Below are 60,948 nucleotides of genomic sequence, written 5' to 3'. Positions count from 1 at the left end.
TGAAAAAGTTAAAAAGCATACTTTTTCTTATAAGCAAAGTATACAAAGAGACAGTTGGCTTTTAGTATAAGTACGTCACAATAATTAGTGTTTGTTATATTTAAAGGTGGGTGGTTGTAAGTAGGATATTGATTAGATTCAAATTTCAAAAAATAAAAGAAATATGATAAAATTTCGTAACACACCTTCAACCATCCAATTTTATATCTAATGGAAAAGAGTGATTGTGATCTCCTTGTAACAATGATGAGTGACATCATAAACCCTTTATCTGTAGTTACTAATTTTAACTTAGTACCAACAAGACAAAAGAAAATCGTCGGAACTCGCTAGTGCCTTAAAATTTGAATTGGGTTTTAAATTACCCACTCAAAAACCCACCCATTGTATGGGTCAGGATTTGCCTCACAAGTGAAAAACTTGTCAAAATAATTAAAAAGAAAGGAAAAATGTATTTTTCCACCTTATTTTGGGGTTCCATTTCCCAACCGACCTAGGGTTCTACCCATTGCATAGATGCCTCAAAGTAAAAAACCATTCAAAATAATTAGAAAGAAAAAGAAAATATCATTGTATATAATATTTTCATATTCTATTTCCCAATAGACACAGGGCTTGAAAACATTTATAGTGGTGTAAATATCTCACATAATATATTTTCTAACTCTTTGGACCACCGTTATCCCTTCTTACCACCATTTTTTAACTCAAACAAAAATAAAACAGACACCTATGTCTCGTCTTTTTTAAACCTATATTTTTATATTTTCATCTCTATAACGAGTTTCTCTCTCTCATTGTGTTTCTCCCCAAAACCTCTCTATCTGTCAACATTTTTTTTAGAAAGAGAGAGAAAATTGTTATAAAGAGATGTTAGGCATTGGGGTATTTCTTACTTTTTGTCCGGCTAAAAAGAGGCAATAAAAACATGTAAAGTTGATTAAAAAGATTAGAAGATATACTATATGAGATCGCTATGCCGTCAAAAAATATTTTAAAACATTGGATTTATTGATAAATAAAACCTCAAAATGGAATATATGAAGATATTTTTATGAATAAATTTAAAGGATTCAACATGGAGGGACCTATAATATCTACTGAACAATTCCAATCCAAATCGGCAAATTTTATTATGATAAGTTTTTTCTTTAAGCAGCCTATTTCCCATGCCACTTTCATTTTTGGCATTAAGGGGAGAGGAGGAATTTGACATTGAAAAAATGGAGAAGGTTGTTTGGTCATTAGTAATTTGAGTGTCAAGTCGAGGCTTCAATGTGGAAGATGGAAGGGTCCTCCGATATGCATTTAAAACGCATATTTCCCCCCTCTCTTAAGTACGACGATAGTGACTAAAAACAACGTGTCTCTCTCCCCTCTCAATCTTATCCCAAATTATAGTTGTAAATGTAAACTAAAGTTAAACCTTTTTCTTTACCCCCTCCTTTCCTTGCTTCCTCCTACCCTCTCTCTCTCTCTCTCGTATGGAATTCTACTTGTAAACAATGTTCAATACCCTCTCGAATCGATAATGTCGAGCAAATTCAATCTGGGTCGATCTAACGATGATGATTTTATTTTATATTTAAATTTTTATTTTTTTCTACAAATTCAAATCACTTAAAATTTTAAGATTTCATTCTTCATATCAAGGTGATCTAATAAAAATAAAAATAAAAATAATTTATAAAATATAAATTTACCAAAAAACTACGAAAAATTTCGAAAGCATTTTGATCGATTTATATTTTGTGAATTATTTTTTTATATTTTTATTATATTCTTCTATTTTCAAAAATAAACGTTCAAAATTTTAAGTGATTTGGAATTTTTTTTAAAAAAATAAATTCAAATACGAAATGAAGTTGTAACCATTGGGTCGGATCTAGATTAAATCTGAACCATTGATTGAGACGGTAGCAATGAGCCGTGGATTGAAAAGATGTTTTCTCATATATATATATATATATATATATTCCCCTCCCTACTCCCTCTGTCTACAATATAAAATTCTAGCTGCAAACTGATGTAAACTTTTATTTTATTGTTTTTTTGAAGAGAGAGAGATGGTAGCATGTTACTGGTGCAGAAACACTACCAAGGAAGAAGAGGTTTAAAAGTGTTGGAGTAAATGTGGGGTTGGATTTAATGGATGGAAGGAATTAACATATATGATAATAATGGCCTAAAGTATCACTGCAAGTGCGCCGTAACGTTGGGCACTCATTCTTATTAAATCAACCCTGCTTTTTCTTACACTTGCGGTTGTTGTCGCAGAGAAGAGTAGTACTACCCAATCAAAACAACAAAAGAAGAACATGAACAAACAGATCACCCCACCCCACCCCCTGTTAATAGAACCTCCTCCTAATCACTAACATCTCTAACCCATCTCAACTGTAATTGTCGTTTTTTTACTTCAACTTCTCTATGATAACATCACCCTGGATCGATACTTGTACCCTTTATTCCTGGTACTTTTCGGCCTGCTTTTTGGGTCGAAAATATCAGAATATGGGGGAGGCAGCTGGTGGAGAATTCACCAGGTTAAAGATATTGTTCCAATAGCTCTTGTGGTCCTCTTCAGTGGTGTTGGCTCGGGCGTTTTCGCCGGAAATTTGGTCGTTGGAGCTCTGCAGCCTGTTTTCAGGCTCACTGTGGGCGTCGGCCAACACGACGAGGAGGTCGCCACTCATGAAGCCCTCCATGTTAAAGCCCGACCCGGCCTTGAAGTCGCCAGAATTATCTGCTGGGAAAACCATGTCTTGCAGGCTTGTGAAGAGGCCGTCCACTTTTTCAAGCCTGTTTCCGGCGAGCTTCCTGGTCACCTCCTCCTTCTCTTCTTCTTCGTTTGCTGTTAGGGGAAAATTTTGAGAAGACGACCTTCGCAATGCTTGTTGGAGGAAGGAGTAAACGCCGCCGCATTTGAGCCCCTCGTCCTGATCACACAGAGATGGCAAGTACTCCTCTTTCTCATCCGATGGCCCCAGCATCATCTGATTCTCCACGAACTCGTTACCGGCTGCCGGATTCTCCCCTCCAAATCCCACAGCAGCCGGATTCGGCAACGAGCTGTTGTTGTCACCACCGAAGCTGAGAGTGGAAGTCGGTGACTCGAGCATGGCCAAATCTTGGCCGTTGCACCTCATGATCTTGTTTTGCCAGCCACCCTGCCACACTTTGAGAACATCCAGGCAGAGCGGCAGACCCGAGCAATCTTTCGGTTGCTGCTGTTGAATTTGAGTGGCAGAAAAGCTGAGCGGCGAACAAGGTTGGAGGAGCTTACTGTAATTATTCTTGTTGTTATTACTATTGCTATGATTAGTGGAGGCGGAGCGAAGCTTTGATTCTCGGACGAGCCGGGCCTCCGCTTCGAGCCTTGCACTCTCCCACTGAGCCATGTGGGAGAGGGTGGCAGCGTTCTTGCTCTGCCCGTCGACCAAGCAGAGGGCGTCGGTCTTGGGCTTGTGGGTGACCGGGTCGATGCCCATCTTCGCGAGCCTCTTCTTCAGGTGGGTGTTCCAGTAATTCTTGATCTCATTATCGGTTCTTCGAGGCAAATGAGTCGCGATTGCCGACCACCTGCCAAAGCCAAATATATAAAAATTGATGAGAGAACCAGAGAGCGAAGAACACAGACGCGGTCCACATGAGAAAATGGGATGAATTCATAGGAAACAAGCAGAATTCTTGAAAGTATTATTGTTCACAAGGTGTGAAACTGGAGAGCCATGGAGTGATATCACACGCTATTACTCGAATAAAATCAGTTACTATAGCATAAAAATCTAAAAGGAGAGCAGTTGATTCAAAATTAAGTCAGATGAGCTCGAAATTAAGGAAGAGAATTTCAAAGTTAACTTAAGAAATGCTCTGAAATGTAGACAGAAATAAACCTGTTCCCAAGCAAAGCATGAAGTTGAATAATTGTCTGCTCTTCCTGTAAACTGAACTTCCCTCTCTTAATATCAGGTCTCAAATAGTTAGTCCACCTCAGTCTACAACTCTTCCCACACCTAAGAAGCCCTGCAACCAAAAAACCAGAGCACCAACCATCACCAAAAGGAGACCCACCTCTCAGAATTCCAGAGAATTTCGACGCGAGATCAAACAAGAATTACCAGCTTTTACAGGCAAGGCTCTCCAGCTTCCATGGCCATGCTCCTCTATGTAAGCCAAGAGCTTCTGGTCTTCCTCAGGAGTCCATGGCCCTTTCTTCAGTCCCACTTTTTCACAGCAAGGAGACCGACCCATAGAAGCTTGAACAGTCTCTGAGCCCTTTTACTGTTATGGCCAAAACAATGGCATCACTGAGGGGAGTTACACTGTCAGGCCTAAGAAGTGAAGAGGTTTCAGAAGATAAACACCAATTCCAATTGGTAGAGAGAGAGAGAGAGAGAGATTGCAGGTTGTTAGGATTTCAGGCAGAGAATTCTGAGGCACAAGAAACAGGGAGAAATTGGAGAGAAAATCCAAATAAATAGTAGGGTAGGGAAGAGGTCAGCTACAATGGCGCAGAAAAAAGTTATTGAATTTTAACATAAGAAGCCCCTGCACTAAAGCACGAGGTTTCTATAAGGCCTGGGCTTCATGAAAACAAAATAAAGCCTCACCTCAAATCCTCCTTCAAAAAAACACTTTAGGCAACATAAAACACTACGGTGTCTCCAAAATCAATTTCTAGCGTCGGTAATGAATTTTGAAACTAAAAAAATGGTACAAATCTTACGGATCTATGAACACTTATTTTTAAGGCTAAATGGACGATCGAAATAATTTGCTAGAATAACTATATTTTTAGAGGTTGAAACCCTTCTTTTTTTTTTCTTTTTTTCACAACCACAACGTTCCAGCCAAGATGATCGATCCAAACTTTTTCTAATGCTTGAATTGTAATTTATTTTATTTTTTCACAACCACAATGTTCCAGCCATGACAATCGATCCAAACTTTTTTTAATGCTTGAATTGCAATTTTCGATGAGTTGTACATTGTGGCTTTACATTTTTTATTATTAAAATACCCCTGGTCCCCATTTTGTTTGTTGGGCTAGAGAATAACCCCTATTTACCTGAAAATGAGAGTTGGGTTACTTTTTTTATTTTTTTGAGTGGGTATACAATAGTTAACCAAATTTATGGAACAAGCAATCTATGTATAGAAATTTATCAAAGCTCAAAAAGTTACAAGGTGTTCTTACTTAGTAAAATTGGTATAGTTTGTGATATTTTTGACATGGTATTTATTTCTTATGGGAGTGGGGTAAATGGGTCATGTGCTGGGTAGTAAGAGATTGAGGTGGCAACGGTTTTATTGTGCTCTTGGACAGTGACTTGAGAGCTGATTACGTTGTTTTTTGAAAGGACACTGGGGTCACCTTCTTAAAGACCATCCCTGTTTGCCAGCTTCACCCCTTTAACCATTGCCCCCCTATCTTTTTTCTTTTTTTTTTAATAAACAAAGAGGAAAAAGATTTTCCCTCCTATTGTATCTTTAAGAGGAATTTATGTATGTACGGACATTTTTTCATCCGTTTTATAGCAAGATGGGGAGTATTTTCTCGACTTCTTTTTTTTTTTTTTTTTTAGGGTTCGCCAAATAAAATCAGGTGGGGTTCACCGAGTAAGGGTTAGAGGTCATCACTCTCTCCAAGAAAGTTCCTTGTATAGTTTTTTAGTTAGTTGCTCTCTCTGTTAATAGTAATTTTGTTTCGGACAGGGTTTTTATGCGGCCAGCCCGCATATTATAGAAATACAGGCTTGACAATAAATATATTTTTTAAATATAATTTGATCTTAATTTTTAGAAAATATATAATCTTTAACATGGAGATCATGAATATGAAGAGAAAAAAAAAATGAAAACTGTAGATAATAATTATATAAAAAAAAACATTTGGACAGTTAGTTACACTTGTTTTTAGATGGACCGCCTACTTGCATCCATCTTTAAAATGGATGCTTTATACCTATAGACTACATATTGTAGCAATGAGGTCCAGCCCGTATGAAATAATTTTCCTTTTGTTTCTCACTATGCTATTTGTTGTCATTTCTCAATGTATCGACAATAAAAATGCTCAATTGACCTTGATCAGGAAATGGTATATATGGTGAGATGAGGACTGGAATGAAATAAAAAGATTCACAATAAGGCCACATTGCAAATAATATTTACGACTCAAATATTTTTTTTTTTTTTTTGGGTAAGTATATTTTTCTTATGTATATTTCTATTCTCTATTGATTATCCTATGTATATTTTCTTATAAATAAATTGTCAATTTCTGCTTTTGCATTTCAAAAGTGTTTTTTTTTTTTAAGTGAAGGTTTTTAGACTACGTTTAAGATTTGAACTCTTTAGCATCTTACTTGATATTTTGATAGCCCACCATTATTTTAATCAAATTTCTAATAGCCTATAAAATGACCCAAGGTTTTTGAAATTTATCAAAATACACCTAGGGTATAGTGTTAAATAGTTCAAATTAATTGTATATTCTGAAAATTTCCCTTATTTTTTGGTAAATTGTAGAATTTCCATTAAAAACAAGAGGGACTTAGTTATTTCTCAATATAAATGCTTGGGTTTTTTTCGAATTTAGGCAGAATATTATGACATAAGGAACCGTTTAGCAAAGGGAGACACTCTCTTGGAGATGCATACAATAGTACCAATAAATGTCTGGCCGTAAAACTAGGTACCACCTTTCTCTTTATTCACATTAACATGTCACATAAGAGCTCTAGTGCCGCAAGACATGTGTAGCGCCATATTTGTTGCACTAGTATAGAGGAAAGGGGTTGAAGTTGTGGTGATAGCGTTTCCCGATACCTTAGTCATCACACTATGGTTTTCATTCCCATCACTAACACCTTTAAAAAAAAAAAAAAAAAAAAAAAGAAAAAAAAAAAGCTAACTTCTATTCTACTTGAAAAAACAGAAAAGGGCCCGTCTTCCTCACAGGATTACCAAAAAAAAAAAAAAAAATTTCCTCATTAAATTGCCAAAAAAAAAAAAAAAAACCCACACAACTAGTGTAGCTATCAATATGAGACCCCAGAACTTGCTTGATAAAGTGGAAAGATGACCATGTAACAAAGTTGATAGTTGGGTTATTTATTTTTCATTTTACCTCATTAATTTAGAGCTATTGGAAACTCCATAAATAGCTTTAAATCCTTAATATAAATGGCATTGAAGCCCTATATTTTCATATTTACTCAATGGACCACCCAACCCTTAAGCCGTCGGCGAGGGAGTACGAGTGTTTGGTAACCCAGGCTCACCTAGATGGTTATTAAAAAGTTAAATCCGGCATTTAAACCATCCATAAGTCAAATGGTTGGCTATTTCCCAATAGATCCAGTAGACCTCGAGGAAAAAGAAAAAAGCAACATTTTTTTTTTTAGTAACATTGGGGTGTGATCTTATGTACCTACTTAAGAGTAAAAAAAACCAAGTGTCTTACTTTTACCACAGTTAAACAAGACTGGATTGGATAGCTTGGTCCAACCAATCGGACTACCAATAGGCGCCTTGGTTGTCCGTGGTCTATAGTAAAAACTTATTTAGTAGAAAACTACTTGAACCCCTTGTTTAATCGCCTAGTTTGATTGATCATTTTTTATTAGATGAACCGGTTAAACAAGGTCGAAGATTCATTTTTACAATATATTTCATATTTTTAAATTATTATTCTAATATCTTTTTAATATAAAAAAACAAAAAAATTTGGTCCAACTAATTTGATCGGTAGTGAAACCAACCCCAAATAAACCAAACCGGTTGACACCAGCATGCACCGTATGAGTGGGTACCTGCTCCGAATTTTCCTAGCTCTTACTCTCCATCCAACATTGGGAAAGAGAAAAATACCGAACCAAAAGGAACACAAAAGAAGCGGTAAAATCCTATTGAATTGATTGTATTTTAAAGGCGAGCAAGAATAGGGAGAAGGCCCAAAGTGAAATAGGAAGAACAATAAAGGTGGGGCTTGTTAGTAATGAGAGTGGCTGGCCCATGTTTTCCTTGGTTGAAATACACCCAGTCGTGTATAAGGAGGAGGCCACAAATTTACAGGCTTTCCAGCTTTGTAGTGGGACCGCAACCCACAAATAATAGACTCTATGTATATTTCTTTCTTTGACTTTCCCTTCCTTTTCCCTTCATTAAAACCCTCGAACCCGATATCGACTATGTAACCCTTTGTGACACAAGCAATGGGTGTGGGTCATGGCCGTGGAACATGGCAACCAAAGCAGGTCAATGAGGGGCAATACGGTCATTTCACCCACGCCATCCTTCCATTCCTTTTATTTTTAACATAAATGTGCTTCTTTTTTCATTCCATCTATGTTCCCTTTCCTTTTATGTATGTTGTGATGAGAGAGGAGTTTGAAAACATGGACTCTTGGGATGTTCTTTCGGGTAAGGGTGGCAGACTCACGACCCGACCCCGGGTCTGGGTATGGGTCCAATTTTTAGATGGGAATATTCTTCGGGTTTGGGTCAATTTGGACCCGACCCGTACCTATAACTGTTGGAGAAAAAATACTTTGCTTTAAGCTCTAATCATTAGGGTGTATTAAGAATTATATACAATAAAAACTCATAGTCATATTTAGCTATGAAACGACAAATCATGTGGCGTGAAATCTAACGGTAAGTGATTGTGACATTGTTGCCAATAATATGAGTATATGATGGTAAAAAAAAACGAAGCTCATGGTATGTGTCCAATTTTTTAATTAGTCCAAAACCTGGACTCGTATACTATTCGGGTCCGAGACCGGGTCTAGCCAGACCTGACTTGTACCCGACTTGTTGGTGTCCTTACTTTTGGGTCATTCTTTTGTCTTTTTAGAGCCTTCCACATGAAACAAATCAGTATTTATTCGGATTTTTATTTTTTCTTATCATGCCCCTCTTCCATCCCAATATGAGCTGGTTTTATGAGCTAATCGAATAGTGCTGCAATACTAGCGAAATGACCCAAATTTAATTTGAGCATATCTAATGGCAAATATGGTAATTTTTTTGTCCTATAAGTCCGTTTGGGCTAGATTGTTTTGAAGAGACGTAATGATCTAGCAGCACCAAAAAAATCAAAACCAAATCATGCACTTAAAAAGAAGACAAAAGAAAAAGATGAAATAGCCCCCGCCCCGTAGGTGAATGTGCGCCGTTCAAATCGGCCAATATGCATCTTTTGGCCTATGTTGTCGCATTAGGCAAGCTGGCCAATGAAATCTTCATATGTCACACACACGAGAAGGTCTTGTGAGCCAACAGGCCTACAGGATAGTGTAGCCCGGATGGCCCAGATTAAAGGAGACATAAATGAATGGCCAGTATTGTCTGTTAGGATTTTTTTTTTTTTTTGTGTTGAGTAGGGGTCCACTCGAGCCCAAATTTTGCACGTGTGTAAGATTTTTTGAGGCTCTCCAAGCATAAATATAAATATTAGATACAAGCAAAAAATGTAAGTTAAACCATGTCTATCTTAGAGTTATTAGGATCAAACCAACCAACAAATTGATTAGTCCCATTAAAAGCCTGTCCATCAAAATGGCTAGTTCGGTTAGTCTTCATAAGACTAGTTGAGCACAATTATTAAGACCACCAGGTCTGACCAGTCGAATATCTAATTGGTGCTTCATCAATCCAGTTTAAAACAAAAATCTTTAATTCGGTCAAATTAAGTGATTCATTGGTTTCCCCAATCAAGCCATCCATTTTTGACAAACTTGACCAGCTCAACAAGACTGATTTTTTTTTTTTTATGAAATATTTCATATTTAAAAGTATATTTATATATTTTTAAAACTAGTAACTCGTAGTTTTTTTAAAAATATATATACGGTTCAAGTAAATTTTAATTAGAGTAGAGCATCATTTTCTCAACCTTTTTGTACATATAGAAGAGTACACGAAGCCTAAGGACTTGCTTCCACCCCATTTCATTTCTCATTTCATGTGAGCAAGTGTGCACTCTAACTTGGTTTTTATACGATACGAAAGAGAAATAGGAGAAGACAAGGAAGGACGAAGGATATTTTGGTCATTCAGCGAGCGGCCAGAACAGAACTTTCCTCTCAGTCTCATGCGTTTGTCGCCACACATTAAAAGCCCCTCTAACTGAAAAAAGGACAGTTTTTAGCTTTGGATTGAGATAAAGTGGAGTGCCTTCTCCTCTCTCTCTCTCTCTGTGCTCCCATTTTCCTGTCCCCCTTGGGACCAGACAACGCAATCCCAACAAAAAATTGGATTATCTGAAAGAATTAGAACTGTACTTCTCTCTCTCTCTCTCTCTCTAACCCACCCAATATTCTGTTAAACGGATTCACATTTTACATATGAATAGCAGCAGAAAATATGATTGAAATATTATGACAAGAGATAAACTCGATTGAAAAGAAAAAGAGAAAAAAAAACTAGCCCAAAAATATCATAATCGCTTTTTTTAAAAGGATTGTATATAATAAGACCAAAAAAGTTTATAACGGATCCAATGTGAAATTTTATAGCTCTTGTGTGTCTCTAAGTTCGCTTTTGATATAAATTAACCTCCCTCATTAGAAAGATCTATATCTATTTTGCTCTTGCGATGAGCAATGCTTCAAGGATTGGACTGGCAAGGTGAGGGAGGTAGACTCTAGTACGGTAAAAAAAATGGTATGAATGTTGAATCAAACCGAATGGAACATAATTTTTAACTTATAAGATTTTATTCTACTTATGTGTGTAGGACTCCAAAAGATCACTATTAAAGTTGACATAAATCTTTAAAAAAAGTACCACATAGGTGTGAAACTTGACTTTTTTATAGATCCGTACCAAATTTAATGATGATCATTTGATATCCTACACACATGAGTGGAAGAGAGTCATATAAGATCATTTTTGTGATAATAATATATTAAATAAAAAATTATCCCACAGTTTGTTTAGCCAATCTAATCGGCGAAAACAAACTGATTGATCAAACATTAGTTTTGAGCTATTTAATATCAAATCCAGTTTTTTACTTTGAATCAAACCCAAGTATACACCAAAAAAAGGAAAAATAAATAAATAACAAAGCTATAACATCACATAGGATCTAAACATCGAATTTATATGACTGTTTTACCGATCAACAACATAAAGCAAAAGTTCATCTTTTTAAGATATAAAAGGAGTATTATTTTGTGAGACAGATTTACCTCATGTTTGGAAGGGTGCTGAAAAGCGTCATGTTCACCGACAAAGAAAGAGGGGAGAGAATTGAATAAGGCCATGTGACATTTGTATCTATCTCTCGTACAAACCCACAGTCTCTCTCTCTCTCTCTCTCTCGTTACATCAATTGCTTCTTCCATTATTTCTCCACGCTAAGCCGACTAATCTCTCTCTCCTTCTCCTTCTCTCTCTCTTTCGGACTACGGGGCCGCACCCCGTCTCTGAAAATAAACGTTGCAGTATAAAGCTGCGATGTATCGAAATTAGAATGCAGAGGTGGAAGCCATCTCATAAAATTTCTCCACAACAAACCACATGAAATGATATTCTGAAGAGAGAGTTATCAAGATTGAAACAATGGTGAAGGGACTAGTTTAGTTAAAATCGGTCCAATCAGTGGTCAAACCGGTTGGATCTTTTTCTCCCATATAAAAAAAATTAATCAATCGAGTTTTTCCTCATTTTAGATAAACTTTGATAAAAGTACTTTTTTGTTTACCTTTCCTAGCTAAATCTTGGCCAATTTTTTTAAAAATTTCATAAAAAAGGAATAGATTTTAACTCCATTTTAAATAAGCTATGATACAGAGATGTTGTGTTTGAAATAAATTTTGTTCCCAAAATTATGTAGCGAGATATATTAAATTATCAGTACAAAAGGAATGGATTTTTCTTAAATTCTAGTGAGCTGTCCAAATGAAAAATATATAAAACTATTAAAAAAAAAATGAAAACTTTTATCAAAAATTTGATACCCTTGTTTTTTTGAATAAAAAGTTCCCATGAAATTAAAATGAAAAACATGGAAAGAAAGAATAAAATCCTATAAAAACTCATCAAGCATTTTCTTTTGTTTAAAAATACATTTGAATTAAATTTAACTTTCCCAAAACTGGATGGTCCAATAGAATCAGCAAAACTAGCAGTTGAGCCGATTCGACTGGTCAAATGCCAGTTTGACAGATTACGTATAAGTTCCAATTTAAGGCTTCATGGACCAAACAAGGTTCATGTCACCAATTCTACCGGTTGGACCGTTGGTCTGGTCTGGTTTTAACAAATTTGGAGCGAAAAACCTTCGCACAGTGAAGAGGAGGAAAGATTGATCGAGTCATCACCACTTCTCCATGAATCGTGGGTTGGGTTGGTGGGTGGTCCAGAGTCCACATAAATAAAGCAATGAAGGTCAGTCTAATGGAAAAAGTTGCATCCCATAAAGCCACCACCATTTCTCTCTAATTCAAAGCAAATAAATTGACTCTCTCTCTCTCTCTCTCTCTCTCTCTCTCTCTCTCCTCTAAGCTTAATTGCAAAGGCATCCTATGCTGCTCTGTTATTAACTTCCATATTTACATTCTTCAAAATCTGAACGTTGAGAGCAGCTGGAAACTTGATCGATGAGGAAACGAAAAAAGGCAAGACATTTCAACTTAGAGTGGTCGTATTTAACTGCCATATGTTTCGGTTGTGACCAGCAATTAATTCTTCCTGTAGCTAAGTCTTAACTCAAAGAGAATGGAAATTAATTTTTAGGTTTGAATTTGGATTAAAAGTCTCTCTCCATAAAAATGGGCATACAAGTATGTAATTTTTTATCTATACCTATTTGTGTTTTTGCATAATATGTTAATATGATTAGATAAAGTGAACACATGCAATTTATTAGATTTGTTCATCTCTTTTTTCTTTTTTTTTTGGCAGTTCAAATGAACCAACCAGCGGTTGACACTTCTTTGGAACATGTGTTACTCGAGAGAAATAATTTATAGAGGGGAAAAAAGTATTTTATACCTATAATAATAATGGAACTCAAAATGTCATGTTGTGGCATGCAACTCATATAACTTTGAACCCATTCCTTATCAGATATATTCATCTAAATTCATACACAAGCATAAAACTCGTATTGTAGCATAAGTCACTTTCAAAAGTAGAGGTCTATTGGACCCTCACTTGCACTACTGTGCTCATCTAGGCGATAAAAAGCTCACAAAAAAAAAAGTGGGAAAATAAGTCCACCATTTTTGGTGAACTCAAGCCATTCATTTGTTGAATGGTGGATCTAAATATTCAAGAACTTGACATTAATCTTGTTTAAATTGTTATTTTTGAAATAAAAATATTATGTAAAATTGTTATTTTGGAATTTCAACTAGAGGCGATTGTGACCTCGTTTTAGAAAAGAAAATCGGTTTTCTTGTATACTTAATGAGGAATAGAATATCCTTTGAGAGATGAGCCTGCCAAGGTAAAACTTGGCAACCTTGTATTGAAACCTAGTATTTTCTTACTCTAAAATCTTTTTCATTTTAAATAGTGGTTCTTTTGAGTTATCTCATTGTTTTAAGGAGGCTAATATAGAAGTAGATGCTTTAGCAAAGGGTGGTGTGCACCAACATTCATTGGTGGTTACATCTTTTTCCTCTTGAACCTCCTTGTAATTGTTCATAGGTGAATGACATTCATAGTAACTAATTTCAAAAAAAGTGATGTTTCAAAAGTTTGACAGTGGAGATTGACTGTACAAGGCAAATGTTTGTCATCAAGAACTAAGGTTAAATGTGTACCGTTTCTCAAGGGAACTGATCATGGATGCTCCCTGGATGAACCATATACCATATAACAACATGCAAAGTGTGCTTTCTCGAATTTCTCATGGATTCGTGGTTTTATAAGACTTAAGGCCACCTTTGGACTGCCCAAAATTTTGGAATACTGCCCTTCCTTTCTACCTTTAAGGGAGTCGAAATCAATAAGGTGGGTCATTCTTTCCCTCCATACATTTCAAAGTGAAAAATGGCACAGCTTAGTCCTATGTCATTCACATGTGCCAAACTTTCTTGACTGCACTTATCTTCAAAACATTGCTTAAAAAACCCCATTTTCCACTTGTTTCTTAATCACCAGATTTCTTGATAGAGTTGTTTATCATCCTGAGCAGTTTATCCAACTTCTACTAGTATATGGGTCATATAAAAGCTGAGGGCCAGTAGGGAGTGTTCCCCTAAGGAGATACCCCTTCTACAATTATAACAAAAGGGAAAAATATGTTTTTGACATCTGACTATTACCAAATAGCCACTATCTAGTGGTGTTTTTAATACAAACAGGGTTCTAAAAGCGACAAACAAACGAGTTACAACAGTTTTCCCGCACAAGCACAATAGTATAAAAACCGTTTAGTGGTCCATTCAAACTGGCACTAAAGGGGAACCATGACCCTAGGAATATTCTACCTTCTACTAGGAAAAAGCAAAATATGTTCTTTTTACTCTGGCTATTACCATAGAGCCACTATTTGGTGGTGCTTTCTACACAAATAGTGTTCCAAAAGTGACTAACAAAAATGAGTTATAGTAATTTTGACCCTCAAATGTAATAGTAGAAATCCAGTTTAGTGCTCCAACAAAACTGGGCCTAAAAGGGCCACTTCTATCTTGAATGAAGCACTTGCCATTGTCCACAATGAAGCACTTGTCTTTGCCCAGTGACATGATAACAATATTCTCATTTTCACCTGGACAGAGATTTTCAACTCTCTCTCTCTCTCTCACACACACACACACATGCTCCTGCGAGTGCATGCACACAGAAGTTTGTTCCAATGCTTAGCTTTATGTTACACACTAGCAATAGTTGATGTAGCATGGTAATAAACAAATCGTGAAAATACAATTGCAAGCACATCATAAAATAAACAAAACATACTACCTAAGTTTATGAATTATATCAAGATTATGCTAGTGAGAAGAAGGGATCCATCATCCCCATCATGGAATCCACAAACTCAATCTTACCTGATAAGGTATTCAACACTGCAATTAACCAATATCTAATAAGCCTCCTACACCCCCAAATCCTGAAATCACAAATAAGGACTTTACAAAATTAAACTCGAGCATTTCCTTTCCCTTGAATGAGATTTAATTTCTTCCCTCAATAGAAATTATTCAATGCCACTCACCAAAAAAAGTCGGTACTTAACCAATATCTAATAAGCCTCCTACACCCCCAAATCCTGAAATCACAAACAAGTACTTAACAAAATTAAACTTGAGCATTTCCTTTCCCTTGAATGAGATTTAATTTCTTCCCTCATTAGAAATTATTCAATGCCACCCACCAAAAAAGTCCTACCGACTTTTGTTAATCTCCTGAACTCATACCTCTCTCCTTTTCTTACTCCAATATCTCTTCCACCTAAGTGAATTTGGGAAACTTCTCCCACATAACTACAAGGAGAATCTCTTTGAAACTCTGGCTTCGCCATTGATAGTTACAATCTCAAAGAGAGATTTGGTGCATTCAACAAGGATAGCTAACGTTGCCTTGATGAGGATGATATGACCACAAAGGGAAAGAAGTTGGCTTTTCTTAATAGTCAACTCCTTTTCAAACCTTCCTCTAACCAGGTCTCTCCCAAAGCTTACCCACACATGGTTGCATATCCATGTAAAAGTGTCTGATCCATGTATTGTACAAGAGGGATCAAAGCACCCAGTTGTGTTATAATGTGTGAGATGCCTCAGATGGCCCACATCATTCTTAGTGTAACTAAAATATTAAAGACTCATTTTATGGTTGTAAATTAGTTATAACACTTTAAGTTCAACAATTTTGTCCAAGAGCCAAAGCCCCAAGCCAAAGCTTGCTTTCTAACTAAAATTCAGTTTTCAATTTGTAATTTTGAAGAAATACATAGAGAAAAAGATGTTTTAAACTGTACCCCGTGTCTACTGAAATTTAAGTCATACCTCTACTCTTTGATTGCAGCCACAATTCGCTTTAATTTTGTTCAAGATATCATTATATAAAGCAAAATAATTTGCCCACAAACAATTCTAACTTTGTGTTAATGCCGTTTCATGTCTCATCGATCAAAACTATGTCATCTACAAACAATACGCACCACGGTACCTCATCTTGTAGATGCCTAGTTAAGTCGTCCACAATTAAGACGAATAGGTATGGGCTTAATGCTAACCCCTGATGTAGACCTATTGTCATTGAAAACTTACTCATCTCTCTATTAGTTATTCGTACGCTAGTTAGCGCACCATTGTACATATCTCTCACTAAGTCGATATAGTGTCTAGAGATTCCTTTCTTTTCTAACATCCACCAAATCAAATCTTGGGGTACTCTATCATAAGCTTTCTCTAGATCAATAAACACCATGTGGAGGTCTTTTCCCTTCGCCCTAAACTTCTCAATCGATTGCCTAAGTAGGAAAATAGCCTCAGTTGTTGACCTCCCTGGCATAAAACCAAATTGGTTTTTTTATACACTTGTTTCATGTCTTAGTCGTTCTCAATCACTCTCTCTCAGAGCTTCATAGTGTGACTCATAAATTTGATCCCTCAATAGTTCACACAATTTTGTATGTCTCCTTTATTATCGTAAATAGGTACCACCATATTTTTCCTCCATTTGTCTGGTATTTTCTTTGTTCTCAACACCTTGTTGAACAACTTGGTCAGCCAGTCAATGCCAATCTCCCCCATGCACTTCCAAACCTCTATCGAGATACCATATGACCCTAAAGCATTTCCTATCTTCATCCTTTTCAAAGCTTCTTTCACTTCCGATATCCTAATCCTGCGAATGTATCTATGTCCTCCGCCTTCATTTATGCCAATAGTTCTTTCTACCGCTATGTTCCCATTGTGTTCGTCATTTAATAATTTTTTAAAATAAACTCTCTATCTTTTGTTGACCTCTTCATCCTTCACTAAGGCCCTTTGATCCTCACTCTTAATGCAGTCAATATAGTCTAGATCCGAACACTTTTTATCTTATTTTTGCTAATTTGAAGACAACTTTTTCACCATTTCTTGTTCTCAGTTTATTGTATAGATTATCATATGCCTGAAGTTTTTTGGTAAAGAACCATGCATACAAAATACTTAAACTTGAATTTGCAGTTTGGTGGTGCCCCATCTTGTCCCATCACCCAAAAGATTTAAAACTGAAATGTGCTTTTAAGATCATAGAAGATTTCAGGTTATCATAACTACTTGCCATGTGAATACACCCCTCATAACATGAGAAAACAGAGTAGTCTAATTTCAAATTCACAATATGCACAGTGACCTATCTCCTATACGTGACAACCTATACACATGCTGGTGCATCTCAACCTTCCATCCTTATATCAGCACCTGTTGTAACTTGAGAGACACACACACACACTGTGTATGTAATGGGTAGTCAGGTATATGTTTCTATAATCATGTGCATGATAGATTGCAGGATGAATAGAATCTAGGTCCACAAATTCAATAGGTATTTGAATATCAATTCGCCCCTCTAACTGATTCAGGAAATCCAAAAGCCATTTATAGCTCTTGATGTACTATGGTCCAATATATAATCTTAGATCCCTATGATGATTATAAGTCTCACAATTCGTGAGACTCATTTTTTGGTAATAAGTAGTAATTTGATCCAAGGGACTCCCCGTCAATTTGGTTTTTGGATGTATAGTAACTAGTAAATACTAACTAGGATAACAATGTGATGCATGTCAATATTTGGTTGATTCAAAATCTTAATTTTATTTTTTAAAATTTTATTTTTACGGGTGTGGGTTTATTTGTTATTTGGGCTTAGGGTATCTTTTATTTTTTTTTACAGAGACAGAAAATCTTTAGTTGTCTTTAGTTAAAGAATTTTACCTTTTTATATATTTAGCAAATCTTTAATTTTTTTAGTAAGTTTTTTTTTTAAGATAATAGAGTCCGTTTTAGAAAGGGTAGAGCCGTTTCTTTGTAAGCCTTGGTTACAAAAAGTTTTTTCTTATAGATAAGAAGCTTATCGATATAAGATTTTTTCTTATAAATAAGAAGCTTATCAATATAAGATTAACATGAAGGGAAGGTTATCTTTAGAGGATGAGGGAGTTCTGGTTTTTAGAAGGAAGAGTAGTTATAAAAGAAATAAAGCATACATTGTATGTGATGGCTTTTTGGTAAATAAAATAATGCATTATTATAGAGAGAAAGAGAGAGACGAAAGCCTTTTCTCTTGGTTGTAGTGTGTGGTGGAGATCTCGGAACCCCACGTTTGTGCCTTCATGCTGATTTCTTCTTAGTTTTTTATTTCTCTCTCTAAAATGCAATTGTATTTGCCGATTATTGTCAGCCGGTAATTTTTAGCTGCACCACAATGTCAATGAGATTCATTGCTGAAAATAACTTGTATGGGCAGTAAATGGTCAGTTTAATAATAATAATTATTGTTATTATTATTATTGATAGGGTTAACATGAACCTGTCCAAAAAGAAGGGTAAGATCATATCCCTTGGATTAGCCAATTTTTTTTATTTTTTATTGGAAGTTGTTAACATGTATTGAAATCCATAACGATATACAAAAGATACCTCCCTCTGACAGGGCAGTAAACCCAATTAATGTGGGCTATACACAGTTAAGTATGGGATGAAACAAAATTGTGAATGTAACAATTCTGAAGCCTCATAGCGGAAAACTGTCAATGCATGAAAAAGAATACAGCTCAAAAAGGTGCAGTGTCCTTGAAGAGCTGGGGAGAGACTTGCTCCCTCTTTCATGAGTGCATCCGCTTTGGAATTCGCCATCGACGATTACCCTTGAGCCTCAATTAGGATGTAGATTTTTCAAGCCTTCAAGAAGGGCTTGGGATCCTGCAGTAGTAGAGTCAGCCACGCCGATGTATTTGGAATAAGAAAGGAGGGTTAGGCCTTCATGGTTTCCGAAAATGCCCCCTATGCCATCTGGGTGCAGGGTTGCCCAGCGAGCAGCCATCAAAATTCAGAGGGGTCTGCAGGGGGAAGCCTGCTGCAGTCGAATGGGGCTGAGATGCAAAAGTGCTTCCCAATTCCATAGGAAGTCTGAGTGGGACTAATGTTTGAAGAGGGAGTTGTTACTGGCCCAGAAAATTAAAAGCTCTCAGAATTTGAGGGTTTCAATGAAGTCGAACTCGCCCCTGAATGTGCGTTTATTGTGCTCTGTCTAAATGACCCACAGGGTCGCTGCTAGTGAGGCCCTCCACAGCAGTAAGCCTGACTTGCCCCATGTGGTATGAATTCAGGCTGAGAAAAGGTGAGGGACAGACCTCAGTGTAATCCAAGACATGTTGAAGAGTTGTAGGAGACACCCGAAGAGGTCTGAGGCTACACATTGCAATGTAAGGTGCTCATTTGTTTCTTTGACAGATGCGGACATGATGCATCTGTTTGGGATGGGCACTTCCCTTCTCTGAATGTGGTCTATGGTGACAGCCTTTTTTGCGAGGGTTATCCTGATGAACTGGATCTTGGGTGGGATGAAAGGAACCAGGCTTTGCTAGTGATTGGGAGGGAGGAGGCGGCCAGGGGGGAAGGGTTTGGGAGGAGTTTGTGGTAGGAGGAGGAGACTGAGAAGTGACCTGTGGCTGCAGGGGACAAAACAAGTTTATCTTTCCCTTGTAAAGGGAGGAAAACAGATTGCATAAGTGAGGATAACTCCTGGAATTCACCCATTTGAGCTTCGGTTAGAGCCCTTCAGAAGCCAGGGCTCCACTCTTGCTTGCTCGATGATTTGGAATTGGTTGGCAACAGAGGCATTTGTATCTCGAGCAACACGGAAAAGGTTGGGGAAAGAGTCTTTTAGGGATGTGTCTCCTATCCAAAGATCGAGCCAGAACTTAATAGGGTTACCAGTCCGGGGACGGAACCTAGTGAAGTGTTTGAAGGGGTTGAGGCTGCAACAACTAGACTTCCATGCGCCCAAGGTGTTGCCACCTAAGTTATAAGAGGGAAGCCAGTCGGAAGGCAGGAGCTTATGTTTGTGACGGATGACTGTCTGCCAGAGGTGGTTATTTTGGGTGGCCAGCCGCCGCCACCACTTGCCCATGAGGCCAGGGTGCACCTTTTAAATTTCGGATCCCTAACCCTTGGTTTTGGGCAAACAAACCTTGTCCCATGATACCAGGTGGTATTTTTTCCTCGCCTCCTCCCCTGACCAGAGGAAGTTGTTCTAGACGGTTGACCACTTGCGAGGGGATATGGAATACATACATCTGGAAGATGGGCATAATAGAAAGGATGGCTTTAGTAAGGGTCAGTCTTCCGGCAGGGGAGAGGTAACGGGCTTTCCAACTTGCTAGTCTCCTGTCGAATTTGTCAATTAGGTGGCTCCATAGGCTTTTCTTGGGCTTACTTAGGCATAGCGGCAGGCGATGTAGGTGGTACGTAAAGGGGTCTACTTCACAACCCCACCTGGCTGCAAGGGCTCGTATAGCTGGCTCCTCCATGATTGCACTCATCATCCTGGTTTTGTCCATATTCACTCTAGATCCTGTGGCAAGCTCAAAACACTTGTGAAAGAGGAGGCGTGATCGATCTGTTCGTTGTTTGCCACACAAAAGAGTAGGGTGTCATTGGCATATTGCAGATGAGTGATTTTAGTCTGTTTCTTCCCACCTGGAAGCCTTCCACTAGCCCATGAGCATACAACCTTTCCACTGACCTACTGAAAACTTCACCCACTATGGCAAAGAGAAATGGTGAGAGGGGATCTCCTTGCCTGGGACCTCTAGAAGAGGCGAAATAACCCTTAAGTGACCAATTGATGAGGATTGAGAAGTAGGGGGTAGAAATACAGACTTTTATCCACTTTCTCTAGTGGACCCCAAGTCCTATCTTACCTAAGCTCTCATTGAGTATGGCCTAGTCGACATGGTCATAAGCAATCCAGTTTAATTACAACCCTCGACACCTTAGAGGGATGTCTGCCACGGATACTTTCATGGGCCACGAGAGCACCATCGAGGATCTACCTATCTTTGACGAAGGCTCCTTGTTAGGGGAGATAACCAAGCCTAGGACTTCTCCAAGGCATATTTGATAACAGACAGTTAAGAGGAGGAAGAAGGAACTTCTCCATTACTGTATAAGTTACGCGTTTGATGCATGGAACTTATACAATAAAGAAGTTCCCCCATAACTTCCTTACTTCCATGTGCTTAAGAAAAAAAGTTCCATCTAAAATAATGGAACTTAAAATAGGAACTTGGCCCTTGAACATGGCTTCTTACTCAAACCCTCTTCTGCCTTCCTACTTATATTTATATCTATATTTGTAGTAGATCATATTGTACTATATTATATTATATATTTATATTTATATTTATATTATATTATTTTTATTACATATTGTATTATATTATATTTTATATTTTATATTTATATTTATATTATATATTATGTATATTATATATGTAATATATTTAAATTATCAATATATATTTCTATTATATAATAAAATATATTATTATTTTATTATGTAATAGATATTTATAGTATTACATAGCAAATATATATTAATAAAATAAATATAAAATACACTATATTATATATTATGTTATGTTATGTTATATTATATATTTATATTTAAATTATTAATATATATTTGTATTATATATAATATATATATTCATGCAATATTTCAACAGGTTGTCAAACACATGTACCTAGAACTTCTTTAACATTCCAGCAGGTTATCAAACACATACACCCAAAACTTCCTTTGAGATCTTCTTTCTTCCAAACAAATAAGAACTTCCAATTTCCAATGTATGTTTACCTTCTAGTTACCAAGCAAACCCAAGTGTAGACACCCTGATCAGCCCCAAAACTGCCACCATGAACCCCATAACCACCTAAAATCCCAAAACTAGTACCCTAACAACCAGACCGCTAGTATCGTCCTACATAAAAAGTCGGACTTGAAACTGGAACCCCGACAGGACCCCTAACAGACCGCTCGAAATCGAAGGGGAAACCAGCCTAGACTCAACGACCCCAAAAGCAGCACCAAAGCCAGGGGGTCGCCTCGCCAGAGTGTAAGCGTGGCTTAGGGGACACCAGTGTCGATGACATGGCCAGTAACATGCAGAAGACGGCGGCTCAAGTCACCACACTGGTGCCAGCAGCATTGAACCCTGATTGGCCCAAATTGCTTCCAATTGCCTGACGTCAGAATTCTCAAACTACGACTAAAAGTAACCATCATTACATGGCTAATAGGGACACCATCGTTGGATGTTGGCATCAGCAACATCGATTCCTGATTGGCTCAAATTGCCGGTAATCGCTTGACATTGAAATTCTTGAAATGAAGTGAAAAGTAACCATCATTATGTGAGCGATGGGGGCACCATCATTGAACGTGGGCATCAGCAACAACAATTCCACATTAGCCTAAACCACCGCTTATTGTCAAATCTCGGGACGGCCGGATTGCGGCGGAATGTAACCATCATGCCTCAGCGAGGGTAGTAGCAATGTTGACTCTATAAACAGCCACGTCCTGGCCAAATTTGAATGTACAAACACCAGTAGTAGTGCCAACACTGCTAGTAGTGTTGTCGGCCATCTAACACACCATCACCCAAAATCACATCGACCATAAATTACGGAGTTACGTCTTATGCAACCAGTAATCATAATGGATCAATGTCACTATTAGCATCTAGATTTTCAAATATTTTAGAGGCAACAAAATGTAGTGATATGGTTGGTAGCCTTGGTGGGCCCATCACTAGTGTAAGTACCGAATGGCCCAGATTTGACCTCTGATTTTGGATGGTAAAGGGACCACATGTCTATAAATAGGGGTCAACCCCCCCATTTTGAGGACCTATTTCTAAAATCACGCCCAGACTCTGCTGCATTGAAACCGGACTTGTTAGACCCCGCACTAAACCTAGTTTCCTCAGACCCTATAGACCGAGACCCAGCATGCCCAAACATAAAAATCTCACGTTCTTGAATCCGCACAAGCGCATCAACCTTCGATCGCCTGGCCTAGTGGACCCCGAAAGCTTGGAGACAATCGGCAAACCAGTATTGATCCTAAACTAGCACTGGCTCCAAGTGCAGGGCCTAGGAGCCCGGCTTAAGTTATGCCCCCATTTTTTTTCCCTGTATTTTGAAAACCTTTTCTAAACCCCCCTCTCCTTCTCGAAAAACCCCATTTTCCTGTTTGGTCGTGTTAGAAGCCGGCACTGCCAATGATCCATGCGAGGGCGGTCTCGTGGCTAGTCTCTCACTCAAATCACAATTTGATGGGACCCATTCTCTTGACGTGTTTAGACCCGAAAACCAGGCGGAGGCCACAACTTCTGCTGAAATTTTCGAATATAAACACTAAGTTCAAAGGCTAGACTTTAGTTGGCAACTTGTAAGAACTATTAATCAGGCTGATTGGCCTAAAGTCCTTTATCTCTTCAGCCCCTTCCTTTTTGGGGATGAGGGTTATGTTGGTTGCGTTCACGGCTCTATGGACTGTCCCTCTGGCATGAAATTCCTCAAAGAATGAGAGCACAGGTTCCCAAAAGGTTTTGAAGATGGCCACAGGGTAGCCGTCAAGCCCAAGGGCTCTGTCATGACCGAGGTCGTGGACAGCTTTGAGAATCTTTCATTCCGAGAAGGGGCAGTCCATCCAATGTGCCAGGTTGTGGGGTAAGGAGAGAAAAGATAGGTCATCCATGGTGGGACCCTGGGGGCGTTGAGAAGAGATTTTTAAAGAATTCGATGATAGTTTGCTCAGCAAGATGGGGGCTGTCCAGAACAAGATTGCATTGCTAGACAAAATTGATTGTGTTATCACGGCATCTGCAGTTTACTATTCTATGGAAGAATGCAGTATTGAGGCCGCCGCACTTGAGCAACTTGATTCTGGACAGTTGATGGCCATAGATCTCTTTCTTGTGGAGGAGGGAATGGTAAAGGTGAAGACTGCAGTATTGAGGTCGTCGCACTTGTGCCACTTGATTCTGGACCGTTGATGGCAATAGATGTCTTTCTTGTGGAGGAGGGATTGGTAGAGGTGTTTGAGATTGGTTCGTTGTTGTCATTATGCCAGAGTTAAGACTCTAGCCTCTTCAATTTGGTCCCAGTGCATGATGGATTGCAAGGTGATTTCCTTTTAAGTCTTAAAGTTCCCTGGAAGTTGGGTACTCTAGGTTTTGAGGGCCGCCTTTAGGAGTTAGAGGCTGCTTTGGAGGCTGAATCCAGCCCACCCTTGGACCATGTTTGAGAAAGATAGCCACCATTGAGGGATAAGGGAGTGGATTTCAAGTTCTTCAAGCGAGGACATTTTGAAATTAAACCATTTGGGACCTCTGGGGACCGGCAATGTGTCGAGCAGAATGGGGCAGTGGTCTGCTGTTGGCTTCGGGAGGGCTGCAGAGAAAGGAAGCGTCCCACTCGGGGCTAACTAAGAAGCGGTCTATCTGGGACAGAGAAGGCAAGGTCGAATGGCTGGACCAGGTAAAGGCATTGCCCTGAGGTAAGTCTAAGAGATTGTGTCTGGAAAAAAAGTTGGAGAAATTATGCATACATGGGGTAGTCCTTGGATTGGAATTTCTTTCAAATTACCATCTAGCGACATTGAAGTCACCTCCAATGCACCAAGGAGAGGGGTGAAGGGTGGCAATATCATCTAGCTCCTCCTAGAGGAGGTTTCTGAGCCATATACCACAGCAAACTTCCATGGGAAGCCATCTGCAACTCTGATTAGGGAGGCTGCGACCGTAAAGAGGGCAAACACTGAGGAGGATAGGGAATGGAGTGTGGGGTCCTATGTGACCCAAATACCTCCCGAGGCCCCTTGGGCTAGTGCAAGCCATTGACAGGGTCTTCTGCCCCACACTTGGCAAACCTAGGGTGGGGTGGGGATGTTTTGTTTCTAAGATGAGAGAACTGCTGGTTGGTGCTTGTGGAATAAGCGCGCACCACCTGACATTTGTGGAGGTCCGAGTGTCCTGAAAATGGACTAAAAGCTCACACCAGTCACCAGAGGCTACACAGAATTTAAGTGAAATAAAGAATTGCATTTCTCGCACTTTACTAATTTCCCACAGGCAAAGACATGCATTTCACAGAAACTTAATCAAAATTGAATGAAGTATGAGGGGATGGGCTGGTTAGGAGCTCAAGGTAGTTAGGATAAGAGTCTTGAATTTAAATTCGATATGTGCTACATCTTGTAGGATTAATAGGAATCCTGAATGATAAGGATTGAGAAGTTTTAAATGATTAGGGTAACTGTGGGTTTGACAAGGATAAGATTTTGTTGTACATGAAGATGAGAATGCATATGGATAGATTTGCACCATCATAGGACAAAGGAGAGGTTTAGTGTTTATCCTTTTACTTGAGTTTATAAATAGGTACACTGGTACGTGCGTAAAGTTATAGAGAAGGCAATTCTTTGTAAGTGTGTTGAATAAAAAGTGAAATAAAAATATTTTCACTCTCTTGAAAATTGATGTGCTTTTGTTCTATATGAGTTGTGTTTTCCTGTTTGTTGATACTTGTTGCACCCGTGAATTCTCTGTTGTGCGACTCAACAGTATAACAATACAGCCTGAACAATAAAATTCAAAAATGTTTGCCTGACATAAACTTTTAGCAATAAATATGATCTGGGTAGAGATTACAATTTGCTGCTACAGTAAAAGGTTACAAAAAATCCACTAAAATGATGAAAGGCCTGCTAGACTCCGGAGCTTTTCATAAGAAACCCAAAACATAAACTGCCAAGGACCAAGCCTTGCCCATGTAGGAAAGAACCCCTTCCACAATGCCCATATGCCTTCTATTTTCACTGTCTTCATCAGACAATCAAATGAATTCCTATAAACTGCTGTGCATTCTCTGTGAGTAGACTGGTTCATCATTCTAGTCTTCACTACGTCAGCAGGACAGCTCAGAGTGGTAGCAGAAAGACCAGACATAATAGATGAGAGGGTATGTGCATAAATATTATCATCACAAATTTGCTTTCTAAGAATGAGTTGTTTAGCATGGTCATAGATTGCCAACTCCCCCATGTTCACCAAAAATGCTCTCTGAACATTGGGGAAAACGCCTTTCCAGAGGCCCCAAAAACCTTCGATCCTCACAACGGTGATGAGGGCATCCATAGTCCCCTTGTACCTAGGCTGGAGACCCTGATTCACTAACCGACCATCTGCTTGTAACCTTACCTTAATCAGATCTGCTGGGCTTGCCACAATCTGTAATTCCATTAGGACAATCACAAATACCCTTTCTCATGGACAATACAAAAAAAAAAAAACTTCACACTAGAAATCAACAATAATCAAATACTCAAGATACCCTGAAACTTCACTCTCTTGAAATTCAAGGAAGATCCATCCATGTGAGAGAGAGACATAAAAAGAGAGTAGAGATGAAAGATTCTGGTCTTCCAACATGTGAAGAAAATGCTGATACAACTCGTTTCAAAAACACCCCATATTCAAATAAGAAGGGCGATTGGTTGGCCGCAAGAAGAGAACAATATTTTAGGCCAGTAACCATTATTCGGAAAATGATAGTTAGGATTAAAGGACCATCTAAAAACCAGTAGAATAACACCTGGTTTTCATAATGGAACAGCAAAATGAAAGGAAAAAAAAAAGAAAAAGAAAGGGAAATGTCCCCTGTAAACATACAAATTATCATATTAATGAAAGCTGCAATTATCTTATCAGCAATAAAATGTAATTTACTATCTACACCTCCACTAAAAAGGAATTTCCTTCGTAATTTCATTTCTATGGAAATAATAAAAAGCCACATTGTATTTCTGAAAATTATTTGATTGTGATAGTTTAGTTTTCCCGTAATCATTAGTTGAATTATAGCAATAAACAAATGAGTAAACAGATAATCAGTTCGATTGCCTAGTTCTCCATTTTTTGACCCTCTTTTCTCATAATAAAGTTTCAGAACCAGCTTCAATTCTCCACATCAAATGTGAAAATGAAGAAAATTCAGAATTGTGATAACTTACCTGACCTAAAATACCAGAAACCCCTCCAATGAGAGCTTTATTCCCTTCTGGAGCTGCATTTCTTAAATTTTCGTAGCACGCAATTCGAATAGGAGTGTAGAAAAGGTGGCGAATCAGAGCAGGGGACAAACCCTTGTAGAGACCCATCAACCCTTCTCCCTTGACTATATCAATGGCGGTTCGAAATGCATGAGCACGAGAAGCAGCAGAAATGGACTCTCCGTATAATTGGAGCCTGGTTTTGGTGATATCAATAGGGAAAGTGGCGGTCTCTGCAACCATTGCGGAGATTGCAGTGAGAGAGGCCTGCAAATATATGTTTCCCTTTTTCCTATCCATTGAGAAATGTGATTTGGGTCAAAACCCTAACCCTAGGAAAGTGATATCAGGGAAGGGAGTGTAGAGAGAAACAGAGAGTTGGAGATGAAGTAAAATTTGAGAATAGGAGAGAGAGAGAGAGAGAGAGAGGGGCGTTAGAAAATGAAGTGAGATTTGACAATTGATATGAAGCACTTTTGGAGACCCGCGAGCGAGTATTGTTATTAAAACTCAATTTGAATTTGAAAATGGATGATATTTTGAATGGCGGGAAATCAATTTAGGCGCCATGCTCTTTCTCAGCGTAAGAGAGGGAGCAAAAATGGCATGACAGATGTGTCCTGCTTTGACAGTCTGGGTTCGGCCCGGGACAGTTCTGGTCCGATGCCATGCAAACTACAGCCTGGGTTCGAAAACAAGGTTTTGAGCCCGGGCCAAGTAGACCACGGCCTAAGCCCTCGCCCAAGTTCAGCATCGAAAAAAGAAAGAAAAAAATGCTCACGCCTATAGGTGTGGTTTGCATAGGGCTGAGGGCCTAATCAATCAAATTAAGGTGCACCTTTAAATAGTGTTCAAATATGTTTTAGTACCATGGATCTTTATGATGGCTTGAAAATTTATTTTTATATCTAATTATAAAGTTTAAAGCTTCAAAAATAGTGGACATTGAGCAGATATATGAACACTTGAAAAATATTAAAAATTGATGGTCTAAAACTAAGATCGACTGTTTCCATGTTTTGAATCTATTTTCCCCCATGTTTATACATCTTGAGGTTGATATGATCGATTTGAGCATTTTTGGGCATCGAAATAACCTTTTCTATGGGATTTTTTAGGTGTACCTTAATTTTAGGGCCTCGCCCTTGCATAAACTTTTTTGTAGAAATATAGGAAAATATTTATTTTATTTTATGATTCGTACAATTTCAGGTTGGGCATTGGTTGGGGCCTGGCCCTTATATAAACTTTTTCCTAAGAATATAGGAAAATATTTATTTTATTATACAATTCATACAATTTCAAGTTGAGCGTTGGTCGAGCCATTCAAGCTCCAAAAAATTGGGCCTATCAACCCAGCTCCCATGGGTCTTAGTATTTGCCCCAAAACTGGTCCGAAAGTGGTTTTGGCCAGTGAACCCACATGCTGGGTCTAGTCCATTAACCACCCTAGCTACATTAAACTGTAAATGGGAGAGAAGACATTTGAATATAATTGTCAGCGATGGTAGGTGTGGGAAATCTATATTTCATTGGCAACTTTGAAATTTTGGATTTACTTTTGGAAATATAACGAGATCATTAATTTTGATACAAGATGACATAATTATTATTGACTGTTAGATATGAAATCGGCTAGTACGGATATGACATTGATTGGGCATAAAGTCTAAATCAATTTGATTTCACATCGTCGTCATTATGGTCTTTTTTCAATTAATTATGATTGGTTACACGATATTGGTCTACCATTATGCTCTATTAAAAATTATACCTCGATGAGATCACAAGTCTTCATATATTTTTTTCACTACTTCCAACCATGTCATTTTGGACTTACCACTAGTATTTTTTTAAGCATTCTACTCAAACTAACTCGCACTTCATATTGGTTCTGCCTTACATAAGATCAACCTACAGAATCCAATCAATTGAATTTCACATCCAATAGCTAAAAATGATTGTGACCTCTTTGTACCGAAAAAAATTAGACTTGTAACTATCCTTTTTACCATTTTGGGATAAGGGTATTGAGTCCGCTGAGTGTGGGCGAAATAGAGGCGATCAAAAGTCCATTTAGTTGAGTCATTGACGTATGTATGGAATTTTCAACTATGGAATTTGAGAAGGTAGAACACTAGAACTGTGAGTATTTTAAGGGAAATAACGTGTTTGTTAATTTATTTGGAACCTTGATCGGAGGGAGGGTGATGTTTGCAATAATGAATGAAAAATTGAAATTATCCCATAAAATTGATGTTTAAACCATAGCCCATCCACACTGGAACAAGCTAGATGGATGTTTCATGAAACAAATTTTTTTTTGAAGTTTTGGAGTACGCTGCATTGGAATTATTTATTTACTTTATTGGTAAATTGATTTTTTGGCTTTGGGATGGCACAAATTCTATAACCGGTGCCCCCAAGTACCAACTCCAGCCCAGGTCACTAAAAGTCTAAAACACGAGCTTCTTTCTGGGCGGGAAACCATTATAGGGTTTCAAAAAGGCGATTGAACCCTCGAAGCCATTATCGATCACCATAAGTTCACAGAGACCTTGCGATCAACTCTAACAATGGCGGGAAGGGCATCGAGCCATGATCAAAGGCTTCTTCCCACAATGGATAGAGATGCCATTAACGAGATTACGCACAATTGGAGCGGTTTCTGCATCGTTACAGAGAAGCTCCTCCAAGATAAGAACGATCCATTCAAGGAGTCGGAGTTTGTTGCGTTTGTAAGTGCTCTATCCAAGCACGGTTTATCATCTCTGGTCCAGGATTACTTTCTTCAAGCTCTCGAGGTATGCAGTATGACCTAGGCAATGTAGTTTGCAGATGGTTTTATTTATTATTTAGGTTCGCGAATTCGTGGCTTTCCTTCCTCAGTGTCTGGAATTTTAACATATTTTTAGATCACTTGTCAATTCATCTGTTTTGGGAATTACAGCGAGTCACACAAATATACAAGAAAAATTCGTTCATTTTACAACTTTACAATATTATGGGGTTTCATTTATTATTCAATAAGAATTGAACATCAAAATTTGCAGCATGCACGCCGACAATCAATTATATTTTATTTTATTTTACATTTTTATGACCGTTTGACGTTTTGTTTTCTTTTCCTCGGTGCTACATAGCATATTGAATTTTATCAATTTTCTTGGTGCACAACGGGATCAAGTTTCTTAAGCGATTCAAACTGCTGCTTTTTTGTTCAAACACTTTATAGTAGTAGCACCGAATTCGTGTCAATCGCCTCAATATTTCATTTATGTTTCATGTCTTCTCTCAAGGGACGCAGTTCTTATGCTTCCAAATCAACATTGCAATTGCAGGAAACATTTAGGACAAATAGCGTGGCTAAGTTTTGGAGGCATTTTGATGCATACAGTGATTTTGTGGTGCGTGAGACAAACGTCGCCACTGTAAGTATAGGAAATAGGATAACCATCATACAAATAGCATGGAATGATATCAGTTATTGATAATCTGTTGGATTGTTTGTTTGCTTCAAAATAACGAGAAATTTGAGCAGGCATGGTATAACATGGAAGTATTTGGATACCTCCATTAAGGCTGAAGTGCTTATTAATACTCGATTTGAACTTTGCTTACCAGTGGATACCTTTTGTCCTGATTGATATGATATGTTAATTGCAAAACCCATCTAGAACATCAATTACCGATCTGCTTTTAATTACTTAGAAACATGCTAAGCTCACAAATTATATGACAAACATCATATGGCTGGGTCACATGTTGCCGTGTGGCCTTTGCTGGTGGACTAGATCTGTTGAAGTGCTATTGAAAATGAAATTCGCCTTAAGACTTTGGACTGCTGGTGACGCAAGTTACTCTATATGGCCTTATCCTGTATGAACATGAAAATGTACCATCTTGGATCATGAAGATGCGATTCTTTTCTCTCTATTGCATTTTTTTTCTGTTTCTGTTGCAGCCCTAATGATTTGTTTCTTCTCATACTTCTACTTTGAAAATAGCAGAAATTTCAGCTCTTATAATTTGTCTGAATCCTGTGCATACTATGGCACAATATGATGGATAAAGAGCTAGATCTCACACGAACAATAGAAACATTTCCTACAAATCTAAATGTACAAAAGTTATTCTTATACACATATGTGAAGTGGTATTTGGTTTGATGCTTTGGTCTGGATTGCTCTTTAGGGTACTCTTGACAAACGGTGACCTTACTCTATGTTCAGTGGATCCTTTGAGATATGAACTTGAATATTTTGAGTTGTTCTTGTACCAAGTTATGTTGTGTGTTTTCACAATTTTATTTTTTCCTGATCAAAATTTTATGGTACTTGATCCAGGATGATTGGGTACGAGAAGCTCTACACGAATCATTGGAAGAAATTTCCTCAGAGAAACTGTTTCAGGAGAAGTGCCTGTCCTTTTTATTACGTGCCCTTCAAGCTCCCCAAGGCAGTAAAGGCAGACAGGCCAAGGCATCAGACTCGAAAAGCACAACTGTAGACCTTCTCTCTAGATATCATTTGATGGTGGCCTCCATTTTGTTGACGATGCTTCCTCGTTACTTTCCTGGTATGTGAATTACATACCTCTATTTATGTTGCAACTTCTCATAAATGTTTGACTATAGCATGCCTTAAGGTTGAATCAGTTTTTGAATAGCAGGTCTTCCCTCGCTTTCTTCTCTTCAAATGCCGGTTCTCACCATTATCCATATATTTTTTCTATTTGTGATTGGTATCGTATGAACTTGTGAAAAATGAATATATTAGTAATCATTTCCTTTCGTTTAGGTGTCAAAAACCACGAGGGCCTTGTCATGAGCTCATATAATCTGACCTCTATTTACACATTTCTACAAGAGACTATTCAAAGCCGAGAACCTACCGAGACATGGGCTCCAGAATTTGAGTTTCCATATGTTGTCTACGACCCAGGCTGCCTCCCTGGAAGTGCCCTTCTCAGAACAGGGCATCGGGTCAGCAATAGCAGAGCTGGGCTAGGATAACGCTCCTGGGCCTATCGGTTCCCCAGTGGCACTGTTCAACTAGTTCTAGGACTCCCAAGCCCCAAATATCGTGGGCTTCTTTGATGAATTTTACCATTGTGGAAGCATTCCATAGGGAATGAAGGCCACTTCCATTGCCTTGATTCCTAAGATTGAAGTGGCTGCTTCAGCTCATGAGCCTGTTAAACATCACTTATAAGAAACTTGCCATGGTCCTAGCTACAGCACTTAGAAGGTTGCTTGCCTCTTTTATTTCACCTAACTAGGGTGCCTTTGTTAAAGGTTGCAAAATCTTTTAAGGTGTTCTAATTGCTCATGAGTGCGTCCACCATAGATTTCAGACTAAGAACCCTGGCTTGATGCCCAAATTGTATTGGGAGAAAGCCTACCACCATGTGATTGACATTTTTTAGACCAGGTATCCTCGCCGTCCTTTTCAGTCCTTACCGATGGCAGTGCCCAAAGGCCTTACAAGCCATGAGGGTCTTCACCAAGTGGACCCCTCCATCCTTTCCTCTTCGTTATTTTCACTGACTTTTTCAGCAAAGCCATTTCCAACTGATTTGACAACAATATCTTGCAAGTCTTCAAGTTTTTGGCAAAGGTCCTCCCATCTCAGACTTACAGTATGCAGATGACACTTAAGTGTTTTTACGAGCCTACCTCCACAAATGACCAGCTATGATTATTTCTTCATTTCTTTGAACTTGCCTTGTGAAGTGTTTCAGTCTCAAAGCTACCCAAAAGAATAGGATGTAGAGTGGACTCTCTATCTGGTCAGTATCTTGGGCTGCCCTTGTGTATTGGTAGATCAAGAAAATACAAATGGGATGGGGTCATGGAAAGATTCAAGAGGCGCTTGGCCTCTTGGAAAGGCCAATTCCGGTCTTTAGGGGCTAGAGCCACCTTGCTCAAAGCTACACTCTCAGGCATCCTTGTTTTCCACCTGGCTCTCTTTCATATGCCAACGTCAACTTTTAACAGGCTTGAACAAGTTATGAGGGAATTCCTGTTATCGGCACTGGGGATAACCACAACTATCATCTTGTCATTTGGGAAAAAGTTTGCGAATTGAAAGGCTCTAGATGGCCTGGGCATCAGATCTTTAAAAGATGTGAACAACGATTTGCTGGGTAAATGATTGTGGTGTTTCACCGTCCAAGAGAACCAACTATGGAGGTAGGAGGTTAGTCATCCAACAAAAGTATGGCCTCAATAATTCTGGACGGCTCCCTAAAGTTGTAAACTTTCTTATGTTGGGAGTGTGAAAAGAAATTGTCTCAGCTTATATTCCTTTTGCTCTAAATTTTCAATTGCTGCCCAAAACTGGAAGCAAGGTGTGTATGGGAAGGACGAATTGCTGGTTGATGCCTGCCTTGAGATCATTTCCAACCTGTTCCTCCTAGCCATGGATTGAACTAGTAAGGTCTCAGACTCCCTGGAACTTTTAGCAGGCAGGCAGGTTTGGTCCCCTAGATTCAAATGGGACCTTTTGGATGTAGAGCCGCAATTCAAGTCCCTTCTTTCTTCTCTTGAAGCATTTTTCACCCTGGTTGGGAGTGGGATTGGCTGCTTTGAGTTCCCAATTCATTTGGTATCTTTTCAGTATGGTATTTCTACCATGAAATCAGGGGGGTCAGCCCCACTCAGTCGGTTGCTAGCATGGCCTGGATCTTACCTTCCCTCCTAAAATGCAAATTTTTAACTAGTTTACCATTTACTAAAAAATTACAGTTGACAAACAAAAAATCGAGGTATACCGATACATTCGTTGCAAAAGCAAGGAATTTGATAACCGAAGTATTTCTCAAAGTTACAAAAAATGGATCCAAACATCACCTAGGTAGATTAGATTTAGTTTTGGAGTTTTTTAATCCTATTAGAGGGTGTTTTTGAATATTTTAGCACAAGAAAACATTTTTAAAGGTGGGGCTTTGGAGTTCGAGCAATCAAAGTTAGTGCAAAACTTTATTTTTTAGATTGCTTGTTTTATTTTGAGATGTCTTCTTCAGGATCTAGTCGAAGTGGAGATCCAGCTTGAAAATATGGATATAACCCGAATCCAAATGATAAAAAATGCATTAGATGCAATTATTGTGAAAAAGATACAAAAGGCGGCATAGTCGGTTTAAGAAACATCTTGTCGGTATCAAGGGGGATGTTGCCCATTGTAAAAATGTTCTCGAAGCTATTAGAGAGGAGATTAAACAATATATGAGTTTTGTAAAATAAAAACAGGAACAAAATCTTTGTCATTTGAATGGATTTATTTTTGGTTCTTTTAGAAGAAGTGATCCGGGATGGAAGTATGGTCATAACCTGAAACCAAACGATAAAATTGTATTAGGTGTAATTTTTGTGAAAAAGATACCAATGTGGGTATTAACCGATTCAAGAAACATCTTGCCGATATTAAAGAGAATGTTGCTTCTTGTAAAAAAGTTCTTGAAGCTATTCGCGATGAGATTAGACGATTTTGAATTTAGAAGAACCAAAAAAGGATAAAAATGAGCATTGTTCTATGGAAATATCTTCTCAAGATTCTTCTAGAAGTGGTTACTCGAAGTATGGTTATAACCCGAATCCGAATGGCAAAAATCATATTAAATAGATTTATTGTGGAAAAAATACTAATGGAAGTATTTACCTATTCAAAAAACACCTTACCGGTATTAATGGGGATGTTGCCCCATGTAAAAATGTTCCTAAGGCTACCAGGGAGGAGATTATACAATATTTAAGTTCAGGGAAGCACAAAAAAATCGAAAAGGGTAGAGCAGCCAAGACTCCTAGGGCCTCATCTGCATATAGTAAGAGGGAGGTAGAAGAAGAGGAGGAAGATACAGATTCAGAAGAAACAGAGGAGGACGAGTGTTATATCGAAAAGAGAGATGACTCTGATGATGAAGGCCTCGAATTTGATGCAATGATGAGGCTTACACTATTCTGCCTGATGATAATGACTGAAAAATGAAGAGTTGAAGACGCTCGAGTGCTTGACTGTTGGTGTTGAGTGTTGACTGTTGAGTATTGACTATTGTGTTCTGGACTGTATATTTTCTGAATTTTTGTATATTTTCTTTTTCTTATTTTTACTTATACTTTCTAGTTTCTACTATCTAAGTTTTGTGTGCATCAGACTATCAATGTATATTTGTATGGTTTTATTGTTTTAGCATTGTATGAAAATATGGATTATGGTCATCTCTTCTTGACTTCTATCTACTTATTTTTTTCAACTAGGCCGCCCACGTTTTGGGCAGCCTGGACCCCCACGTGTCACGTAGCGCTTTTTGAAATACTGAGAAACTTAGTGGAAAGAATTCAAAGGTCTCAATTCCTTAGACTTTCTGTTATATTAGGGGGCTATTGTGAGGACAAACCAGATCCTTCCAACTACATGCTCCCACTGGGATCCTCCAGGGCCAGGTTGCATGAAGCTCAACTTCGATGGATGCTTCCTTGATAACCTTGGCCTTGCTGGGATTGGGGGTGCTTGCAAGGATAGCCAAGGATCCTTCATCTTGTCTTTTTCACTGCGATCAGTGTCGCCACCTTGACAAACGCTAAAGCCTCTGCACACCTCACAAGTCTCAAGCTATTTGACTTTGGTTGGGGTTCTGCCGTTTTGGTTAAGGGGGACTCCAAAAACATTATGAACTGGGCTAACTGGTTCATCCGTGGAGGCTTGACCAAGTGTTCATATAGATTTTTCGTCTCAGAACACCATCAACATTACATTTCGACATGTGTGGTGAGAACGCAATGCCCCTGTAGATTGCCTGGTCAGAGAGGGGGCGATTAGCGAGAGCCTTGTCACTTCTCTCCCCTACCTCAGCCTATCCAAGTTGCCCTTCTTTTTGTCTTCTCAAGAGTTTTACATCCCTGACAGATTTCCTGGGGCCATTTTGTACGTCCTTTTATGGACACCAATTTCCTATGGCCTCATTCTGTTATGGTTGGCCACTGTAGGACCTTAGACAATTTCTTTTGTGCACAATCTTAAGAGCCATTTAACTATTATTATACAGGCAACTTTATCTAAGAAGAATAATGTAGTTTTGAACTCTTTATCATGTTTGGATGTAATGCGTGTACTCGTAAATTATTAAAATAGTTAACTCATTTCTTCAATTACTCATGGTGAAGCATATACTATAAGATTTAGACATGTGTGTTTCCTCTGTTGTACATGTATTTGTCCTTATTTTCCTGTTGAATTATAGCATTTCTCTTTATTAAAATCACTATTGCTTATGGCAAACTTTCAAGTTTGATTTCCTTTGTGCCTTTTTAATGAAATCCTGATTGTAGAAGATATTAGTGTTTGATTGTTAAGATTTTACAAGAGTTTCTAGTTCAAATTAAGACATAGTTACCGAGATCTCTGAACCAAGGCATCAATCCCGCTCTAGAAGCTTGCTTCTGTTCTCCATGGAGGGGGATCTCACTCCTCTGCAAATTTTGAACTTTAGGATCTCAATCCTTCCTATTAGGTATCAAGATCCTAAGTTACACGAGAGTTGGGACACAAATTCCTCGCATCATGTATGGGGGGTTCATTGGCAAACTAAACTAAGATTCAACCAATGTGGAATCAAGATTACCTTAATGGTCGACTCTATTGCCCCTTGGGCCTTCTTTAATAGGTCACAAGCTCCAACCTTGAGCTTCAACATAATGTTGAGTAACAACTATTTTGCATAATTGATTAACATTTTTAAGTATTTTAGTTGCATGTTTTGTTCGCACATAATTTTCGCTAGTGATGGCCTATACTATCCCTTTTGAGCTTAACTTAATACTTATCTTAATACTTTGTATTGAACAAGAAGGATGACCATGATCGTTGTTACATTACATAAAGTCATAGACTGCACTTAAAGAGTGGAAAAATCAAAATTTAATATAATGATTTCATTCTCTTAATTTTTTATAAACTTTCAATTTCTTTAAAATTTTTATTACTAAATTAAAACATGATCTACACTCAAAGGAGTACAAAAATAATAAATTACTATAGAATGATAGGGTTTCTTACATTTTTAATAAAAATTTGAAACTTAAAAAATTAATTAGTATATATAATATCATATGGCCTTCACTCCCGACTTAGGGAACCTAGTTAAGTGCAGTCAAGGACCTCGTTTTTTAACCTGATGGAGCTCAATCTTGTAGAACTTATCATTAAATCTGTGGAAGGTAGGATCAAGCTCCCCAAGTTATTGGGATCTCGATCCCAAAATTTTGGGGTGTAGCGACGATGATGCTGCACCTAGGGACCTTCTAATCTTTCACGATCCCATGCTTCCGATCCCATTCTTGAACCAGTCCCAATGCTGATCCCAATCCTGATAATTATGAATTAAATTTTTATGTTTCAATTTGTACATTGCTTGCGTGTGACTACTTCAGCTATTGTTCCTTTTATTATATCATTATTGCTTATGAGGAAATTCTGTCATTTGATTCGTAAGTGTTTTACAAGAGTTTGTAAATGTCTTTATCTTTCGTTCTGTCAGAGATACTTCGATTGTACTTCAAGGAAAGATTGGAGGAGTTAAGTCTAGTGATGAGTGAACAAAATGAGGATGGAGACAAACTACTATTTCCAGATAAGAACAGAACAGAGAGCAATTATAAGCACTTCTATTCTGCCATTGATGAAATGGATCATGAAAGTCATCATGAGACGGTACTTTTTGAAAGCAAACTGGTTGGGAAAGCTTGGATTTCGAAAGTTGGTAAGGTTGTTCAGGATCTCAGAAGCCTTGGATTTATATCCATGACGGAAGATGCCTATTCTTGTGCTATATTCTTGCTTTTAAAAGTGAGTACATACTCTTTTGTTTCGTTTATACTTTCTATCTTACATCTCCATGCCTGTGGTTGATGTGTAACCCGATATATACTTTCTTAAGAAAATGTCTTCCATTATTTATCTTTTGAATGGGTAGTATATCATATTATGAAGCCGAAGGTATAGTATTGGCTACTCATGTATTTTTTACATCCAAATGACAGAGAAAAGTTGAAATTTTGGCTGGAGATGATTATCGAACTCCAGTATTAGACTCCATCAAAGAGTGGATTCAGGTAATGGTTGGATATAGTTTCCTGACAGTACCATTTGTCTGTTGTATTGTTCCTAGTTTAAGGTTATGGATTTTCTTGTCTCATTTCAGATATCCTTCATTTGCATTGTATTTTGTTTACTTGCTTTCTTGTCTAGGTTATTTTAACACGTGATCGTAATGTCATTTTTGTACGCAGGCTGTTCCTCTACAGTTTCTATCAGCTCTTCTTTCATATTTGGGGGATTCAATTGGCCATGAAAAGGGTTCATCTGGTTACATTTCGCCCCTGGCTTCTTGTCCTCCATTGGATTTCGGGCAAGAAAGCCCTTCTGAAGGGCTCATCAGATGGAAGTTGCGCCTTGAATATTTCGCCTATGAGACGTTGCAAGATCTAAGGATTGACAAACTTTTTGAAATCATTGTGGATTACCCTGATAGGTGGAGTGCTATTTCTCTGTGCCCTTTCCTGTTTAAGTTTGTTTTGTTTATCTTATACCAGTAAGCTTGCGTTCTACTTGCTTTCTTATCTACATCCTAGGTCATTTCATTGCAACTGCTAAATTGGGCAACTCATTGATTCTTGATGTAAGTGTGAGCCACTTAACTGAATTTCTAAGGAAAGCATCTTTTCTGCATAAACAAAGAAAATGCTATATTGCTGCTTGAGCTGTGTATGATGCCAGTGAGCGGGACTAGCTTGCTGTAATTATATTTGGATGGTCATAAACTCATGATTCATGAAGCATTTATGGACATTTGCAGACGTGCGATCATGTATGTTATCTCTGTGTGCTTTTGTGTGACGTACGCATGTTTTTTGCATGTCCACTCTGAATATATTTTCTATAACATTTGTTCATATGCAAGCCCGCCCTGTGCAAGCCTACAGGGAACCAGTGTTTCCGAGCCTGCATTCACTTATCTCTTTTTGTATACATCATTCCATTTGTTCTTCTTATTTTTAGATGAGTCTCAGTTATATGTTTTTGGTATAAAATTTTCTGACCTGAATGTGTATCACGAGCAGCTGTCCTGCAATTGAAGACTTGAAGCACTGTCTTGAAAATACTGGACAACATTCAAAGCTTGTTGATTCATTTATTTCTGCCCTAAGATATCGACTGCTAACAGCTGGTGCTTCGACAAATGACATTTTGCACCAATATGTATCAACTATCAAAGCACTGCGAACAATTGATCCAACTGGTGTGTTCCTTGAAGCAGTGGGGGAGCCAATAAGGGACTATTTAAGAGGAAGAAAGGACACTATAAAATGCCTTGTGACCATGCTTACTGATGGTAGTGGTGGAAATTCTAGTGGACCAGGAAGTACTGGAGATAGCCTCCTTGAAGAATTGATTAGGGATGCAGGAGAGCAGGAGACTAGCATTTATGATGATGAATTTGACTCTGAGGACAAGCAAGCGTGGTCTACTGCTCAGAGGTGTCGTTCTTAGATGGTTGATGCGTTGAAGATATACTCTTGACTTATCATTCAGACAAAGGATATACTTTATTCTGAGTCTTGAAGAATGTTTTAATTCTGGAGAATGTCTTTTCGTATTATTTTGAACTTTTAATTGATTGTTTGTTTTTTGGAGCTAACTTACTTTGAAATGCCCTATCATGTTTATTTTGTTTGTAATTTTGTATCAGCTGGGAACCTGACCCAATAGATGCGGATCCATTAAAGGGAAGCAGGAACAGAAGGAAGATTGACATTCTTGGAATGATTGTCAACATAATTGGCTCAAAAGATCAGCTTGTAAATGAGTATCGTGTTATGCTGGCTGAAAAGCTGCTGAACAAATCTGACTATGAAATTGACTCAGAAATTCGTACTCTAGAACTCCTTAAGGTATGCTTCGCTGTGAAATATCTATAGGAGTTTTATTTATTTATTTTTGTAATTCATACTTAGATAACTACCATGAATTTTCATGGTTCTCATGTTTCCATATTAGCAACTGGAGGCTACATTGGTATTCTTCATACTATAGCTGGTATTATTGAATTGCATGTTTGTTTTTATTCCTAGATACATTTTGGAGAGAGCAGCATGCAAAGGTGTGAAATTATGCTGAATGACCTGATTGACTCCAAGCGAACAAACGCCAATATTAAGGCGAGTTTGACACAGCTATCTCAGAAAGGTCTTTCACCAGTCACAGAGCTTATGTCCTGGCAATGTTGCTGTTCTCTAATTATTTTCAAATAGGCATTTCGCAATAGAACATCTTGGCTTCATTTTATTGTTGGGGGATATAATTCGTTTGCTTTGTGTGCATGTAGGAATTGATCAAGGAGATAATGAACTGTTACTTGATCATCTTGATGCTACCATAATATCTTCGAATTTCTGGCCTCCATTTCAGGTAATAGGTTGTGTTTCTTACCAACAGGTCTAAGATTTAGATGAATCTTTGATTCTAGTATGCTACAGTGTGTGGTTTCTTGTTTGTATTTCGTCCATTAATAGTGTGTGAATTCTATCTAATATATTGGATAAAGGAATAAGTGCAGTGCATTGCATATTTACATTGCTTGCATATCTGTTTGTTATGTCTGTTTTTTGTGCATAGCCATCACACAGGACGTTTGCACAATCATACCCATTTGTTGTAAAATGTTCAACACTATTGTTGTTTGTTTGGAGACTCCATGACTATGCCTCTTTGTGTTTGTGTGTGTTTGTTTGTGTGCGTTTGTTTGTGTGTGCAGGGTTCTCCCAGAAATGCTTTCTTGAAGTATCATATCTGTACTAACATGATTCTTTTGGGTAAATGGCATTAGCGATTCACTTTCGCTTCTTCATGCATGAGGCATTCTTCTTTTGCTTAGTTACAAATATTTTATTGCTTTGTGATTGACCTTGGAAATTTTCAGGCAGAATCTGTCAATATTCCTGCAGCAATGGACAAATTGCTTGATGATTACGCAAAGAGATTCCATGAAATCAAAACTCCCCGAAAACTTCTATGGAAGAAAAATCTGGGGACTGTCAAGGTTAAAAAACTTAAGCATGTGTATGGCCTTTCCCTAATTTGTTTATCAAAAATCCATTCTGCTGCTGGGCATGCAAATTGCCTCTGAAATCTCCAATTTACACTTTCATACTTTTAGGCAGCTTATGGTATTTTTATTTTTCCATGACAGTTAGAACTGCAGTTCGAAGATCGTTCCCTCCAATTCAATGTGGCTCCAGTTCATGCGGCAATTATAATGCATTTCCAAGAACAAACACGGTTCGAACAAATCTAACATGGAAAATTTTAAGCATTGAATTCTAGTGTATGTTCCTCCTATTCACCGTTTCTGGAGGATGTTTTCAATAACTCAATGTCTTTGAGATGCCTTTCAAAGTTCTTTAAAATTTTGGCAATTTGGATCGCGAATCGCCGATCCAGATTGGGAATCAGTCTGGATCAAACCAGTTCTGCAAAGATATAGGTTCAACCCTTCCTCCACACACAACCCCCCCCCCCCCCCAAAAAAAAAAAAAAAAAAACAAAATTTCATTTTTTTCCTTTTCTTTAAGCTTATTTTATGTAAATCTCTCACCCCATAAAGCCCTATTTAATTTTTATTTTACTTATTAATTTTTAATATTTTTCTGAATTGTCGATTCGGATCGATCCAACAATGTGACATGGATATGTGGTGTAGGTGATCTGCTCCACTGATTGGTTTTGAAGCATTGCTTTCAATATAATAATATTTCTTAAGAATATACTATATTATTCACCTATTCTGGACCATTTGTCTCTTATCATCATAGTAAGCCTGCAAAGCTCTCTTTCAAATGATGTTGCCTTAACGATGATCTTTATTCTCTTCCTCTAATCACAGTTGGACTTCTAAGAACCTTGCCGTTGCTGTTGGGGTGCCTGTGGATACTCTTAATAGAAGGATAAGTTTTTGGATAAGCAAGGTTTGATTCAGAATTTCTTCCATTATGATGGTTTCTTGACTTGATCCTTCCTATGCGATTCATTTGTTTCAATTTCAGGGTTGGCTTGATTACATATTGAGAATTGTGATTGTCAATTCTCTCTTCACTGAATTACCACTGAACTCTTTCCACAATTAATCAGGGTTCCTGACTTGTTCTTTGTCAATTTAATATTATTCTCTGAAACAGCTGTATTGTACCCAATTTTTCACTAGAAAAGTTCTCACAAATATCAATTGCCATGATCTTCTGAATATTATTTGCTTATTTGTTTTCAATTTGCATTTATGATGTTGGGCTTTTTCCCAGGCATGCTGCCAAAAGCATTGGATACTTTAGAATGGAACAATTGTATCATCTTGCACTACCTTGGTGCTGACTTTGATTTTTGTTTGTTGGTCTAAGGGTGTCATAGTGGAGTCAGTAGGATCAGAATGCGACGATCATGTATTTACTCTTCTTGAAGATGTCAGTGATGCAAACAGGAATATCATCAACAGTGGGAGCTGTGAGGGGCTTCTTGCTGCTGATGAGGAGGGTGAGAGATCGATGGCTTCTGTTGAGGATCAACTCCAGAAAGAAATGACCATTTATGAGGTTTGCATTCTTAGTGCTACCTTGGACAGTAAAGCATCATTTATAGCTTACTTCATAATCCTGCATGGCTAATTATATTATATTTGTGAGTCATACAATTCCAACTTCCATTTCTTCGTGGGCTTCCATATTTTGCCATCAACCAAGTATTGTTTGCCTTCATTTGTGTGTGTGTGTATATTGTCATCATCATCTGAGCCTTCTCCCAACTATTTGGAATCAGCTACACCAATCTCGTTCCGCCATACCCCCCTGTCAAGGGCCATACCCTCAGTCAAACCATAAGTCACCATATCTTTTTTCATTACTTCTATCTATATCTTTTGGGGCCTTCTTCTTGCCCTTTTAGAGCCTTCCACTTGAACCAAATCACCCATCCTAACCGGTGTTGTTCTATGTCGACGCTGCATATGATCAGACCACTAAGTCTACTTTCATCATTTTATCGCATATTGGTACTACCCCTAAGTTCCCTCAAAAGTATTATGGATTTCACATTTCAGAGTTACCATTCATTGGAAAGTATAGTTCCTAGATCTTGAAGTAGACCGATTCTCATGTAGTTGCTCTTTTATGAACCCTGTATCAATCTTTGTTTTCTTTTTGGTGTTGAGCAACCCGAACCCTTGGATTAATGAAAGAGAAAGATAAATTCTGATTATACATGAATGTGGCATGGCCACTCTCCTTTTTTTTTTTTGCCTTTTTTTTACTTGTATCACTCTTTTATCATAGAAAGGCATATTAACAAACCATTGGCATCACAGAGAACCACATTACCATCAAATAATTTGGACATGATAAAGTTTCATATGTGAATTTAGTTAATCTGTTATTTGCTAATCATTACAACTTTGATCCATGAGAACCTTTAGATATTACGAGAATTCTGTGGATTTCACTTTTTAATATATCGCAATGATCTTACAAATGTTTTTGTTGGATGTAGAAATTTATTATTGGAATGCTGACAAACTTTGGCACTATGCCATTGGATCGAATCCACAACACGCTAAAGGTATTTGCAAGATTATCTTTAAGCGTTGGGACCCTTTTATGGATACTATTTTCTCTAATTTTTTTTGGCAGATATTATCTTGTAAGACTGGGGTTGTAAGACTGGGGATACATGTCATTCTTCATGTAACATATTCTGCATTCTTGTGTGGCAGATGTTCTGTGGCACTGACCTTCATTACGACAAGTCTCTCCAACAGCTGCAGAGCTTCCTGTCTGGTCTAATTTCTGAAGAGAAATTAGAATTCAGAGATGGACAATACATGCTGAGGAGGTAGTCATACTCATCAGAGCATGTTTATGTGCGAAATGCTCAAGGAACCATGACTCAGGTGATTTCTTTGCTTCGATATTATATTATTGCTTTTAGTTCTGCCGAGTGTGCTGTGGCATGTTCAATTTATGTCTGGGAAAGCAAACTACTAAAAATTCAACCATCTAAATGAAGGTAAAGATCAAATATAGCCACATATCCTTTTATTCAAAGATTGGATTTTATACATATGAAAATCATGGATATTATGCCCATAAAAAATTGGTGGACAACAATTGGGCATGCAACAAGTAATGTTGGCTATGGATACCCAATGATATGAGCAATTTGGCCTTTTTATAAAATGGTGTGGTTACTGTTTCTCAGTTTGGATTTTGACCTCCTATCTGAAAACAAAAGGGAAAGGCCCCTGATTTAAATGTTCTGATAAAAGGGATTGTTTGTACACCATATCATGTGTACCAAATGTAGTCTTAAGTCTCAACCATTCTATCTATATATTGGCATGATAAGTTCTATTATGTGAACATTGCTCAAATGGATGAACAGTTTATCTCAACTGTACTAGTATGGTACTAGTATGGTAGACACCCGTACTGAATAACCAAATGAGCTCATCTTTTGGGCAGCCCGAACAAAGAGTGTGGAAGTTTTCGACTTGTATGAAGGAAAACAGCTTATTAAGATTACAGAAGATTTGAAGTTTGGGACTCTGAACAGCTACCCCCTCTCACTGGATTTCCCAAATTTTTGGCTTCATCTAAGGTTTCATCACATAGCCGTGTGGATCAATGATAGCTTCCTCATTTTTGAAGAAACAAAATATTCCAATTCTCATATGTGGACTTCGGGTAGTTTACTTTGTTTTGTAACTTTTTGAACTATTGTGATATTCTGCTTTATAGTAAGCTGCATACCGAAAGCCCACTGTAAAAGGTTTATTTGATACTGTAAAATCCTTCAATTGATCATCTCGACTTTAAGATGTGTGGATATGAAAAAAAAAAAATTATCAAGTCCTCAAAATGGTGCATGTCATTATCGCATTATGTGACCTTTCATTTTCAATATTTTCAAGTTTTTATAAATATGTTAGATCTGCCCTATTTCTAAACTTTTAAATTTCATCGTTAGGGGTAAAAATATATTTTCAGTCACCACAGGGGTTTCCGTTACTTGAACTACACCCTTTCGAACAGTTTGGAGGTGCATCTTATTTTGATTATTTAATGTTGGTACCTTATACAAATCACACCCATATATGAAAAAGTTTATATATGGTTTCAACTTTATCCTGTAGAAGTAAGGTGCACCTCAAAAACTATGCCGAAAGATGTATTTGCATGTATGGTTTTGGAAATGTTGTGGTGTTGCACTTTAGAACCCCATTGGAAAAACGTAGATCTGGCGTAAATCCATTTCTAACCATACCATAGAATTGGAAGCTCCAAAAATGATGCAGGATTCAACGCATTTATGAAGACTTGGCATGGACGGTTGTGCTGCGAGACGAACAATTTTTAGGGCCTGAAATCAACATTTTTTCTCTTCTAATCCTTATTCATTGTGGTGGAGGTGAGGGATATACATAAATTTGATGCCGGGACTGATTTTTCTGGTGAGATTTAATCTGCAACTATATGCATTGTGGCATTACTAAATACTGAGCTAGATCGTTCTCAATACAAGTTTAATTTGGTCTTTTCCTTAAATCAACATCATATGTGATCCTACGATCATTATAATTGCTAAGCGGGAGGTATGTATAAGGGATCCATCTTAAATAATCAAAGGAAGATGCACCATTAAACTCGGTCAAAAGCTGCAATTTTAATGTTGGAAACCTTAGGACGACGTAAAATTCTTCCTTCAACAATAATTATAAAATTGTATGTTTCAAATTGGTGTACATTAAATCAAACGTATCTATAAACATTCGAAAATCTTAAAAATAGATGGACCAGATAATATGTTGCAAGATGTATTATTTTTATAATATGAAAGCTATATATTTATCCATAAATCTCGAGGAGATGATCAATTGGAGGGTATTCAAGTGGCAGAATCATGTTGACAATGTGTTTAAACTTTTTGATTTTTACGTCCTTATACCTTTCCTTTTTGTTATTTTTTTGGGGATTGTATACAATGAGATTGTCGATTTGCAAGTAGATGTCATATTGGATGGTTTGAGATATGTCATGAAAACCAAGAAATTTTTTTTAAAGTTTGAGTCTAATTAATGATACTCTTACAACCATTTAATTTGGAATTTGTCAAACAAGAGTAATTGTGACTTCTTGTGCTAAAAGCAAATGATCTCTTTGTGTGTGTGTATATATATATATATATATATATATATATATATATATGATTTTCATTTTCCACCAATAATCACAATCACAAAACGAACACCACTTTCCAAACAGGCCTATCTGAGAAAATCTCCGAAAGATGATCCTTTACCCCACTTTATTGGTATATGAATATATTATTATTTTATCTGTGTAAATAAATTCCTTTTTTCATTGAATTTTTTAGACGGACACACATTTTCTTGGCATGCCTTTTTGTTTTGGAATCACTGGTCTCAGTCTAATGTCTCGAATATTCTGTAAGGAAAAAGTGGCACCAAACAATCAAATTAGAGCCTATCTCAAAACTTTCATTGGAAGATGTTTTTATGCTCAAATATCATCAAATTGGTCACTTGACATCAAGATGCATGTACATGAAAAAAAAAAAAAAAATAGACTTCAAGTTTTGAAAATAGTGCATCAGTACATCTTGTAACGCATTGTTGAAGAGTTAAGTTTCAAAATTTTCATAGATACATTCGATATATATTATTTTTGAAACTTTAAATTTTATAACTAAAGATGAAAATATAATTTAAAATTATCACCAAATTTTTCAGTATTGAAACTATATTTTTCAAAACTTTTCGAAGGTGGGCTCTATAGAAACGGCATCCATTCTATAATAGGCGACCTCATACATCTGGGCCCCTTTTACCCGGTCCTAGGGCTGACATCATCTCCCCGTCTTGGTATTTTTGGGCAATTAGCGTTGATGGTGGGAGTTATAATTGCACTGGATTAAAGGAGAAGATAAGGACCCACTTTTTCCCAGCTCAGCTTCTTGGCCTCATCTCATCCGTCCACCTACGTCCGACGGCTATCATTGATTTAGTTCATGTCAAAGTTAAACACCCCTTTAGATAGGGAAGAACCAGCTTCTCTTTTGCCCCCAAGCTAGCACAAGGCAATAGCGTTTCTATTAAATGGTTGTTGAAATAAGAAGTGCTTTAATGACAATATTGGGTATTTTTATTTGAGAGAAAACTGAGATCGAGATGCCAGTTAAGTTGGGTTTTCTGTTTTTTGGCTTTTGCTAAAAATTGAGGATCAATGCCTTCACTGATGCGTTATGTGTCTGTTTGGATGCTGTTTTCTAAAGCCATAGTTTGTTTGGCTGAAGCAGTTGCTGATCTATTTACCCAGAGGCTTTAGAGAAAGGGTTTTACTTCTCTATTTCTCTAAAAAAATTTTGTAATAATTTTCTTCTGGAGATCCCAACTGGTTGCCATTTCTCGATGGTTGGGGGAGCCAAAGTCTTTTGCTTGATTTAATTTGCAGGTGAGATTTGGATCTAGAATCTTCTCAAGATAAACTTGATCTTTTATAAAATCCGTTATTGTATTATTTATTCAGTTTTTTTATTTTGAAAAATACATTAATTTTGGGTTGGGTCAAGGATAAGGGTCGTGATGGGCTTTGTTGGATTCCTACCCACTTTTTGTTTTTCTCTTGAGATAAGCTTGGGTCCAAAACCTGTCGGGGGGTGAGGTTGCAATTATTTTGGAAATAGAGGGTATTTCTTGAGGTCTTTAATATTTGTGATTAAGAGTGTTTGGTTGTTCTTTATTTTGAGTAGAGGGGGTGGATAAGAAAGCATATGGTCTCTCGGTTGCTGAAAGGGATGCGTCATAAATTTTAGGGGACCAGCGGTGTATGGTTATGTGGTGCATCATCAGGTTCTTCAGTTTTCCAGTAATGGAGATGTTGGGCGCTGGCGATTAAGCTTTCCAGCCCCTCAGTATCCGCACTGTCCATTTTCGAAATTGGACGGTGATGACCTTATGATGCAGGAAATACTAATGCCTCATACACCAGCGGTTTACTCTACCCTTTGAAGAGCTTTAAAAACTAGGTTGTCCCTTTCCTAAGTCTATGGGCAGAGTTGCTTTATAACAAATGTATTTATGATCTACCGTCCATTGACACATGGTTGAATCTCCACCATCCAGAGTCTTCCAAGCACTATGTACCTTGCCTTCTTCCCTTTTCTTGTATTAATGCTTTATCCTCTCCTTGTAACTCATCTTTGGGTTGTGTTCTTTATATTTTTGGATTTGTTTTCACGGGACTCTTCTAAAAGGGAAAATGCCATTTCAAATCATTGGGTTTTCCTTTTCCTTGGGTGTTTTTGAATTAGCCGTTTTGGTGATGAATTTTTCCATCTCTTGTTCTTTTAGATCTTGATATTTCTATTAAGCATTTTGGTGATGGGTTCTTCCATGTTTTGATATTTATTTCGTAATTTTCAGAGAGCTTAGGATGAGAACAGGAAATAGCTACCCCTTTAAATCAAAGGGATCTTGGAGCAACAATCGAAGAAATAGGAACTGCCTTCCATGTGAGTGGAATCTCATGTACTTGGAACCCCACCATCACAAAAACCATTTCAAGGCCAAGAAACCAACCAAGAAACACCACGACCTTCACTTTGAGGACACCCCAAGTGCTCCCCTCAACACAACTTCTTATATCATTAGAGCAAAGAACTGTGAAATCACACCACTTGTGTGTTCTCCTTCACCAATCTTTGATAGCTATGGCTCGATGAAAGGATTGCTTAAGGTTCGAGAGGCCGGCAAAGGAACTAGCGAAGCCGAGGGCTTGAAGCAAATTGAAGAGAAGGTGGAGAAGAGATTACTGTTTGATGAAGATGTTGATGCCGGGAGGCTTGAGCTATTGAGTTCTTGGCCTAACTCTTCTTGCTTGGGGCCCCGGATTCTCGCCATTAGAATCAGGGACCAGGATGATCAGATCGCTCATTTGGAGGCAGAGTGCGTGATGCTTAAGGAGAGGATGGTTTGTATGGAGGACGAGCTAGTGAGGTTGAAGAGGAGGACTAGGGTTTTGGAATTGGGTGCTGAAGTTAGGTTGTTGGATGTTTGCTCAGGTGGTGAAGCTTCATTTGCTTAGGGCTGCAGCTTGATTTACTTGATGCTTTTTGTCCCTGTAAATGTTGTATATTTGTACAAATTTCTTAGTCTTCATTAAGATTTAGATACCATTTGTTGCTTGAGAACTTAGTTTAATTGATCTTTTAAAACTTGAAAACTTAGAATTTGTGATTTATAGAAATGTATACATGGCACACGCTTTCTAGATTTTACATTTAAACGTTAGAAACCATTTAGTACCAAAAAATGAATGATCTTGTATAATTTGTGTAGGGCAATGGATTTTCTCCAGTTTTTTCAAGTATTTCTAGCAAAATACCATAAAATTCAACTAAGATGGTCCAATCGTTCTGGCCCACAGGATTGGAGGTGTAGTATCACTTGTGTCTCTTATGCTAATATGCATACTAGTGTTCAGCATACCGTCCTTACTGTAATGAAATCCCCCCTTCTAAAACATTGTCATGTGATGCCACTTGTTTTTGTTTTTTTTTTTTGGGGGTTTCTGGTCCAACTTTGATGTATATTATATTGTTGCATTTGCATTAAAATGGATTAGGAAAGAAATCATCCAAGGGGGAAGAGTTCGAAATATTCTTTGTAACCCTACTTTTGAAGATGCAAAATTTAACCATTAAAGAAATCAAGTTGGGTGTCAATTGCATGTTCTCATTATATCTTTCTTTATTGGTTCGGATGCTTCTCGTGTTCTTTTCTTTTCTTTTTTTGATGGTTCGGTTTGACACGAGAGGGTGCACTAATATTTCATTTGGTTGCCGATGCCTTCATTGTATCTTTCTTTATTGATTCTGATGCTTCCCGCTTTCTTCTCTTTTTTTTTGCTTTTTTTTTTTTTTCGATAGTTTGGCGTAAGGATTTGAACTTGATTAGCATGAGAGAGTGCACTAGAATTTTATGCCTGATGTGTTCATTGTATCGTTATTGATACAAATTCTTTTGTCTTTCTTTTCTTTTTTGGGAAAGGTTTATACTTTACTTTTACTTTATAGAAGTTCTATACTTCCTCACATCCGGCCTTTTCAATTTAGATCAAATAATTCATTGAATATTTGATCTAGATCTGACTTCTTAGAGGATTTTATTTTTAGTTTTTATTTTACAAATTATATGAATATGAAATTTGGTATGTCTCATCATCTCAATGGGGTGTACCTAAAAAAATATTTTTTAATAAAATAAAATAACTAAAATGCTATAAAACATTTAGGGGTATTTTGATTATTTTATTTGTCGTGAGTATTTCTTTTTATAGTTTTTATGGATGCGAGTTTAAGAGAGGAGCGGACCCCCAAAATTTGAGGTCAAAATGTTTTGTAGAAAAAAATTAAACATAAAAGCAGTGTAGACTATATAACTAGTAACATTAAGGGAAGTGTACAAAAAGAATGTATAACTAGCATTATGGGAAGTATAGAACGCTTGCTTTTTTTTTTTTAGAAGTTCACGGTAGGATGCTTTGATCGGATACAATGACGTGATGAGAAGCATACGTTCCCCTTCTTCTTCTCCTTTTTCTTTCTCTTCTTTATTTCTTTTTCTTTTTTCTGTCTTTTTTTTTTCTCTTTTTTTTTTTTTTTTTTTTTTTCATTTTTTTTTTTTTTTTTTTTTTACAATATAGACCCATACCTTTTTGGTACACAAGTAACAAACACCCCATGGCGATGGGCATAAAAATGGATGGCTGGCGGTGAATTGTATTTGTGTGTGAGGAAATTTTCTGAAACTTGGCTGTAGTCAATTATATATTTTTCTTGCCCAATTGCACGTCGGCTGGTTAAGGAATTGGGGACTCTTTGTGTTATTTTTGTCTTATTCTTTTATTTTATGTGGAATGAAAATAAATTGTCTTATTGTATACGCTCTCGTATAACTTTTTTTTTTTTTTGTCATGTATACTCTCTCATATAACTATAATTATACATATTTATTGAATAAAAAAAGAGTTTATATAAGGTAGAGGCCCTAAACAATAAAATTACGTGTGTGTTAAAAAATCACAAAAAGAGGTTATTTCGATGCTGAAAAACCTTCAATTCGTTCATCTCAACCTCAAGATTTATCTACATGAGAAAAAATAGATTTTAAGTTTTGGAAATAGCGCATTTCATAACGTATTATCTAGACCGTCAATTTTCAAGTTTTTCAAGTGTATATAGATCTGCTTGATCTATACTGTTTTTTAATATTTAAATTCTAAAAGTAGAAATGAAAATAATTTTCAGGTCCTTTTGAAAATTTCTGATACTAAAACAACATATTTGAAGGTGCACCTTACTTTGCTCGTTGAAGGCCTTTGCCTTATACAAACCGCATCCTTATTAAATAGTACATACTCTCCTATAATTATAATTATATTGGACATGGTTTTGGTGAATCGGTGTGTTCCCTAGATGTCTACCTTAGATATGGACGTCAAAAAAAATGCTTTCACTATATGTTAAAATGGAAAGCAAATTCACAATCACCATTATAATTCAGATTAAAAAATCCCAAAGTTCCGGATCGAAGGGGGACACACACCTACAACTGAGTCGGCCGACACACCCAACACTTTGCTAAATATATTTACATATATTTGCATCGATGTTGACAAATACTTGGGAGTCATTTTTTTAGTTGTATGATTTGATGGGTATAAGCCTGTAGCCATCACCCAACCTAAATTATTAAAGGTAGAGTCTACGGTCTTTCTGTAATCTTATCAAATAGTGAAATATGAGGAACCACCTCTTTTGCCATTAAACTATTTTCGTTCTTAAAATGTTTCTTTAATAAAACGTTTAATCGGGGTATGAAGCCATAACCTCAAAGGTTGAACACTTTCACTGAGCAAAGGGCCTTGCTCGAATCATGTTGGAACTAAAATAGAAAGGATAAAAAAAAAAGACAGGGAAAATCATTAAAATGATAAAATCAGGTTATAACTACCTCAAAATCAAATGGTTATGACCACCCAAAAATTATGAAGGTGGCTAAATCAAACATTATGTCATCAAAGTGGTTGTTGTAATGAGATTATTTCACTCACATATTTTGTTGAGTATTTTATTTAGAGAAAATTTCTCCATACTTTTTATTTTTAGGTTTCATTTGACAAGAGATTCAAAGTTTTAAAAGATATATTGAGACATAAAAATTATAGATTTTATTTCTTATAACCCCCTAAACTAATTTAAATCTTTTTTTTAGGCCAAACAAATTTAAAAATATATGCTTTTTCTAAAATCCATCCTCCCAAATTTTTCTCTCTCTCCCCTTATACCCTTTTTCTCTCTCTCTCTTTTCCATCTCTCTCCCCTCCCGCTCTCTCTTCACATTTCAGAGAGTAAGTGAAGAGAGATAAAGGATTTGGTTGGATTTCACGGAGGTTAGAGGTTATCAAGAAGAGAGAAAGGTGTTTTGAGAAACACAGGAAGAGAGAGAGTGAGAGACACAAGAAGAGATAGAAAGAGAGGAGTTTGTAGTATATAAAGTGAAGAGAGAAAAATGATTGGGTTTAAAAAAAGCACTTCTTTTTCATATTTGTTTAGGTTAAAAAATAAGTTTAAAGTGGCTAGGGAATTAAAAGACATCTTTTAAAACTTGGGTTTATAAAGAAATGAAACCTAAAAATAAGAGATATAGAGATATTTCTCTGTATAAAAAATATTTAAAATGTCCTTGTCACTCTCAAAATGCAAAGGTATTTTAGAATAGGGTGCGGTTTGTAAAGAGCCTATCTTCAAGAAATGTGGTTTCAATACTGAAAATCTGTGATAGCCTTAAAATATATTTTTAACTTTATTTATAAGTTTTAAAGCTTAAAAAACGGTGTAGATTGACGGATCTATGAAAACTTGAAAATCTTGAAAATTGACAGTTCAAATATGCGTTACAAAATACACTATTTCCAGAACTTGAAATCCATTTTTTTCTCATGTCCATGCATCTTGATGTTGAGATGATCAATTTGAGGATATTTGGGCATCAAAATGACATCTTCTAGTGAAATTTTTGAGGTAGGTTCTATATAAACTTTTCCCTTTAAAATAACAAAGATTAATATTTATTTCGGATGCCAAACTCGCAACGAAAAGTCTTAATCAAAATTAAAGCATATTTCAGGTATAAGTATTAGAACAAGCCAGAGCATGTGTGTTATGTTGGCTCATGCAATATAATAGAGAAAATTATTAAAATACCCTGGTTCGAGATTCCATGTCCAAAACAAGCCAAATGGGTATTTCTCAACAATAAATAAAAAAGAGAAGTTACTTTTAAATCAATCACTTTGTCGATAAATTTGTTGATTTCACTATATAATGATTTTATGAGGCGGTTCGACAATCTTATTGATATTTTTTTAAAAAAAAACATAAGAAAAAAAAGGGGGGCAGTTAAGAAAGGCACACCCAATATCACAACCCTGAGGTTGTGGGTTCAGGGTGAATTGACGCGTACCATATCCAAGAAGGAAGGGATATTGTCAAAGTCCACCTAAGTTATCGACTTTTTAGCATTTTACTAATTTTCTATTGTTCAAACTCATGATTAAGTGTATTTTTATGAGATTTTTAAATTAAATTAAAAAAAATAGTCAAAATATTAAATAGTTCATCTCTTCAATGTATTTTGATAAATTTTGTTGGAAAAAGAAAAGAAGAGAAAGAGAGGAAGGAAGGGAGAATTTTTTCAGTTAATTTACTTGACAAAAGGAAAAAGAGAATCCTTAGCAAATCACCGTTTAATCGGCGATTTTTTAAAAAAATCGGGATTTTTATGGAAACAGTTTTAAACGGTGACTTTATGAAAAGGTCGGCAAAAAATCGCTTAATTTTCATAAACCTTTTTAAAACAGGTTTTTTTCATAATACAATTTAAATCAGGGAAAAAAATCGTATCTTTTTTTACCTATATATATTTTTTGAAAAATATTTTTTTTTCCTGTTTTGTCTATTGCAGTCATTACTACTTTCATACTTTTAAGAAAAAAAATTACTTCAAAAAAAAAAAACTGAAATAGAAACTTTTATCCCTACTATGTTCTTCAAAGCCAGAGTTGCAGATTGATGGTATGATTTTTTTTAAAAACTTAATCAAATAAATGCAAATTTCAGTTGTCCTTTTGGAAAATCAGTGTGTAAATGAAATACGGTTTATAGCAAATCATTTTGTAAAGTAAATCATTGCGTAAAGAAATTATATACAGGCAGATTGCTGTGATTATTTGTGATAATTGTTTTTATGAAAATACTGTGAATGGTACAAATTAAAGCTCAAAGCATAATTCTTTACTGATGAATGAGAAGCAAAGAGTGTGGCTACAAGACCAAGTAATCAATATTTTGTTTTTGATTGTGTAAACTGTAAACTTACAGGAGCAAGCAATTGTACATATAGCATTAGTTTTTCAAACTTAAGCAATTGTACATATAGCATTAGTTTCTCAAACCTAATCCGTCAGCTCTGTTTCCTCAAGAAAATAAAAAGCCTTCTTCAAACTATCTCAAATTAGAGAGAAAAGCCCTCTTCAAACTAGGCCAAATAAGCATCACATCTTCCTAAATCAGCACCTCATCTTCCTTTTCTCTCTCTAAAAATTAATTAGGGCCTATTCCATTAGGGTTCTTTTTCTCTCTCTCTAAAAAACAGTTAGGGTTCTTCTTTCTCTCTCTCTAAAAATTAGTTAGGGCTCCTTTCATTAGGGTTTGTGAAAATCATTTTCTTCTACCTTCTTCTCTCTATAAACCCTAATGACTATGAACCGAGTCATATTTTCTTCTCTTCTTTCTTCCTTCTTCTCTTTTCTTTTCTTCTTCCTATCAATTGTATGGTACTTCCTTAAGTAAATCCGTCTTACGCACAAAAAAACAAAAATTGGGTAAGAGAATATTCAAGAGGCCTATAACGATCGACATAAAGACAAGACACGCCAACTTGATATTTTGGCATTATACATCACAAAAACACATATGTAAAACCCAAATTTCCACGAACTTCTTTCAACTAAATAAATTTATAAAACTTTAACCATCGTTATGGAGTGACCATAGTTAAATAATTGTAATGAGAAATAAAAAATATTGTATTTATTTTTTAGTACCCGCTAAGTAGGAGTTATGTTTAAGTATTTAATGAATAAATTTATGGTATATTTGTCACCATACTATATTAAAGTATTTTAATGAATAAATTTATATAGTATATTTGTTTTTGTATGTAATAAGTAGATGTGATGTTTTTTAAAGTACTTAATGGGTAGATTTATATGGTACTTTTTTTGGTATATACTAATTAATTATATATTTAATATTAGATGATTAGATGAGAGTCACGAGACATCTAAATTAATTGACTTAAATATATTAGTCTAGTAAAGTTTTTATAGATGAATTAGTAATTGATGACTTTGACGTAATTTTTATTTTTTAGAATTTTTAATATTATAAATTTATATGATTTTTTGACTCCGATTTTTTGAGCCCAATCTGATATATTAGTAATATCTTTATATGAAGTATTTTTACCGATCCGTATTTTTTATCCTATTTTTTCATCCGATTTTTTAAAATAAAAACTATTTATTTTTTATTTTATGGTGAGTCAGATTTATTGATATTCCCTGACTTGCTACCTATGATATAGGGTTTCATATAAAGCAAGCCTAAAGGAAAAATGAAAACCGGGTATGCTTTCCATGTCGCTATCCAAATAATTCATGTATGAAAATATCTACTTGTCCAATCGTAATTATCTCATATCAGAGTGGACCGACAATAATGCATTAGTCTTTTGCTAAAATCGTCTTTCCTCGTATTATAGTTTTGTGCCCAAAAAAAAGAATTTAGGGTAAACTAAACATTTTTGGGTAATTAGGGTAAACTAAACTTCCCCAAATAATATTGCTTGTGACTAAAAATAAATAAAAGAGGGGATTAGTCTCATTTCCTAAAGTGAATAAATTAAGTAGAAAGATTATATACCCCCGCATGTTCATGCTCCCTTGTGAAACCCTATCTAGGAGTATGTTTTAGGACCCAAAATTTAGGATGTAACTTCCTCAATCTACTCTCCAACTTCCAAAAATAAAAATTTCATAAATTTCCTAGGCATTCTTTGGGTGCCTAAAACAATAACATCTTAAGATTGAACTAATTCAATCCAACTTAAAAAAACTCAAATCCGAAGGTCAAAATCTTTTTTACTTTATCTTACGACATACTTGTGTTAAAGGTTATAACAATAAGATATTAAGTTTACTATATTGTGGTTTACAAGATAGTGAGTTTCTTATATTGAGTTTCTTATTATGTGGGATTACAATTGTAACGAGATTTGTTTCTTAAAAGATAAATATCTTATATGAAAAAAGTTTATACAAGGATGCAACCTTGTAATATAAAACTATGGATGCACCTCAAAAATCTATCAGAAAAGGTAGTTTTAATGTTGAAAAACCCTTTGATTGATCATCCCCGACATCGAGATGGATGACCATGAAAAATAATTAGATTTTAAATCTCTGAAATAGTGTATTTTACAACATATTATTTATACCGTCAATTTTTAAGATTTTCATATGTTTATAGAACTACTTGATTTTAATCATTTTTGAAATTTTAAAATTTATAATTAGATATAAAAATAGATTTTGAGATAATCCTAAAAACATTTTACATCAAAATTATATACCATGATAAAATTTGAAGGTGCCTCTACAGCTACGGATGCATCTATATGCCAATTGCACCGTCTTATATTGAGTTTCCTATTATGTGCGATTACAATTGTAATGAGATTTGTTTCCTAAAAGACAAAAATTGTAGCTTTATAAATCTACGGTAAACCAGTGTAATCTTTTATAAAGGAGAATCTAGGTTACGGGTGTAGGCATCATTGCGGACCACATACATTTTGTTGTTTCATGTTTCTCTCTTTTCTCTATATTTCTTTTATTACAAATTCTACAACTCGTTAATGATTCTGAAGTGAACCTCAAAGTTTTAGATGGAAAAATCCTCCCTAACTTGGTCAAGTTTCAGATGGAGAAATCGTCCCTAACTAGGTCTTTTAGAGGTGGGAGTAAGTTTACAAGTGCTCCTGCGGGAGCACCGTGGGAGTACTCACTGCAACCTTGCAAATCAACACTTTACTAACCAACCGTTGCAGTAGATCTCACCGGAACGCTGAATTTGCTTGAATCTAAACTAGCCGTTGAAACCAAAAGTGCAGAGATGATGAAATCTGTAACCGTTGAAATTCAAAAATCCCCTTCTCTCAGGACCCCTTCAATACTAATGCTATTGCTTAGTTTTGAAGAATAGATAGATAAAACCAGGAGAAAAATGGAGTTACAGGAGATGCAGGAGCTGAGATCAAGAGCTAATGAGCTCCTCTTAAGAGAAGAATGGAAGGATTGCATCCATGTCTACTCAAAATACATAGCTCTATGTGACGGAAAGATAAGTAACAAAGCCCAAGATACCTCAGATCAGGAGGATTTAAAGCTCAAGAAATCACTGTGTCTTGCTCTATCGAATCGAGCAGAGGCAAGGCTCCGATCAAGAGACTTTGTCTCAGCTTTACAGGACTGTAGCAGGGCATTGCAGATGGATAAAACCCATCTTAAAACCCTAGTTTGCAAGGGAAAAATCTCGTTGGAAATCGATCACTACTCTGAAGCTTCTGAATGCTTTCAAAAAGCTTTGACCCATCAGACCTGCAACAACCAAGATGAGGTTCAAAAGCTCTTAGAGAGAAGTCGAAGGCTTGAAACCCAGTCAAGAACAGGGGTGTATGATCTTTCAGATTGGGTATTGGGCAAGTTTCGAGGTAAAGCCCCTGAATTAGCTGAGTATTTGGGCCCAATACAGGTTCAAAGATCTTATAACAGTGGTGGAGGAAGAGGACTGTTTCTGACTAAGAATGTGGATACAGGAACTTTGCTATTTGTATCGAAGCCTACAGCGATGGGGCGAGCCATCTTGCCTGAATCAGGAGACCATGAATCTGCTAGGCTCATAATGTGGAAGGATTTTGTTGAAAAGGTCCACGAATGCATTTCAAAATCTGAAAAAATCAGGAAAATGGTGTATTCTTTAGCAGCTGGTGAAGAAGAAGAAAACTTGGTGGTTCCTGATATGGAGCTCTTTAGGCCTGATTCCGAAAACCCACTTCATGTTGAGCAAGAAACAAGCATAGACATGGATAGAATCATGAAGATACTGGATGTGAATTCCCTGACAGAAGATGGGTTATCTGTAAAAAAGCTTGGAAGGCTAGGTGAGGACAGTTATGGAGTTGGGTTATGGATATTGGCCTCTTTTATCAACCATTCCTGCAACCCCAATGCAAGGAGGGTTCATATAGGGGACCGAATGCTTGTTCATGCCTCGAGGGAGATCAGAGCAGGGGAAGAGGTGAGATTCAGCTATTTTGATGTGCTTTTGCCATTAACAAAGCGAAGAGAGTTCTGCAAGAATTGGGGCTTTCTCTGTGAGTGTGATCGATGCAGGATCGAGGAGGGTTGCATCGATGAGATGTTAGAGTTAGAGAGAGAATATGAGAGTGGGTTAGATCCCGGTGAGGTGGTGGTCAAAGTGGAGGAGCTGATTTTGAAGGGGAGGAGAGAGAAAGGGTGGGGGAAGAGAGAGAGATGGTTTTTTAGGGCTAGTTTTTGGGAGGTTTATTGGAGGGTTTTAGAGTCAGAGAGGTTGATGAGAAAGTGGGGTAGGATAATTCCTTCACCTCAAAGCCTGGTTGATGATGCAATAATGATTTTTGGGGATGAGAGAGTTTTGAGGATGGCTAAAGAGGAGTTGAAGAAGGTAGGGGGAGAGAAAGGAGTGAGAGTATGCAGGGGATTGTATGGGAAGATAATGAAGAAGAAGCAAGCCATGAGAGCACTTCTAGAGCTCAGCTTGTGTGATGAGAGTGAAAAGAAGGTGAAGTTGGGTGATTGAGAGTTAAGAGTGAGTTATTTACCACGCTGGGAATTTGAAATTTCAGCTACCATGGTTTAAGCAAATGAGGTTCTCTCCTTAACCAGGTAGATCGAAGTAGGACTCTGTGCCTTGTTAGGCTATTTATTTGTGTCTATATTAGAACAAAAAGAAAAAGAAAAGCGAGGACATTTATTTGTGGCCATTCTTCAATTAAATTTTCAATGAATAAGCTCTCTCTCTCTCTCTCTCTCTCTCTCTCTCTCTCTCTTAAGGTTTTCTCTCTTTAACCAGCTAGATAGAAGTAGGACTTTGTGCCTTGTGAGGCTATTTATGTGTTTGCATGAGAAAAAAGAAAGATAGAAAAGAGGCCATTAATTTGTGAAAAGTTTATATAAATGCGAGGTTCTAAACAATCAAATTCGGGCACACCTCAAAAATTTCACTAGAAGAGGTTTTTTTGATACCCAAATATCCTCAAATTGATCATTTCGACCTTAAGTGTATGGACATGAAGAAAAAATAGATTTCAAGTGTTGAAAATAGTGCAACTTGTAATACATTTTTCGACAATCAATTTTCCAAGGTTTCATAGACTTGCTCGATCTACACTATTTTTTAAGCTTTAAATTTTATAATTAGAAGTGAAAATATATTTTAAAGCTATCTCAAAGATTTCTAATATTGAAACCATATTTCTTAACACTATTTGAAGGTCCGCTTTACTTTAATTGTTTAGAGCCTTGGCCTTATACAAATTGCACCCTTCTTCAATTCAATGTTCAATGAATAACTTATCTCTCATAAGGTTTTCCCTCTTTAACTAGGTATATAAAAGTCAGACTTTGTCCCTTGTGAGGCTATTTATTTGTGTTTACATTTGAAAAAAGAAAAGAGGCCATTTATTTGTGACCATTCGTCAATTCATTTTCATTTTGCAAAACTATGGTTGCAATGGTTTTGAGAACCCTCATTGAATCTTCTAAATATAGGTAAAAAGAAGGGTGATTTTCATTTGCTCTGGGTTTTAAGTTTGGAAAAGCTTCATAAAAGGTGTCAACCTTATACTGTACGAGTAATATGCAATTAAAAAACCTACTAGAGAAGGTTGTCCCTATGCTGGAAAACCTTCAAATCGTTCGTCTCAACCTCAAGATTCAGACATAAAAAAAAAGGAATTTTTAGCCCTAAAAATAATTCATCTTCAAACACATTGCCCGGACCCCCACCCATTTTCAAGATTTTAAAGTTGTTTATAGATTTACTTCATTGTCACCATTTCGGAAAATTTAAATTTTATAGTTGGGGACAACAATAGATTTGCATATCATCGCAAGGCTTTGCGACACCAAAATTGCGTTTTCAGCATAGTGTTAAAGTGCACCTTACACCTTTAAGTTTTGAGCTATATGTGCATAAAGCCTAAATCCTTTGAGAAGATAGGATGGTTCTCATCTATTTGATGATGTACTAATGACTTTATGGATTGATCTGTTGGAAAATTAAGTAGTTTAAACTAGCAATCCCAGTCTATGTTGTGCAGTGAACAATATGTTTTGAGTAAACAAGAATGTCAAAGCCAGGAAAATATTTTGTCGGGCCTTATGGAAACTGCAACATTGGTCCGCCCTTCTCCATTTTTGGGGGCCTTAGGGACATTGCCCCAAACTTTTCTGTAGATATACCCTTAGTCCCGACGTAGAAGCCCATGAGAAAAAAAAACAAAAATAAAACA

The 60,948-nt window shown here is 36.8% G+C and overlaps 5 protein-coding genes across 22 annotated transcripts; 3 read left to right on the top strand and 2 right to left on the bottom strand.

The window, feature by feature from the left end:
* Positions 1–2,193: 2,193 nt before the first annotated feature.
* On the bottom strand, positions 2,194–4,450 carry LOC18421997 (uncharacterized). The gene is made up of 3 exons (XM_006827257.4): positions 4,122–4,450; positions 3,897–4,026; positions 2,194–3,582 (listed from the first exon to the last, which is right to left on the bottom strand). Exons 1-3 carry the CDS (start codon positions 4,252–4,254, stop codon positions 2,508–2,510), a joined length of 1,338 nt encoding a protein of 445 aa, XP_006827320.2. The 5' UTR covers positions 4,255–4,450; the 3' UTR covers positions 2,194–2,507.
* A 6,698-nt stretch (positions 4,451–11,148) lies between these two features.
* On the bottom strand, positions 11,149–27,907 carry UCP3 (Mitochondrial substrate carrier family protein). 3 transcript variants are annotated; one of them, XM_088866192.1, is made up of 2 exons: positions 27,052–27,838; positions 11,149–11,470 (listed from the first exon to the last, which is right to left on the bottom strand). In XM_088866192.1, the coding sequence occupies exons 1-2, from the start codon at positions 27,388–27,390 to the stop codon at positions 11,363–11,365; spliced, it is 447 nt and encodes a 148-aa protein (XP_088722318.1). In that variant the 5' UTR covers positions 27,391–27,838; the 3' UTR covers positions 11,149–11,362. The 3 variants fall into 3 exon arrangements, with proteins under 3 accessions (XP_088722318.1, XP_088722319.1, XP_006827319.3); XM_088866193.1 differs by having other exon boundaries at positions 11,149–11,444; positions 27,052–27,836; XM_006827256.4 differs by lacking the exon at positions 11,149–11,470 and adding an exon at positions 25,606–26,269 and having other exon boundaries at positions 27,052–27,907.
* A 1,463-nt stretch (positions 27,908–29,370) lies between these two features.
* Positions 29,371–45,047, top strand: APC2 (anaphase-promoting complex/cyclosome 2). 11 transcript variants are annotated; one of them, XM_088866183.1, is made up of 18 exons: positions 29,371–29,894; positions 30,432–30,521; positions 31,437–31,668; positions 37,627–37,934; positions 38,129–38,200; positions 38,378–38,619; positions 39,209–39,625; positions 39,838–40,039; positions 40,220–40,334; positions 40,474–40,556; positions 40,903–40,960; positions 41,068–41,187; positions 41,338–41,426; positions 42,031–42,112; positions 42,539–42,730; positions 43,680–43,748; positions 43,903–44,079; positions 44,651–45,047. In XM_088866183.1, exons 1-12 carry the CDS (start codon positions 29,667–29,669, stop codon positions 41,109–41,111), a joined length of 2,091 nt encoding a protein of 696 aa, XP_088722309.1. In that variant the 5' UTR covers positions 29,371–29,666; the 3' UTR covers positions 41,112–41,187; positions 41,338–41,426; positions 42,031–42,112; positions 42,539–42,730; positions 43,680–43,748; positions 43,903–44,079; positions 44,651–45,047. The 11 variants fall into 11 exon arrangements, with proteins under 11 accessions (XP_088722309.1, XP_088722311.1, XP_088722310.1 ...); XM_088866185.1 differs by having other exon boundaries at positions 41,338–41,472; XM_088866184.1 differs by having other exon boundaries at positions 41,068–41,207.
* A 1,968-nt stretch (positions 45,048–47,015) lies between these two features.
* LOC148782659 (uncharacterized) lies at positions 47,016–49,429 on the top strand. 6 transcript variants are annotated; one of them, XR_016055104.1, is made up of 3 exons: positions 47,267–47,659; positions 47,958–48,347; positions 48,631–49,429. XR_016055104.1 is itself a non-coding variant. In XM_088866190.1 (2 exons), the coding sequence occupies exons 1-2, from the start codon at positions 48,308–48,310 to the stop codon at positions 49,289–49,291; spliced, it is 726 nt and encodes a 241-aa protein (XP_088722316.1). In that variant the 5' UTR covers positions 47,962–48,307; the 3' UTR covers positions 49,292–49,429. The 6 variants fall into 6 exon arrangements, 1 of the variants encoding a protein (XP_088722316.1); XR_016055103.1 differs by lacking the exon at positions 47,958–48,347 and having other exon boundaries at positions 47,016–47,659; XR_016055105.1 differs by lacking the exon at positions 47,958–48,347 and having other exon boundaries at positions 47,253–47,382; positions 48,631–48,764.
* A 7,737-nt stretch (positions 49,430–57,166) lies between these two features.
* Positions 57,167–59,459, top strand: SDG35 (SET domain protein 35). Its single transcript, XM_006827253.4, has one exon. The coding sequence runs from the start codon at positions 57,618–57,620 to the stop codon at positions 59,232–59,234; it is 1,617 nt and encodes a 538-aa protein (XP_006827316.1). The 5' UTR covers positions 57,167–57,617; the 3' UTR covers positions 59,235–59,459.
* The last annotated feature ends 1,489 nt before the right edge of the window (positions 59,460–60,948 follow it).

This window comes from Amborella trichopoda, chromosome 4 (genome assembly GCF_054954075.1).
Source record: "Amborella trichopoda isolate Santa Cruz 75 chromosome 4, AtrichopodaSantaCruz75HAP2 v2.0, whole genome shotgun sequence".
NCBI classification, from domain to species: domain Eukaryota; kingdom Viridiplantae; phylum Streptophyta; class Magnoliopsida; order Amborellales; family Amborellaceae; genus Amborella; species Amborella trichopoda.
This window is presented reverse-complemented; position numbering and strand designations above follow the sequence as displayed.

Coding starts and splice junctions, on each gene's coding strand:
- UCP3 (XM_006827256.4), bottom strand. CDS start 27,390: ATGGATAGGAAAAAGGGAAACATATATTTGCAGGCCTCTCTCACTGCA. Junction 26,270..27,051: donor TTTCTGGTATTTTAGGTCAG/GTAAGTTATCAC, acceptor ATGGAATTACAG/ATTGTGGCAAGCCCAGCAGA.
- APC2 (XM_006827255.4), top strand. CDS start 29,667: ATGGCGGGAAGGGCATCGAGCCATGATCAAAGGCTTCTTCCCACAATG. Junction 31,669..37,626: donor GCTTCCTCGTTACTTTCCTG/GTATGTGAATTA, acceptor TCGTTCTGTCAG/AGATACTTCGATTGTACTTC. Junction 40,557..41,067: donor ATTTCTGGCCTCCATTTCAG/GTAATAGGTTGT, acceptor GGAAATTTTCAG/GCAGAATCTGTCAATATTCC.
- LOC148782659 (XM_088866190.1), top strand. CDS start 48,308: ATGGTTGAATCTCCACCATCCAGAGTCTTCCAAGCACTATGTACCTTG. Junction 48,373..48,630: donor TTGCCTTCTTCCCTTTTCTT/GTATTAATGCTT, acceptor CGTAATTTTCAG/AGAGCTTAGGATGAGAACAG.
- SDG35 (XM_006827253.4), top strand. CDS start 57,618: ATGGAGTTACAGGAGATGCAGGAGCTGAGATCAAGAGCTAATGAGCTC.
- LOC18421997 (XM_006827257.4), bottom strand. CDS start 4,254: ATGGGTCGGTCTCCTTGCTGTGAAAAAGTGGGACTGAAGAAAGGGCCA. Junction 4,027..4,121: donor AGCCTTGCCTGTAAAAGCTG/GTAATTCTTGTT, acceptor TTTTGGTTGCAG/GGCTTCTTAGGTGTGGGAAG. Junction 3,583..3,896: donor CATGCTTTGCTTGGGAACAG/GTTTATTTCTGT, acceptor TGGCTTTGGCAG/GTGGTCGGCAATCGCGACTC.